Source organism: Merops nubicus, unplaced genomic scaffold (assembly GCF_000691845.1).
Source record: "Merops nubicus isolate BGI_N331 unplaced genomic scaffold, ASM69184v1 scaffold12966, whole genome shotgun sequence".
Lineage (NCBI taxonomy): Eukaryota > Metazoa > Chordata > Aves > Coraciiformes > Meropidae > Merops > Merops nubicus.
Window position 1 is genome coordinate 3980 of NW_008613003.1, and position 56508 is coordinate 60487.

Genomic DNA, 56508 nt, shown 5'->3' on the forward strand with positions numbered 1-56508 from the left:
TTATTAAGCAAAGCACTGGGAAAACTCACCACACAGCCAAAAACCTCATGTCTCCCTGCCCACGACACCCCAACCCCTCCAAGGCATGTACAGCCTATTGCTCAGAAGCTGCAAAAGCCTGAAGTGTGCCAGTAGGGAAAAAAAGCCAAAGTCTCAAGAATTATTCAATTCCAGGGAATGACGTCGGTGACCTCTAAAAGTGGGCCTTAGATTCTTTTGGCATGTTTGCTCTTACTGACAAGGACACCTCTTCTTTTGTAGTATTAATTTAGAAAAAAAATTAAGTATTAAACATGATAATTAACCCTTCCTAGCACTAGTGGTGTTATTTTTTCACTCAGGTAAGCTTCCTGCATCAACAGCACAGCTTAAAAAGCCCAGCTGTAAGGAGCCCAGGCTGAAGATACACGAGTGGTTTAGAGTTGTGTCATCACCTGGGACCCAGCCATGAAATGCTGGATGCTGGCTACCAGTGGAGTGTTAAATTCCTCTGTGGCTTTGCTGCAGTTAAGGTATTCCTGAAAGCAGGAGATTTAATTGCCTTTATCTTAGCAGGCACCACTAACGAGCATTGTGAACAAAGCCATGGCTTTCCAGCCCTCCTGAAGCCGCTCACCAGACCTGACTCATAATTCAGCTCAATTCAAAAGGCTGCCAGTGCTGTGTATTCCTCTTCTGTTCACTTTTTACACATCTTTGCTTATTATTCAAGCTAGTTTTTGGATAAAAAGGGTGCATGTGAAGATGGTGGCAGATTTTATGATTTCCTTAAAATTCCTCTTCGTTTTATAAACAATCTTCTGTTGTGTTTCAAACTAACTTTACTTAACATAGGGAAACAGGAAAAAAAACTCCTCTGTGTTTCTATGGCAGGACTAACCAGCCTGCTCCACGAAGAGGGCTTGGCTTTGGGCAGCTGCGGTCCATGGCTGGGATTGGAAAGTGAGGACTCCAGTTCCTTTCATCCACAGCAGCACTCCTGGGGCACAAAGGGGACAAGTACAACAGCTCAAAGGCAGAACACGGCCCTTCTGTAGCAGTTAAATTCCCTCTTCAAATATACTCCCTGGAGTCACACTTACCTCCTACGTCTCCTCCTGCTTTCATTTTGTTCCCCCTTACTGCCTGGTGCTGTCCCAGCTCCTGTGACCTGCCAGCTTCACTGCCTCCCCCATCTTCAGACCAGTCAGGCGATGAGGAGCGTGATGATGGCTCAGTCTCTACACTGTGACAGCAGCAGTCAAACCCACAAAGGAGGCAGCAAGGACAGTGCTTGTCTCCCGAATCCCAGCTCTCTGGGCTGCCAGCTGGCTCAGGGAAAGACTTGACTGCCCCAGTGACCTGTGCATACAGGAGATGCTCTTTTTTTCAGGAGACACTACATTTTTGGGGCACATGAGAGCTGTGTCCCACAGCAGCCACACAGATCCCTGCAGGCTGCTGTGCCCCTATGGACCCCCAGATCGTATTGCTGGCCTGAGAGGCGGGTGGGACTGGGGGATGGAGAGAGCACTTAGCAGCCCCCACTGCTGCAGAGACCTGCCGGAGGCTCTGCTAGATTTCCCAAGGAGGAGGTGCCACTCTTCTGAACTCTCTCCTTTCATCGCAGGTGCTCCAATTCTTCACCTAAGCAAACTGAAAAGGGCAAAAAGATATGGAAAGGCTGCTGCTGGTGACAGGAGGGAGCCCCAGCTGATGTGGTTCCCCACCTTTGAGCACAGCAGGGCTATGAAGAGGGCAGCAGCTTCATCTCTTCCCTCTAAAACATTCAAATTACCTTTTCAGCCCCTTTCGCCAGTTCCCTGTCTCCGTTCCCCAGAGCCGACAGCTGCCAGGGAAAATCGGGCTGTGCTCTCTTCCCCTCCACACTCATTCCAGCCACCAGCTGGAGAAGCCAGCCAGGCTGGCTCAACACATCTCTCTTCCACAGGCTGTGATGACAGGCTGCTGGTGCACGTCAGGCAGAGGCTGGAGGGTGGCCAGGTAGAAAAGGGCAGGGGCACTGTGCTGTCACATGCACCACTTAACTGGGGAAAGAGAAACATCACCAAGGAAAAAACAAAACAAAACTACAAACACATTTAGGAAAGGAAATGTATTTTATTGAAAAAAAGAAAAAAATTACATTTCACTTATACACCATGAAAATACTGAGTTGTGTGTTATTTTCATAAGAAGAGGTTAAGACTTTCACAAGAAAATCACATTCTTTATTACAGTGTTACTCCACAAGATGGTGGCTCTGGTGGCATCTGCACTGGGTATTTTCACTACACAGCAGAGCAGGACTAAATGTGCTTTGGGCAAAAACCCTAAATATTGGCCTCTTCCAGATGCTACTCCCCATTGAAGACATGGCACTCGTGGTCAATACTGAATCATTTCTAAATTAGAGACAAACCTCGAATCTTCTTTACTCATATCTTAGGCAAATTTACAACTAGCCCTCCACTCCATCAAAACATTTTCATTTGTATTTCCCATTTAGCCAGCTAAAAGCATATTAAAGTGGCACAGAGGCCATCAGCCTCCCATCTTCCAGAAAGAAAGCACTACCAAAGGGATACATTGCACTAACAGTGAATGACAAGTTCATGGGATGGTGCTACGCTCTCCAGCGTGTCCTTCTGTCATCACCTGTCCAGCAACAAGCCCTACAGTCTTCTTCCCCAGCAAGGCACGTATTCGCATATAGCACGTGTTTAGCACGTGAACACATGTGCTGCACTAGATGCAGGCCACAGGACAGGAGCACCTGTCTGCCGGTGGTATCCCAATGCCATTTGCCACAGGCACATCACAAAAAGCCTGCTGTGCTCCAAGCCAGCTGTGTCACATTGCTTGGCAAGGCATCTTACGAAAATCCCTTATGAACCTTTGGTGTGGTAAGATTTAAAAATCTGGAGGCAAAAATGAATTCTAATGCCACTTAAATTCCCATTATTTATCCCTTATTTATTTGTTTACTTATTTACATGATTTCTTCCTTTCTTAAAGGGGACAGGAAGGAAAAGAGCCAGATCTGAACAATTCTAACACCATGCAAGTGCTGTGACAGCAGACTTCAAGTTTTCTCCACCTGGATCTTCCTAATATGTTCCCTAGCTAGATAACTGCTTTATTCTCTGGGATTTTCTACTCTGCTAGGCACAAGCATCACATAGATCATTAAGAACAGCCACACAAAAATCTTTCTGTACTGTAATGTTTTTGAGATAAAGGGAATGGGCTGGATTGAGAACACCAAACCTGGATTACTAAATCTGCAGCTCTTCCAAGTACTGAGCTGACACAGACTTCTTTATCACTAACAGTGCAGCTTTGCCACTTTTGCCACTCAGCATCTCACTGCCAGGAAAAGAGGCGAGCCTACTCTCCCCCATTTTGTCCAGCTGCATCTTCTGAATAACACCCTAGCACAAGCGCTTACCTCTTCCAAGGATAGGAAAGTTAAGGGAACCAAAGGAGATGAAAACTTCAGTGAGTTTGGCTGGATAAATGCCCCATTGGTTTTGCCTCCTTCACTTCACTCGTTACGGGGACAGGTATGTACCAGGGCCAGCACAAGCAACAGGAGAGGAAGGTTAGGGCGCAGTTTTATGGTACAGCTGAGCTGGACAAGTTATCTCTATCATAGCAGCTAATAATTCTTTACCTTTCTTTTCCAAAGAACAAGAGCCTAGCCTAAATCATCTGAATACTTCACTTTTAGAGTCTCTTGTTCTCCATGGCATATAGATGAAGTCTAGGGGAATTACATCGCTAAAGTAGGTTCCTAAAAGAGGTAGGATAATGAATGCCCTTCTCCTTACACTGCAGTCAGGGAAGCAGTGTGCTGTCCATCACCCACTTTGAAGTGCATAGAGAGTTGTGCTAAGCCAGAGCTCTGGTACAGCACTTCAAAGTGAACAGTCCAAAAACTCCACACAGACCTCATCGCCCACTTCCTCAGAATAACTCCTCCATGTTTCCCCCAAGGGAGGGTGCAGGCAAAACAGTCACTCTGCCACCACCATGGGTATAGGGCACCCACAGATTTGCAGGGGAGGAAACCCCAGGCACAGCAAAGCATGCGAAACGTAGCTGTTCATGTCCACAGCCTCTCTCCCTCACAATGCATTATTAGTCTCGGTGATATTTGCCTTGCTAACTCAGCAAAACAGAAGTGCTTCTCTTTTTGAACTTGGGAACCCTTGAGAGAAAAAACTTCTGATACATTCTCCCCTACTTTTTGCAGTAGTGATTTATTCAGAAGTGTGGTGAGGATGCTGCTGTGTTTCTCAAAAGAGACATAATAAATGATGCTCAGTTTTTCCAGTTCACCAACTGTTGCAGTAGGAGCACAAGATTCAGTGGAGGGCCTTATACCACAAACTGATCCATATTGCAGACCCTTGCACTTTCTAGCAAGCCCCAAATCACAACCCAAAAAGAAAAAAAAGGAAAAAAAAAGAAAAAAAAAAAAAGTCTATATGGACGGTTGTGCTTTACCCTGGTCTCCCAGTGTAAGAAACGAAGACTCAAGCAAGTGCAGCAACATGAGAAAATCACGCTCTGATTTCCAAACATACTAACAGCTTGCGTTTGGACTGAATGGGATTTTGTTGGTAACTCAGCTCTTCTGGAAGTTCATACGGTTATGAATATAAATGCAGATCACCCTCCTAAAATTCTTCACGCTATTAGAACTGACAAAATACAGGGAAAAAAAAAATCATTAGTTTCTCCCATTTAGCCTACTCATCTACCTGTCGCACACACTCAGCACAAGCTATGAAGTTAGCTTGGACACGTTCATAAAATGTGAGTGAGCTAGTTTTGTTCCAGCCTTTTGGTTTGTCCATCAATAGGTTGCTATTAAGCATTTGTAAGATCCCCTACTTTTATTTAATAAGCAAATGCCTCACCTATTTTTAACCTGCGCTAGATGTATTTGATATCTTACCCCAATGCAAAATCTATATTTCAGGCGTATGCCACAACTTACCTGATTCGATAATGGATAAGGTAACAATATTTAGGGTTTTATTTTTAAACAATGGCATCTACCATCCTATTGCCTCTCTCTACAATCAAGCATACAAGCCTTACTGCAGAAAGAATACAACTTGTAACCGGCAACCAGAAAAACACACAAACACTACAGAAGTCTATAATTTCACTAGAAATTAAATAATTTGCTATTACACGGAACTTCATTGTTTTTCTGGCATAATAGTCATTGAATTACTACATATGCCTCAAGGACAATCATTAAGATGTGTAAACATATAACAGGTCCATCTAGTCAGTACAAAGCACCACACAAACTTTAAGTACATAGAAAGTTTGCTCATAAATACTTCTTTGTTTAACAATTCAGCACTAAAAAAATATTACCTAAAAAGGCATCTTTTATTAAGTTATTCAGTTTGTCCAGGGCTGGTGGGGTTGTTCTATCCCTACTATATCACAGCCACCTGACTCTCTTTCCAAACAATTTTACTTTTCTTGAAGAAAAAGCCATGTGTGGCTGGGACCCAAAGCTTCAGCACAATCTAGAAAAATAGAATTCTTTAAGACCTCCTGCTCAAATCCCGAAGGCCTACACAGCCAGCCCCCAAATTCTGTTTCCCACCCCCACCACATTGCAAATAAAGCTTCAACATACACACACACACACACAGAGTACATATATTACACTCTTCTACACACAGATTTTTCTAAATAGCAATGCAACCACAAGGGCAATAGTTAAGGAGCACATGTGATTTCAGTGGTAACATATGGCACAGCCTTCTCAAATTGCTGGTTTTCTCTGTCTGAATAATGTGCTGCCTTATTCACTGCTCTGCAAATTGTGGATCTATTCCTGTTCTTTGCACTGTGTAGGCACCCTTGCGTTTTGCGTTCACAACCCTTTGCTGGGTGCTTGGGGCACGCTCCAACAGTTTCTGACTGAACCATGTGGATTTACCTTAAATCTGTTCCTGCATGTGTGCATAAACTCACAGATTTACTCATTTACTTGAAAGAGAAGAGCTGTTTTCAGGGCTGTGATTGAACATCACAAAGCTTAGTTTCCGTGGTTGATATGTGTCTTTAATGGACGTGTTTTAGAAAGCTACAAAACCATTCATCATTAGGCTCTCACTTACCAGAAGCAAATGACTTTCAAGAAGTTCTCTAAATAGTCTTATCCTGTCATTCTTATAGGAGTTAAACAAGTAGTCAATGAGCCAATAAGGCTACAATGGGATGCAAAAGAAGAGGCTGTGTTTCCATTTAGGAAGAAGTGTTTTGGTTTCAGAGTGACCAAAATTTGTAATGCTTAAGCCTCAGCTTCTAAAAGTACACTTTAAATAGTGAAGGAGCTTTACTCAAAAGAGGTGGTTTTCTTTGGTATAAGTATAAGCCAAACTTCTCCAGTGGGCATAAGCATAACGACATAGCACCTTCTCCAATAACCAGGGCTCTCATTAAATTGGATACCTGCTCTCTTCCTCTTGCAAAACTGCCATAGCAGAGACACTGCAGAGTGCTGACAGAAGCACTTGCTCTGACACGCAGGAACAACTGTTTCCTGCTGTACAGTCCTGTCTGCTCTAACCTATGCAGTAAAATAAACTCTCTGAAGGGGAGCACAGCTAAATGCTGCACAAGAAACAGACCTCAAAACGAGTTATGCTGCTTATTCCAAGCCCCTCTTCTCACCTTACATGCAGGAATAAAGAGCACAACAGAGAGAGGGCCTACACATGCAAGTAAGAGGCATACCAGAGCGGTAGTGCAGAATGCCAGCAGTCGTCTTCTCATGAAACTTCTTTAAAAAAAAAAAAAAGGCAAACAAGACAACAAGGATGTTACTCACTTCCACATACCTGTCTTACAATGAGATGATGACAGCACACAAATATGTGCCCTTCCATTAACTACCCTTTCCCTATACTAGGATAGAACTGAGGAAACTTTTAATTGTAACCAATTCAGCAAGACTATCAAACTGTTATTGTTCTGTTTAATTCTGAAATTATTAACATATTCAAAAATAGGATCTAACAATTCATATGTGCACAGTATATTAAATGTAGATGTTTTTATTACAGTCTTCCTTGCCACATTTTAAAATCAAATCAATACAATCACCATAACAGTCTCAGGCAACAAATTAAGACCATCCAATCAAGACACAGTTAAGATACTCAAAAAGGCAGTACGAGTAGCTGGAAACCTTGATCCTCTGATTCTGTTGCATAACACATTGATTACAGATTTCTCCCGCTTCGGATAAAAATCAGCAAACAAATGTTGACAATACATACTGCAGATTTCTTAAATGTTTGTATCAAGTGTGAACAGCATTGATTCTAGCACAATGTCTTTATGCACATGTCCCAAAGAGATACATGGGAATTTTAAGCATGTAGAGAGAGTTATCTGGGCAGAGAACAGAGTAGATAGTTTGTAAGCAACTTTTGGTCTCTCCTGCATGATGACTCTGCACTAAGTTCACTTGCAGTAATCAAGATGGCTGACCACATACACTGCAAAGCTTATTCCAGAAAAAAGGGATCCGACACAAGGTACTTGCAATAAGTGAGAGGAAGGAATGGTGGGGAAGCTGTCTGGAACAAAGCACTCGCCGCTCCCACGCGTAGGTGCCCTTCAGCACCAGCAGAACCCCTCACTGCTGCCTTCACACGTGCACATGGGAGCGCACATGGCAGTGAAGTCAGCAGCCCCTACCTGGTGAATGCTGGACTGGTGGGTCACAGACACCTTTCATGCTCTTAGGACGGTTGTGGAAGATTATCCATCAGTTACTGACTCCGCTCTCTGGGCTAAAGGGCTTGTTCTGCTGTCATCAGTTGGGCCCTAAACTAGTTTAGCCTAAGCATTTTTCTTTACCTAAAGATCTGCAAGTGGATCAGGCTGGTAAGTCTCCTCCAAGCCCTCAAATAAACAGTGGGCAGCTGTCTAACACTGAGACACCTTCCAGCTGCACCAGAAAGACCATAGGAACTCAGAAATAGACACAGATATTATATGCGGGAGGAGAGGAGTAAGAAAAAGATTGGACAGAACTGTGCTGAGTCTTTGAATTTTGTTCTGCAAACATTATAGAAAAAGTCCTATGTAACTCTGAACAAACAAAAACGCATCCAAGTGTTAAGTATGTATACCTGGAAACTTAAAAATGCCTGTTAGCCTGCTATGACTAAAAAAATTAGCTACAGAATGTATTTACAGATAATTTCCGATGTTTGTTCCTGGCAAGAGATGTTAAGCCCAATTCTTCATTGAAGACATAAACCCAACCCAATAATTTGGATCAGGTCAGTGGGTGTTTAAAACAGACAGCACGTGAGCAACTCCCAGGGATGTAAGCAGAGGAAGCTAGCAGCTCACTGCTACAGAATCCAGCTCCTCCAAAACATGAACTTCGGGAAATTGAGCACATTAAGACAATTGGCTATGTCACAAATTGTAAGGAAGGTATAAATTACCGAACTGATCCATTCATTGAAGCAGTGGGAAAAGATCACACCTGACAGATATAAGCTGCTCCAACAAACATAACACCTTCCCTTTTACGGCAAGAGAATGGTTCATTACGATCTACAAATAAAACTTTGTATGCAAGCTAGCTTTAAGCTTCCTAAACTCCAAGATTCTTTATTTCAGAGAAAACCAGCCCTTGCCTTTCAATTCCCTTGTGAAAGCCCATCTTTTTTTAGTGGCAAAAGAACTGTGCTGTCTCACGTTTACTAAAAGGGCTCTTCTGCAGCACATTCTTACAACAGGTAGGGTTTCTCTGACATCAAATTTTGACAGTGCATACTTATTGCTGCTTAAACCGCCCCCCCCCCCAAACTATTAAAAGGACAAGTTTGGGCTTCTCTCTCCTGTTGATCCCCTGATGTGAACAACCTCAATTTTGAGGTGCCCTAGTGCAGGGCCAGCCACTGCATGGTTCTCAGCTCTTCCCCACAGAGCTGCCAAGCCAGGTCGTGTTACATGACTGGCAATGAAGCTAATGCTGGTGCAGGGGCTGCTGGGCTACAGGACACAGTGCACCATGAGCCACTTCCAGACCTAGCTAAGGTCTGTGCTGGAGCCACGAGACTGCAGAAATCAGATGTCATTTACTTCATGTGACTGCTCCTGGGATTCATCGAATTCTTGGCAACCTGAGGCACAGTAGGGGTCTCAGAGCTCGGCCACTTGAAGATTTTTTATGTGACCCATAGGAGGTGCAAAACTAGATACGGCCGGGTGTGGGTGTCAAGCATAATGCCACTAAGTTAGCCATGATACATACAGGCAGGGAAGTTCAGCATGTTGGTCCCACCTACCCAAGAGGATGGTAGGGATTATACACTTCCACATTAAATAGTCTAATTTTAAACCATGAATTAACTCATAGTTATGTTTAGAATGTGGCATGTAACACTTCTTTAATCAATGCTAAGAACAGTTAAAATCCTGCCAAAGCAGGTTCACCTACAGCACGTTGCTCAGGACCACGTTCAGTCAGTTTTTTATTACCTCTGAGGATGGAGACTCCACAACCTCTCTGGACAATCTGTGCCAGTGTTTGATAAACCTCACAGGGATTTTTTTTCCCCATGTTTAAATGGAATTTCCTCTACTTCACTTTGTGCCCATTGCCAGTTATCCCTTTGTTGGGCACCCCTGAGCCCGGCTTCGCCTTCTTCACTGCTTTCCATCAAGTATTTATTTATACAAATAAATATTTATATTTATTTAAGATAGTTCACATCTTTTTACGTGTTGGATATTGGCTATTAGAGTTACTGACTGCTAATTTTAGCAACTTTCCACGTCATGAAAATTTTTATTGCTAGAAAGTTATTTTGTGGCAGTGGTTACTAAAAACTATGGCAGTAGAGTCATATTTTGTAGGTAATTTCTGTTGGTTTTTTTTCTCCTTAAAATTCTGAAGTCATATAAATTTTTCTTTTTATATTTAATGCCAAATGCATGAAAGGAAATAAAATTATTACTAGTTGTTGAGAGTGAAAGCCTGAAGTTTGCCTCTTACATTTATTGCAAAACATGTTAATCTCGTTAAATTTCATTTGCTTCAGAGATACTGAAAATGAGTGATTTCAGAAATGTATGAATTATTAAATCTTACTCTAGGAAAAAAATCTATTCAGCTAAAAATTCACTTTTAAGGATAAATGACTCTTCTATTACGTGAAACCAATTAACTTTTACAATGGCAGAAAATCAGCAAAAATGGTGGGATAAGCAAAGACATCAGTGTCCAAAGTCATCTCCAGACTAGCTCTTCTGTAAACTTCCAGGCTATGCAAGTGACACGATCCATTAGGAAGGTGTGATGAGGAAAATGCACGAAAGGTATCTGGGAGATACCCAAGAGTGAGTTTCCTGAGCATACTCAGGTAATCAAGAAAAACTCAGCCCTTTCCTCTAATGCAAGTTTGCTTCACATCACTGCAAGCAGAAACACAATTTTTATCTCACCTATGCCATCTGAGACAAAGCTCATCAACTGCATTTGGCTACAACAACATTCTAGACCTCATCTTGAGAGAAGGAAGAACCTCAGCACCATACAGAAATCATATGGAATTACGAGTGGTCAGTATCTGTCAGCATATCTGCCCTACTGGTATAATATGTGCCTGTGATGTATAGGATGCTGAAATTATTAAGAATCCCATTCTGAAACCTTAAGAAGCAGAATTTTGAAATAAAGAGGTATTAATTATTGATTAATTAATGCATTTCTGTCCTTTCTCATCAGCATAAGCTGCAGAGACTTAGATTATCAACAAATGAATTTGTATGTTTCACTGCATTTAGTAAACACATACTAAACTGAGAATATTGCTTTTACCACATTGTTTCATTGGTAAGCCTGTCAAGAGTGCTCACTATTGTTAAGTGGAAGTGCCCCATGTAGTCTGTAAATACATTCACCCACGATGAACAAACTAGAGTAGCCAGCTTTCAGGGTAAGACCTGCTTTCCCTTTTGCCTTACAGAACGGTTGTCCTTAGTTAGAAACTGAACAATGAAGCAAACCTGGTAGAACAATAAACTTCTGATCAGCGCTACTGAATAAAGGTATTATCTTATTAATGAAGATGTTTCTGGAGCAGCTTTTGGAAGAAAATCATGTGGACACCCACAGATATTAGAAATAAGCAGCCAGTACCTGCAAAAACTGAACCTGTGCAGCTGTTCATAGACAAGAAACAGAAGCAGTTATCAGTAACGTGGATGACACTTCATGGTCACTTCAGAGTACTTAAATGCCAAACATCTTCAAAGTACTCCTACATGCAACCAGAATTTTGTGTGTAGTTTTAACCCTGCTTAGTTTCATAGAAGCTGAGATACTGAATACCAGAGCAGGTAACCAGATATCTCCAGGAAAAGGGAGCATGGAGCAAGCTCCATTGGCACTAGATGCCATCTTGAAATATATTTACCAGCCAGTCAAGCATCCCATTAGCAAATTCACATCTGAAGTCTTTGGCAAGGCAGGAACATTATACTCTCTTGCCCTGGGTAATTACACACACTAAGTGAATTTGACAGCCATTTTGATACCTGGTAATATGCTTCAATGCACTCTAACCATTTTGTTTTCAAAACCGAGCGAGGCCAGCACATATGTTTGAGAGTGGATATCTGCCTATGCTGGGCACTATTTCATGAAAGTCAGGTTTCTGTCACAGATCTAAGGCAAATATTACAATTTACAGGAAAGAAATGAGGACATCAATACATTGTGCGTTATTGGAGACGTACAGCCTTTATAACACGGTGGCTTTCACTATGATCTCTGGGTTTTCTATATCCTTTTTGCTTTGGACCATTCTCAGTTCCAGCTGGGCTGAGTTTGGTTTGTTTCCTTCTCCAGCTTGTGCTAAAAAGATGACATCAGAATGTCATTAAAAACAGTAGTACAAAAAGAAACAAGTTACATTGTTCTGTTAGCCCACTGTTTTCTACTCTACTCCCCTCCTCAATCTCCCTTACTACCCCCTGCTGAAGGCTCCCCAGGTGGAAGATCAACGTCAGCACTGTGATTTCTTATCACTCCTGTTCTGCACCTCTCTTCAGGAAAAAAAACCCACAGCTCTGCTGTTAATAAAAAAGAGACATAGACATGCTCCAAGAACCCATAGATCCCATCTCGTTCTCATCAGGAACTGAAAGACATGGGAACTCCAAAGGGACAGAAGCTGGGGGCTGGGGGCGAGAAGGGAAATCACTCTCCAGCATGGCAAGCAGAGAGTTTGTTATTAGTTAATGAACCCCTCTCAATACTAAACACACGCACTGGAAGGGAAAGTGAAGAAGCTACACTTCAAACAGCAGCTCTCTTGCACATCAAACTCAACATTTCCTCAAGTTCTTCTGCCACCGTTTTGCAAAGCAGTGAAGGGCAGCCAGCACGGCTGCAGTCCCACTGCAAGCTGAATAGTGACATCTACAGTCAGGTACTGGCGAAATGGGCTTGGGTGACACAGCAAGGAACACACACTGACAAAACTACCAAGCTCTCATTCTCTAAATTCTCTGGCTGCTTCTGCGCTGAAAGCCGCCTTTCATTAGGGACCACAACGTTCTTTGACTTTCTTCTGATGCAAATCCGGGTAGAACAAGGGAACAAGGTTTGAGTGAATTACCTTTTGCACTCTTAATGGTCCTTTGTAGAACATGCTGCATGGCCGACACAGTCTTTTCACATGCCACCTGCATCAACACAATATATTCAGGTTTTACTAAAATTTCAGCTGCCTAGTTTAACATGATTTTCTTAAAAACACTAATATTGAGGCAAACATGACTGACAAAATGTGAACAGGATGACAACGATGTGATGTATAGTTTAGGAAGAAAAAAATTTTAGTCTCTCTTAATTCTCCCAAAGCTGGTATTGGAAACCAGTACTGAGAACTCTATGTGCTTAAGGGAAAGAAACAGAAAAATACGTCTGATAAATTATTTTCAGTGCTTATTATGAAGTGAGGGTAAAAAAAAAAAAATTAATTCCAAGCATCTCCCTCTCTCTTTAGAGAGATCATCTTATTTGGGAAAATAAAAAAATTCATTTAAATGAACTATGACTGTCTCAAGTTGTACTAGCTAAAATGTTTTGGCCAAAGGGAAATTCTGCTTTTTTTCCACTGAGGTGAGGAAAAAAAAAAAGCCAGAACAGAAGAGAGTCTTTAAATAATATCAAAGATTAAAAGTAATAAAACAAAAAAGAAATAGTCTAAACTTGCAGAGACGAGCAACTTCTCCCACACCTTCAAATTGTTTGGATGCTTATGTGTCCATGCCAGAAGCATAGCAGCAAACAGGTCTCCTGTTCCAACAAAGACAGCGTCCACCTTCGGAGACTCCATTCGAATTCTCTGTGTCACCTTGGTACCATCTGCTTTAGCTACAACACAGGTGAACAGTTAACTAACAGACCCAGCAACTAACACAACAGCATTTATTATAATTAAAAAGCGATCACCGGATCTGAATTCCTTTGCTGTTTGGAATGTAAAGATTCCACAGAGTATTGTAAACTTTCTACCAGCTCTTTTAAAAGGTGCAACCTTTCGGAACTCTGCTGCGTTAGGACAGCATATACACCTTACATACTGTCTGTACTTCACGTAAGAGGTAGATGGTACTTTTGTGAAGGACTGACAGCCACCTATTTTCATCTAAATAGCAGCAGCAGCTTGCTTAGGGAACCACATATTTATGGAGACGGTTGAATCCTAGATGGGGCATCCCAAACCACAATCTAGAGTACCTCTGGGCGGTACAGATGCATAAGAGCAGCTGTAGACATCAGCAGAGAAGATCTGATCCATGTGCCTTAATGTAATCAGTACTGGAATGACCAGAGTTATTGCAGACTTGGTATGTACTGAGTGTTAAGACCCACCAACCGATTCTTAGTGGAACCCGGTTTAAATATCAAGACTTTTTCAGTCTCTCAGCAGTCTGTAACGTGCTGCCCACACTTGATTCCTTAAATGAACAAGAAAACAAGACCTTATACCATCCCACATAATTATGGCCTTATCAGGTAAAACCATCCTGCAACAGTCCAAACATACAGTGAATCTTGGTGATGATAAAGAAGAAGCATAAGGACATTTTACAACCTATCAAGGGAGGAAAAATCTGCTAACAGGACAGTGTAACTTCTCATAAAGGCATTCAAAGCAGTCAGAGTTCCTGTTTCATACCACTACTACCTGTCAGGGCCATTACTAGGGGCTGTAACAGCCCTGAACAAACTCAGCTAGAACAACCTCCACCCATGCACCCTCTGCCCACTTGCCCAGGAGCTGCATGGAAGCTCAGGCCCGGTGACAGGCATCCTTGCCTGAGCTATGCTGCAGGTGTGCCTGTGTACAGCTCTGCTCTCCTGACTTACTGATTGGATTTTCCACATTAATCTCAGATCTGGCTTGTTTCTCTTTTCTCTGATGATGACTGGACTGTCAACGGGACCTGTGGACCACCCCTGTTCTGCTCACCTTATTAAGACACTGTGGGCCTATGACCACGCTCAGCTCCCAGCTTGTCCTCCCTCATGGAGCAGCCCTGTTGTAAAATTCCTGTAAAATTTTGCTGATATTACTGTAGGAGGAGTTCACTTGGGGATCTACGTTCCTTCCCTGCACTACAGATGTGTGTGATGAAACTACTTGTAAAAGTAACTGAAAGCACAGAAGTGGTTACAAGAAAACGCAGCTTAAAAAAGGAGTTCATGACTTACTTTTTCTGTGGCTCCCCAGAGCAATTAGGTAGTCATTTCCTAGAGATGCCTGTAGATCTGAGCTTGTGATCACCACAGTCTCTGGTCCCATGGCATGGAGCATATCCATTACCTTTCCATGTGCAAAAAGACAGAAATCAGTGACCACAATGTGTGTTGATTAAATTTTGTATCACTCAGAGTACTGAGGAGTTCTGGCAAGCACCTTATTTTGGCATCTTTCGTAAAAGAGGAAAAAAGTTTCTATTCAAGTAATTCACTTGAATTAGGGAATTAATTAGAATCAGAGGAATCAAAACATCCATATTTAAATGTACACACTTGTTACAATGTACAAGCATCTCTGTATTATTTTGTATATTCCTCTGAAAAGAATACTCTGTTTCATCTGTAGTAAGAATTTTTATCTGTATCATGTTTTCAGAACATACTATCAAAAGAATAAAAGAACAAATATACAGACACATGAGCTGGCATCTTGAAACATTTGCTAGAAAGCCAATAGCTGCATGTCACAAAGTCTTATTTAGCTACTACTTTAAGAGCTGGTGAAAACAAAGAGCTGAAGAGCAAAATCAAAGGCATAAGCGTGTCTCTCCCAATCTTCTCATTCTGTTTCAAACTCCAAATTACACCTGTAAATTATGTACCTTTGCAGGTGTATTTCCACTCTGTCTGTTCCTCATGAACTCATTAATGCTCTACTTTTGACATCACAATTGTTTTCTGCAGGAGTGATTTTGATTTCACAGAACAAGTGACTTCAATAATGAGTTCAGTATAAAACACAGATAAAATATTAATCCTCTCAGAAGAGTTTAACTTAAAATCCTCTCAGACTAGCTATGACTCATGAGCAGTTCGATGGTAAGGATTTATTTCTCCTGGTTTTTAGTTCTCTATTGCTCTTCTTTCTTGTCTAAGTCTCCCAAGTTCCTTCAACAGCCAGACCTCTTCGCACAGACACCGGCTGGGTTTTAAGGAAGCAGTAAACCCATCAGCATATGTTGATGATGCTCTGAGGTAACATAAAACTCTCTTGCATTTCTCAGACACAATTCACCAAAAACCTAATCACCAGTATTTCTAGTTATAGAAGTCCTACATTAACATTACATTGTATTTAATTCTATGACAGAAGACTATACTGTCATCACTGTGATGCCAAAGAAATGAATGAAAGCATGTCACCACTGAAACTGATGCCAGAATTCTGACCACCTCCTATGGGGACATATTCTGGCCTGGATTATTACTCAGAAGGATAGACCTATATATGACATGCAGCAGGGGAGGGAGACAAGTTAAAATATAATATCCTGCAAACTACTGTTTAAAAAATGTTTCCATTTCTAATTATACTTCCATCTCTGTAGAAGAGATTTTTTAAGACCCAAATAAGAGCTGTCACACGAATGAGACTGTCAGAAAACTAAATTGCAAAATTATTTAGCACACACAGCTTATGTTTGAAGCTAAAATATACAAACCTAAAACAAATGGCTGCTCAGCTAATAGCATTGTTCTCAAAACTGGTTCCACTGATGAGGGTAAGAATAGAAGAATTGAGTTGTAGGTAAGCAGCTAGTGGCATGAAGCACAGCTCATTACCCTCACCCAGCACAGTGAGGTAATGTAAAACTGGAGGGGTGGGTAGGGTGGAAACTAAAATTGCTGAGATCTTTGGAGCTGCTTCCTGCACTGAAGAGATGGTAATCAACCCATGTTGCATGCAGTTGCTGGAGGAAAAAAACAACAAACATTTGAGCTGACAGACCCCAGCTAATCTCCAGGGTGCCACTGCAGCTGCTGTTTGTTTAAAAATTTCGTGTTCCTTTGAAGTTCAAAACCAAACTGGAAGAAATATCAGACCATTCTTGAAAGCACTTAACTAGTCAACAAAACAAATTGCTCGGCCCTTCTCAAGACACCAATACAACTATACTCCTATTCTGCCCTTCACCACCAAGCCCTGCAGCTTTTTATTTTCTTCAGTTTGTATAAAAGGCTAAATCTGTATACATGAATGCAGCATATTTGTGGACCATCCATCATCTCTGTATGGCAATGACAGCAGTGATCAATGCTGTGGATTTGTCTCTTTCACAAGGAACTCCTCAAAGGCCATCACTCCCAGTCTGGTTTCTCATCTATGCAATCTATCCTTTTGCAACCCAGGTCTCATCTCCTTTGAGTCAATTTAAGGCAGAGAAACAGAGAACCAGAAAAAACTGTCAGGAAGAGATGCAGAGTGCATTCATTCAGTTCTTGTAAGAGCCTGCTAGTAAGCTCTCCACCGTGAAGACCGTGTGGGAGAAGGAGGAACGGCTGTCCTAACAAACAGCACTGCTCTTGCACGACTCACACGTGGACAGCAGAGGGAGCAACTCATGCAGGTTTCTAAAGCCCAGGGTCACCCGGGCTTTTCACCCCACCCAGTGCATCCCCACAGCGCTGACCCTTGGTTTCCTGCTACACTGCAGGAAAACAAGCTCCCAGAGACCTGCTCGTTACCACTGTGATGCCCTTTACTGTGGAGCTTTTCTGCCAAGTTTCTTCAGAAGCCTGACACTACAACAGAAAGTGTTCTGTGCCCAGAGTGCACAAGCTTTAAGATAAATGGAAAGGACAGAGGCCAAAGTGACTTCAAGGTTAAAGACAAATGTCAAGCTGCAGCACTGCAGGCAGGGACACAGGAAGAGATGTTACACATCTGACCGCTTGCCTACTTACCTCTAAAGCTTCTTCTTCTGTGTGAATCTTTCTGCCCGTGAGCAACCTGAGAATGAAACAGAAATCTTAAGAGAGCACAGGTTCTCCAGGCAATGACTGCTTTGCTTACTCTTTGAGAGGAGGAAAGCTTGGACTGCACCATTCAGGTCAAAATAGTTTGTAGGTACGTGGCCTGCTGTACCAGACTGCTGTCTTTAAGTTATGCGCACAGATACACCATTCTTCTGAAGTGGACTCACACCAGTCCTAACCTGCCTCCTGTGGAGATCCCTCTATTACAAAATTCCCTCACAAGTATCTTCTCTCCTTCTCCTGTGTGGCTGTTCTCTTCCCTTAGCGGGACAGGCTGTGATGTATTACAAAAGACTATCTCTTGACCAGAGAGTCACAGCTATGTAGACAGGACAGACAGGAGGCATTTAAATTCTTAACTCCTACGAGATGCTGCCATGGCGGTATTTCTGAATCTAATTTGGGGAGGCTGAGTCAAACTAGTTCAGTTTTGATATTCTGACACGTAATGCAAATTTTCCAAGAAATGGGTAAGAATGGTGAAGGGAAGAGAGGTATTTCTTTTCAGCCAGCCCTAGATAAAGGCCTCTGGATGTAACAAGAGGTAATCATGAAAACGACTGGAGAAAACAAGAGAAAACTTCTCATGTAACTCCCAGATTTTTTTATTGAATATGGAAGAGCTGGAAGCTTGTTGAAAAGCACCATTTGAAAGTAACAGCTAAAAATCCCCAATATGTACATACATATGACACTATTGAGACAAACAGAAGAATGGGTATCAGTATCCCCTGCTTTCATTCTCAAGTCTATATGGCTGTAAAAGGAAAAAAGTACTTACTCAGCTTCAAACTGGTTAGGAGTAATTATATCAGCAACAGGTACAACTTTGTCCCTGTAGACTGGGAGGAGATCCTTGGGCACATACTAGGGGAGAAAAACAGTATCAAATGTTGCCCAGAGCATCTGAGATGTGAGACTGCAGCTCTCCCTCCTTCAGCTACCACTTGTGCTATCACGCTGAGTGACCTGACAGCTCCCCGTGTGCTGTGACACAGCAACAATGCAGTGACATCAGTGCATCCTCCAGCTGGTGACAGTACAACCTACAGCCCTTCCTGCAGTGGAGGCAATGGGAAGCAGACAGGCATAAACTGGCAGCATTAAAAAGAAGTTGTGCCTGGATGAAGGACTTTTGGGTTCCCTCTCATCAAGGTGACAGAGCAGCTTGAGGAAATAGTGTCCCAACACAGGGAACCCTTCCTCATGTCCCTACCTCCAAAAGAAAATACTTTGTTGTTGTACTGACAGTACAGAGGCCCTTTGCTGTGGTACCATGTGTCCATGTTGACTGTGTTGCATTGTGGGCCTGAGGAACAAGTAACATCTTCTGCCTCCTGCTTTCACTGCAGTATTTCTAGGGTGTGCTGTACATCAGTACATGTGAATAGGAATCAGATTTGTAATTGTTTGGTTCAACTTCGTCTATGAAGCTGTTCCGATAAGGACATCAATAATATTTTGCTTCTCTTGCACCCAAGTCTAACAAAATACTAGCATACTTCACTGCCTGCAGAATTCCCTCTTCAAGGAATGAGGGCCAGTGCTCCCCTTCCTGCCTGTCTGTTCCATCCCTATCCTGTCTTTATTAGCTAAATACAGCCCATCATCAAAGGAAAGCTGGCTGTCTAAGCAGGTGACATACACTAAGATGTCACAGGAGCCCACCGGCCTGGATGCTCTTCAGACTCAAAGTTGAAAAGCATCAGATGTTTGGCACACACTGGAGCTCAAGTAGGAGTTCTGGTTAGGTGAGTACAGAGGTCACCTCACCCTCCTGAGTTCAGCTGTAACTCAGTTTGACAAAACCTTTAATAAAGTTCATTGTTTACCTAATAGCTGACATTCTTTGTTAGAACTGCACTTGATAAATTTCGATTAATTGTCCCACTTTTGTCCATGTTTTATTTTCTCTGCTAGTCTCATACACTGCACAGGGCAGGGTGCATGTACCCATGTGTGGCTGTTTCCCATTCCCATTGTACAGGTACAACACCACCACAGTGCTGACCACGACGTGCTACCAGAACACCCACCATGCAGATACAGAGCTCACTCATGCAGCCATGGTGAAGTGATGATGTTATGAGGACTCTGTCTTTAGACAGAAATGCAAGACTAGGTCATATCTAACCAAGGCATTTTAAATAATGATTTTATTACTTTTTATGGCAGGAATGAGTTGGTGGGTTGCATGTTAAATATTCTCCTCTTCTCACATCTACCTTATCTTCCACCCAAAAGACATAGGTAGGTCCATGGTTATGACTTCTCCCAAAAATTAAAGCTTTGCAAGTTGACTCTACAGCTGCTAGATCTCTGCCTTGTTAGAAAAAGCCAAGGACAATAAATATTGCAAGAGATGTGAAGTGAAAGAAGAGAATAAAAAAGCAATGGCAAATTTATTGTTAAGTGCTATTTTGTGTGATGTTTTATGAGCAAGTAAACTGTAAAAGGGTACAAGGATAAAGAGGAATTCATAGTGCATGACCAGCTAAGGCAAAAGAAAACATAAACCACCATTACTGTTGATCTCTTCCCATAGTGCATTCCTACTGAAATTATTTGCTAGTTTTGGTCAAAAAGGAATGTTTCTTTGTCAGTACACAGTGTGGTATTGGCACACAGAACCTTTCTGTCACTGCCCACAGCCCAGTGCCTCACAGCTGTTTTATCTCAAATGAAATAAGTCATCATTTAAGTTCAAGTGGTATGTCAAGTCACAGAATCACAGACGATGCATAAATCTTTATACATCTTTATATGGCAAATATTCACTACAGAGATAATCCACATATTTAAGTACTAACCATAGAGCCTTCTCCATTCCATTTGTCACCCATCACTGGATCGCATACTGTAACAGAATAAATCCAGCTTTAGAAATGGGGCACAGTAATAGAGACCCTAGCAAGAGGAAAAAGTTTTAGGTAGCAGTAGTGGCTATGTAACAGAGCACCCAATATTTTATATACTCCCACAGCTCTTGCAGCACACTCCACCTGAAATTTATAACCTGTGTTTGCCAGTTTTGAAAGAGCAGACCATGTGTCTTAACTGTCAGAGGGTTGTAGCCACCCTCTCCAACCTGCTTCCATGCTGTTGTGTCTGAAGATGATGAAGATGAGAGGGTCTGACTGCTGGTAGTAAAGGGGCTTTTGTGATGGAAAACACAGAAAGCCCTTCCCCTCTGTCCCCCACCCAAAGGTGTGGAATAGCAATATGGTGGGGAAGAAACATGAGAGAAGCCAATAGCTGTGGAAAGAGTCCTATTTTTACTTTTGTGTAAAAGGACACATGCCAAACATACACAAGAAATTGCTGTGTGTACACGTAAAAAAAACCTGGTGTATATTATAATGAAACCAGAAGAAAATCCATGCCAAAGTACATAAACTCATACTTGGTGTAATAATATTAACACACAGCTGGCACAGGTTCTGAAGCATGCTAAGTATTAACAACATATTCGAAGTGCCCTCAGTTTCTTAGCCTTGTACTTCAAAAGGGAACGTTGTCCATTATACATTAAAATAGCTTTGGGCAAGATAAAAAAGAAATGCAAATCCAAAGGTATCAAACCAATGTCCAATCAGTAAGGAAGTTCCCATTAGTAAAAAAGAGGATAATTCATTTTACATTTTAAAAATATTTTCCACACCTTGTAATCTATTTATTGACTATAAAGGATCTGTGAAGCCTAGCTGTGTATTCACTGCGTGAGCACTTCCCTCCTTCCTGTTCTGTGCAGCTAGATGCTTCTCTCTGCTCATACTCCAACACAGTTTTTAGCTTTCACTTAACTAGTACCAGGCTCTGGAGAACCTGATAATGCAACAGTGTTAAAAAAGGCTAAAAAGTAACAAAACCCGAGCTCAGGAAGATATCTCTGCTACACTTTTCTAACTGAGAACTGTGCTTTGCCCGTTTTGTCAGATATTGTACTCCACAGCATTACACCTTGCAAATCCTGCAACCCATTCTAGATGTTTCCTGACCACACAGTTTACTGAACCTGAAGAAGAGTTCAGGCTCACCCTGTCACTCTTACCTTTCTATCCCACTAAACTGCCACTGACTTTGTCCTGTCACTCTAAACATTTTGCTCAACTCAAGCCTACACTGGCTATGTCCAAAAGGCCCAAAACATTCAGAGTCAGGAAGGAAAGAGGAGACTCTTTTCTCACAGGTTTAAGCCTGACATGACACATTAATGACAGCATTTACTAGAGTCTGTTGCTCTTTAAGTGCTCCTAGGCAACCTTACCAGAAGGCAACAGAGTTAAAAAAGCCTTGAAGTTTAAGCAAAATTCTAAAGCTAGACACTTCTGGGATGTAACAGGAAACCATGGCAGGGCAACGCAGCAGAGTTTATCCTGCTTTTGTCTGACTTGGAAATCCAGGAGAGGCTTCAGCTATCAGCACTTGGAGCCTGTGCCTCTCAACTACCAGCAGCAGCAGCCGGCTGGGATTTTACAAGCCTTACTTTGACACAGACAATCAGTCCTCAAGACACATTATCCTTTGGATGCCATAATGTAAGAAACACAGTGAAAGGCATAAAACCAGAAAAACAAAACTCCAGTTTCTTTAACACTTCAGCAATGCTGCAACAAAGCTTCACTAGAGCCGCAGCTGGTCCCAGCCAGATCAGAGCACAAAGATGGCTGTGAAATGCTGGGTAACATCAGAACAGCAATTTCATCCTAAAATGTGAAAATGACAGGCATATACAGTGATGAAGCAGAAAAGATTATAATACACATCCTTACCATACACTAGGTTAGAATTCTGTTGCTTCAGCTCCTGGACAATATCCACCACCATTGCAAGAAATGATGTGTCTCTTGTATACCCTTTGGGAAAAAAAGGAACTCTTTTAAATTTTATTATCATGAACTCTTTTTCTTTTTTTTTTGGATAGGAATGCTACATATGTTTCATTCTTTGGAACACTGCATTTTTAGAACAAAAGCATCTTAGTATTTCATTCAGGGATAACAGGCAGATGATAAATTCAGACAGTGCTTGCACAACTACAAATATAACTTTAAAATTAATTTACTAAATATGTTATATATGAAGCACTCACACAACTTGAAAATGCTTGAGTGTATATGCAAAAAGGTCAGGCTGAAAGGAAAAAAACATGAATCTTCTTCAAAACAGCAATGCAGATCAGTACTATTTACTGTGTAGTAAATAAATATTTTAAACTCCATATACTTTTCTCATACTCTGGTTTGAATAGCACTGTAACACTCTCATTTAATAAATAATTTCTTTATTTTGTAGATATTTCTTTACTTACATGTGTATGTTACATATTAACTTCATTTACAACATTTATGAATTAATTTTCATTTATTTTAGTCCATTTAACAGTATTGTTTTTAGCAAGTTAGCTTTCTCAAACCTTCAGCTTGGAAGCGTCCACTGTACTAAAATATTTAAAAATATATTTTGGAGATTTTTAAATTTGTTTTTACTCACAAAACTTAGCAATTCTTAGATGTTGCAGAGAAATGGAAAAAGCTTCCAAGACTTTTGGCCAAAATTCTCTGTCTTAGTCCTGTGAAATGCCAATAAACAGATAAAAAAAAGCCAACCAAAGATTTTTGGTTAAAATGATCTGTGATGGCACACTGGCTGAAAAAAAACTACAGGACACGATTAATGTTATTGAGGTCTTTCAAAAAAATTACAATGAATTGGAATTATCTCTTACATTGAGTGTTTCAGTGTACAAGTGACTGACTCACAGAAGTTAATGGTTATTTTCTATAATCAGCCTAAAGATACCTTCCATCTCAGCCAAGATATCTACAGTCACCAGACACACAATTACAGTCAAATCCCATTGCTGGCAAATTAATGTCTTTTCACTGTTTGAATAATCTTATCCAGGTTGTTGGAGGTACAAAGTACAGTTGTGCACTAGTGAATGGCTGTTCCTGTTTGGAGAGAAAAATCTATCTTTTGGCTCTGAATGAGAAAAAATGAATTTTAAGTTCTGCCACTGTGCAATCAAACGTTAAAACACTGAGAGTGTTATCAAATCTTAAGAAATTTGTGTAATTTTTACCCATGCCTTCTTTTTGTTCATACTTAAAACAGCTACATTGAACAAGATTCTTAAACAAACATGAACAGCACACTGACTCATCTGCCCACAAGTCCTATTTGAAAAGGCATATTAATATCCTTTTTTTCCTCCAAAATTTCTTTTTGCTCAAGATTTCTACCATTTTTCAACTCGTACATCCGTTTTGCCAGTACAAGACAGTGATGGGAAAGGAGCTGGGGTCTCTTCTAAGAGTTGAAAGTAAAATAAAAAAGAACCATTTCAGCCAAAAGAATATTCAAACATTATTTACAAGCTTTGTATCCTAATACCTCCTGCAAACTCCTACAATACAGCGTGTTTTTCCTGGAAATGTCCTCTGTGAGAGTTCTTCCGAGCAAAGAAAAAAAAAAAAAGAGTGTTTGTCTATTTCTCAATCATGAAGAACCCATGTATGCTGAAATTAATTTCTTAACCTTAGTTCAGTCTATGCTCTAATTAGTCTCCTTCACTTTGGAGATATTCCCTGAGAAAGAACTGATGGTATCTCTTTAAACATGCCACACCCTTCAGGTCAGAATGACCGCTTTGGGGTTATAATCCATACAATGAAAGTCTCCACTTTTCTTCGTGTGTAAAGCACTCTTCCTGCATGTGGAAGCCATGAAATCAATGCAATCTGGTGATTTATTTCTGTTTACTTTTAAAAAGTGACCATGCACTGCTATAAAAAAATTGATACTGTAATCTAAACCAGATGCATAGCTCCTACTGAGGCAAAATTTAATCAGTAATCTACATACGAGAAGCAGGAAACAGTTTTAAATAAATACTGCACACAGACTCTCTCCTTTCTGTAAAGAATTCTACAAGTTCTCTTTGCCTTTATTTATGAACACTTTGCACCTAGTGGCAAGCAAAGGAAAACCTTGCACAGTTATCACATCCTGCAGAGCTGTACTTACTCAGAGGAACTAAGTAGTAACAAGGGCAAACAAATCAAGAAGTATGACAGAGTCAAACCCAAAATCCAACCCTGCTTATCCTTTGCTCTGTATCCAAAGTACTACACCTTAAAGATCAAGCAGAAAAAATTAAGGGCAGACAACTGTGTATAAAATCATGTTGCAGTACCAGAGAGTGACAGTACTGCAAAGTTAGAAGAAAGGGTTAAACTTTTGTCCTCATAATAAATATAAAAATAATACTCTGACATTCCTCATCCTTTTTTTTCAGTAGAGGCACTCCCATAACATTAATTAACCCTGTACCTGACTGGCCTGTACAGGTCTGTAAACTATACAAGGGGATCAATTTACCATGCAATTAAAGCCTTCAGGCTGGAGAACACTGGCTGTTTCAAACTAAACAGCATGAGAAGCTGAGACTGTAATATATAGATTAAACTGCAGGAGGAATGAAAGGAGGGAAAATGTAATTGCCTGGTTTAGAATAAGGAGGGATATGGTTTCTATTTCTTTACTTTTGTCTACATCTCATGGGAACTCCAAGGAACAAGCTCTTCTTACCTGTGAGTACATAATCATACTGGTTGACCTTGTTCAGCTTAAGTCCATCATACAGTTCATGAAGTTCATCTGAATTTAAAACTTGACCCTTCCAGTGGGCATAACCTGCAAAGTAAATGCCAGAAAATTTTTCAAGATCTAGATTTTCTGTTTAGGATCACACAGATTACATACACTTGGAGGGATCATGTCAGATATTAGCACTAGAAAGCATTTCTGCTTCCTCTTCACTGTTGCCCAGTGAAAGCTGCTGGAAGCAGAACAGTTAATGTGCTCAACTTCTTAGCACCTTGGTTTCCCAAGGAACTAGAGTGACCATTTAGCAGCAAAACAAGCAGAGTACACACAAACTACTGCCAGTTTTCCCATGGAGCCTATATCCCCTTCCTGGGTGCAGGGGGATAAACATAAGTTTTAGACTTCACTGGAGGAGGGTGTACAGTATAACATTTTATTTTCTTACTTTATACTATTCAGAAAAAAAAAAAAAAAAAAAAAAGGAAAAGATTGAAAGCTAGACAACATGTTTAAACAGGCTTGTGGATGTGTCTGGGCACAGGCATGCAGCACTGCTGCACCTATCAGACACAGTGTACACCAGGACCTGCATGTAATGAATAGAACGACCACAGCCCAACATTGTCATGAATTTTTTTAAACATATTATGTCACCTGACAGGTTTGCTTCCAAATCCAGCACACTTTTAATGCTGAGGATCCTGGAGGTGGCAAATGAGTATCAGAAAGACTGTGTAAACCCACAAATAATATCCATATTCTTGTCCTGGAATGATCTTTAGCCATTATCCTTGACAGACTCTTAACTCTTTATAGGGTAAAAGAACCCGGAATCTCATCATCAAAACCTGCCCATCTAGAAGGCAGCCATCTTTCCCTTGTATATAAATAAGAATGGGGCTTCCTCTAGGATATTAGATGAAGCACTCAAAATTTATGTCTTCCAGCCTCCGTAAATTCAGAGTTTATTGAAAAGCTTGTATTTTTATTAACTGAAATTAGGAAAAGTGAAATGTTAAATGAGGTACCTTTTTCCACACCACCCCTGTGTGTAGACAATGGTATTTTGTTTGGTTTAAGTTCTGCTCTTGGAGCTAGAAATTCTGTGACAAAAACTGTTGGCTTCAATTATCACTCTAAACTGTGTTTAATTAGAGTAACTGCCAAAAGGTGCCTAGAGCCTAGGATAAGCACATTTTTCAGTTTTCCTTCTTACAAAGGCAAATACACCCACAGTAGGGTAAGCAGATGGATCATTTTGTTCTCCTCAGCTCACAAAGGCCTGGCCTCTAAAACACGACTCAACTGCCAGCTGGCTGAGGGACTGACTCACATCAGCCACCACAATTCTCTCCCTAGCAAATACTTTTTTAATAGTCTCTGTGAAGAAATGGACAAAGTGAGGGATTCCCATATGTTAGGGCTACGGTTCCACTGCAGAACGTAAGGCAATGCCTAACACCTATGCACACGTCTAGCCCCAAGTATATGAAGCACCACTGACTACAACAAGCTCAAGTATTCAGCTTCACACATACAGAAACATTCATTCTGTCACATCTGCAGCTTCAGAGAGAAATAATCTGCCCTCTCCCCTTCCCCCCAAATCTCTATTTCTATTAGTGCTGCAAAGCCAGTCCGTACAGGGACACAGAGTCCTTCTTATTCCATTGTGCCCATCACTGAATCTGAATGTAGTTTTCACCCAGAATCAAGGTCAGCTGGCAAAAGAGCAGTCATTCACCTTACACACAGCCATAAACATAACTATGATAGACTGTCTGGACAACTTAGATACTTTCAGGAGCCACTCCCACACTGGGACCCTGGACATTCACCTTTTAGTTAAACTCTCACCTTCCTAAGTCAAGCTGCCTTAAACAGTCAATGCACAAGGTCTGTGTCACACTGATTCCCCCACTGAAGGAGGGAAACAAACATGGGAACAAAACGTTAGGTATCAGCCCAGCTTAGCTCAGGAATTGGTTAAACTGCCCATGTGGGTCAAGGACTCTGTAGCAATGACTTCCAAGGGCATCTAAAGGATCCTTTTTACCACGTGGTAACACGTGTAACACAACCTCAAGTCTAATCACACAATAACTGAAGAGAAAAAAAAAAAAAAAAAAGCCCTAAGGAAGCTCTTGGGGAAGCCCCAGCTATTCATACAGAAGAAAAAGGGCAGTGCTTTCACTGGATTTGCAGAGAACTGTGATTTCACTAGGAATCAAATTGTGTTCGAATAAAAAGAAACAAAATCAAAACTGGCAGAAGATGGAAATCACCCTAAGCCTCTTCCCCAGGGTAACTTCATATAACATGATGAACAAGGGGCAAATCCCACAACGTTGCATTTATCCTACTCTCTTGGTAGAATATACAAATGAAGAGCAGCTTCTATAGAGAAACAGGAAAAAAAAAAGTCAGTTATTCATGCTCAAAAAGGGTTTCAGTAACTGAAGAACAGATACTCTGGGGTCCCAGGAAGAGGGAAAGGGACTGTCTTTAAAGGGGAAAGGCAAAAAATTCAGATAGATACCATGTGGTCAAAACCACACTGCATAACCCTCAATCCAAAACTAATTAGTAGGAAATGCCAACAACAAGCTTCAACATGTGAGGTCAAATTGACTTTTGGGAAAAGCATGCATGGCTGCAGTTAAGGATGATAATGAGAAATCACTGTCTTCCTCATCTTGACATAAAGAACTCTGTCTGGCAACAAGCACATTTGAAGGCCCAGAGCCGCTTTGCAAAACTTAAAAGAAAAGCTTTCTAGAAATGTTACCCTGATGCCTAAGCCACTAAATATGAATATCTGAAAAACAGCGAAAGAAAATCTTCTGTTGTCCACTTACTACAACTCTTACTCTGCAGTAGTATTTCCACTGTGGCGCTCAACGATGCAGAAGTTCAATACAGAAGTCTCACAGTACCTGGCTATTAGCACTTCTTATACAAGAACCACAGCCAAGAAAACTAAAGAATGAGTTTCAAGTTTATACTTGGCAAAACAACTGCATCCCATTTGGAGCTCTACAGAGCTAATCAGGCATAGCAGCTGTATCAAATTATTACTCTGTTATTTTGGATATTAAGGCAAGATCTTGGTTTGTACCTTCCATAGAGGAAGAAAGATAAGTCTTCCTTGTTTTGGTTACAAAATCACCAAATAATTCCCCTCAGTGCTGACTGAGAGAGCAATGGTAAATGCTGCAAACCATGACACAGCTCTCCAAAATTGCACTTGGCTTGGTCTGACTGCATTAGTCTCACAGATCGGTAATAATTTTAAACACACAGATGAACACAAATATTTAAACATCTTTATACCCCTCCTGCTTACCTGTGTTATGGCCTTTTATTGCAATTAAATGTTAAATATTTGCTTTTAGCAGATAAGGGAATGAAAAACAGGTAAGATATGATGCCTCTTGTAATTTATCCCTCTAAATTGATAAACATATTCATTAGCCTCCAAGGAAATGTCTTGCTTCAGCTGTATGAAAAAAAAAACACGAAAACCACAACCAAGAAAGGCAACTAATACTGCACCCAAGATGAATTTCCATACTTTTCTTTCTTGCCTTACTCCATTGGTACATTTTTTTCTCCTCTGGAATGTATTTATAAGCCTCTTAATTACTTTCAATAACAAGGAAAAAAAAATAAAAAACCCAGGCATACCAGAAGAAAAAAAAAAAAAAGAAGGGGACAAAAAACAAAAGCAACTGTTAAAAGTATAGCAAGGCACGGATCATCCCTTTCTTTTCCAATGCAGAACATTCTGTTCTGAGGTCCTCCTGTGGTGCTCCCTGCAAAGCTATTCCAAGTGACTCCAGTAACCAAGTATTTCACATGGGAAAAATGAAGAAAGCTCTAATGCTTAAGGCCCACAATGGGCAGACAATCTGGTCCCAGCTGCGTCACACAATTCACATGTGAACTCTGGCAGACAATGTGAATACATGACTTCATCTTCAGCTACCAGGAGGCCTTCAGCAACACCAGACATAAGAGTACCAAATTCTCCATTGGATTTTTTACAGCTGGTCAGTGTGGGAGTAAAAAAACTACCAGTGTTAGGCACAACTGGAGATCTTTTCTTTTTTATCCATCACTGCACAGGTGTGAATGACAACATATGGGCTGTGAAGGATCACGTTAATGAGACATAATTACAATTCTCATGTATTGGACCTCCCAGCCAACCCAACCACCCTACTACACACTAAGTGGAAGTCAAGTGTTTTGCTTAAAACTTAAAAAATAGGAACATAAAAAAAAGCACTATTTGTTCTGGAGCAGTTTCAAAGGTAGGATTTGGATGGCAAAGTAAGCACATTATATGCTTATCATTAACCTACCAACTAAAAACAAAAATACAAATCACTGAAGAATTAAAAATACACACCAGAAAAAACAATGATACAATAATAAGAAAAACCTAGGTTTTTATTTTTGCACATCAGATGATGAGATGCTTCTGCAAACAATACAATAAAATTGAATGCAAATCAGAGAATCCTTGTAGGTTTCACGACAGGTTCTTTTATTTCTACATGAAGCATGATGTCATTCAAGGATGAGTCACCCTAATCACAAAAGTTCCTCACCAAGCAACATGACAATCTGTTCTCCCAGAGGGACTGATTTAATGCATATTTTCTGAATTTCAGGATTATCGGGGACTAAAGAAAGCTGAATTTCCTGAGCAGGAGTCAGCAGAAATAGGCCAGTGGTATCTTACGTAAAGACATGGAAGGGGTGGGGGCGAGGGGGGAAAAAGCAATAATGATTCACCAAAGAAAGCCTGTTAAGTCATAAATTCTCTCTGAGTTTTACCTTTTGCTGACATGACCAGGTTCAAAGACAGGGAAAGAAAGAACATCGTGTCTAAAACCTTATGCACTTTAATACCTGTGCTCCTCTGCTATGTAGCAGTCATTTAGAAACTAAAGTTCACATCTAGATTTTGAAGCAGAGACTTGCCCTTCAGCTTTAAAGATGACCACAGAAAGGGTTCTCATAAGATCTTGTTCATGCAGGAAAATCAAGTTGTCTTCACCCATGCATCCAGCTCACAATTCCTGCGCATTGCAGCACTGCTCCAGACAGAAGCTACAGCCCAGCATGGCAGTTTCTGTTCATGAATCCCTGCAGCGACACATGGATATTCAGGTACTAGTGCAAGCTGGTGTGCAGGCATGTGTCAACCACAGAATGGCAAGGGTTGGAAGGGACCTCTGCAGATCATCTAGTCCAACCCTCCTGCCAAAGCAGGGTCATCTTGAGCAGGTTGCCCAGGATCATGTCCAGGCAGGTTTTGAATATCTCTAGAGAAGGAGACTCCACAACAACCTCTCTGGGCAGCCTGTTCCAGTGCTCTATCACCCTCACAAAAAGAATTTTCTCCCTGTTTAGGAGGAATTTAGCTTAGGTGGAACTTTCTGTGTTCCAGTTTGTGTCTGTTGCCCCTTGTCCTGTCACTAGGCACCACAGCAAAGAGACTGGCCCCAACCTCTGATCCCCTCTCAGTCTTCTCTTCTCCAGGCTAAATAGACCCAGGTCTCTCAGCCTTTCCTTGTAAGAAAGATGTTCCAGCCCCCTAATCATCTTCATAGCCCTCCACTGGACTCTTTCCAGTAGTTCCCTGTCTCACTTGAACTGGGGAGCCAAAAATTTGGCACAGTATGTGCCCTCAATATGGCAGAGCAGATTGGGAGGAGATCCTCCCTTGGCCTGCTGGTCACACTTTCCAGCAGGTCAACTCCTAACCTGTACTGGTGCATGGGTTTACTCCCCCTCAGGTACAGGACCCTACACTTGTCCTTGTTGAACTTCATGAGGTTCCCCTCTGCCCAGTTCTCCATCCTGTCCAGGTCTCACTGAATGGTAGCACAGCTTGCACAGTATGTCAGGCACTCCTCCCAGTTTTGCATCATCAGCAAACTTGCCGAGGGTACACTCCAGCCCTTCATCCAGGCCACTGATGAATATGCTGAAGGCTGGACCCATACTGACCCCTGGGGAACGCCACCAGCTGCAGGCCTCCAACTAGACTGTACCACTCTCATCACAACCCTCTGAGCTCCATCATTCAGCCAGTTCTCAATCCACCTCACTGTCCATGCATCTAACCCACAGTTCCTGAGCTTCCCTGTTACGATGTCATGGGAGATAGTGTCAAAAGCCTTTCCGAAGTCGAGGTAGGCAACATCCACCACCCTCCCATCATCTACCCAGCTAGTCACATCATCACAGAAGGCTATCAGATTAGTCACGTGTAATTTCCCCCTGGTGAATCCATGATGACTACTCCTTTTCCTCCACTGCTTAGAGATGAACCCCAGAATGAACTGTTCCATCACTTTTCAGGTGGAGAGATCTTTCCAGGGATGGAGCTGAGGCTGACTGGCCTGTAATTTCCTAGGTCCCCATTCTTGCCCTTTTTGAAGACAGGAGTGATGGCTTTCCTCCAGTCCTCAGGCACTGCTTCCATTCTCATTGACCTTTCAAAAATATTGCAGAGTGGCACAGTGACACCAGCCAGCTCCCACAGCACTTGTGGGTGGATCCCACTGGGGCCCATGGATTTGTGGGTTTCCAGTTTTCCTGAGTGGTCTCTTACTAAATCTTCATTAACTGAGGGAGAGTCTTCCTTCCTCCAGACTCTCTCTCTTACTTCAGTGGATTAGGATTCTTGAGGGCCCGTGTTAGCAGTAATGACTGAGGCAAGGAAGGCGTTCAGTAACTCTGCCTTTTCTGTACCCTCTATCACCAGGTCTCCCATCTCATTCAGCAGTGGGCCCACATCTTCCCTAGTCTTCCTTTTGCTACTAACATGCTTGAAAAAGCCCTTCTTGCTGTCTTTTACATCCTTGGCCAGCTTTAATTCCAAGAGGGCCCTGGCCCTCTTGCATCCCTACATACCCTGACAATGTTCCTGTATTCCTTCCAAGTGGCTAGTCCCTTCTTCCACATACTGTAAACATCTGTCTTCAATTTGAGTTTTTCCAGAAGCTAGCTCCTTGTTCATCCATACTGTTCCCTCCTGGCCTCTCTACTTTTTTTTTTTTTTTTAACTCATAGGAATGCACCGATCTTGAGCTTGGAGGAAGTGGTGCTTGAATACCAACCAGCTCTCTTGAGCCCCCCTACCTTCTAGAGTCTTAACCCATGTGATTCATTCAAGTAGGTCTTTGAAGAGGTCAAAGTTAGCTCTCCTGAAGTCCAGTGTTGCAATACTACTCATTGACCTGCTTCTTCCTTGCATGATCCTGAACTCCACCATGGTCACTGCAGCCAAGGCTGGCCCCAACCTTCCAATCTTCAACCAGACTGTCTTTGTTCATTAGTACAAGGTCCAGAAGTACACCTCTTCTCATTGGCTCCTCCATCACCTGTGCCAGAAAGTTATAACCAAGGCACTGCAGAAACCTCCTGGGACTGTGTGTGCCTAGCTGCACAACCTTTCCAGCAAATATCAGGGTGACTGATGTCCCCCATGAGCACTAGGGCATGTGATCTTGAGGCTTCTTCTAGCTGTCTGTAGAAGGTCTCATTGACATCAAGCTTGTAAAAGTCTTCATATGAGGACACTCCATGTTCCTACACACCTCTTTCAAAGAGGAGGTACAAAGACACTGGGTTGAGGATCTATCCTTAAATTTAAGAAAGGCTTTCATAGAAAAACTGCAGTGTTAGAAAACTAGACTTGCCATAAAAGGGAGTATGTACCCTTCCTTTCTTTTCCATTCCTTCCCCTTTCAGCCAAATGACCAACACTTCTAAAGATAATCTCCTTTTACTCACTCTTGACAAGTGCCAAACACTTACTGTATTGTATTTTTTTTTTTTTGAAAACTCTGCTTCCGAAAGTCATGAGGCTGTGCAGCAATCTTTGGGATTTTTTTTAACTCATTTACTAAGACAATCAAGATTACAGAAAAAGCAATAATGTGACTCCTAAACATCAGAAGACAAGACAGAAGTTCTAAATATTTTAGACTTGTGATCTTTGAGACATTTTTTGTTTTGGGACGTTCATTTAGGCTTTATTGGTGTGTGTGGGGAAATCACTAATTTGTAATTCCTGCTACTCTCTTTGTTGTCTGCAAAACCTTGAATGAAGCACTGGTAAGCCTTCTCTAGCTGTGATACTAAAAACAAAAAAAGAATGAAGTTTTGAAATTATTTTTTTTTTTTTACAAGAACCCAGTCATTCTCTTGGCAACGTAATTTCCCCACCTTCAGACACGCTTAGTTTATGGTCCAGTAAAACCTCTATTAAGCAATTTTAACATCCTATAAAGCTTACCCAGTCTTCAAACTGAAAACCAGCAAATGCATGTGCTCATCCAGATTGAGCGTTGAGTTATTTCGCGTTAAAAAAATGCTTCATTTTGGGGAACTTGCAACAGTTTTACACAGCTATCAAAAAACTAAACAAAAAAATCCTTAACTCCAACACTAAATTTATTAAAGAAACCTGTCATATCTAAGTGTCTCTTAGAAACATGAGAGAACCTTTGTACTGTGCCAAAGGGTACATGCAAAATAAGCAGCTTGTTGCCTGAGCCAGGAAAGACCATGACCCCTTGTTTAATTATTACTTCTTTTGTGCCTGTTCTCAACAAGTACAGATGGTTTTCTAGCTTCTTTGAAACATTCCTTTCTTCTTCCCAGGGTAACACTAGATTCCTTCCATGATAGGAACATCTTAAAACCTTTTGAAAGCAGCATGGAGCTCAACATAGTAAGAGAGGACAGAGAGTTCCTGGTTTACTCTCAGTTCCAAAAATTAGCAGTTTATCAATAGAGATGTACTTGTAACATACTAGGAAAGTATCCCACCTTTTTTTTCATCAGAAACATTTTTTTCTCTTTTCCAAGATGTTCAAGTCAGAATTTGTTTGTGGATTATTTTTGAAGACAACCTTAGAATTTCTTTATCTACAGCAGATCTCCCTCAAACGACCTGCTACCACCATGACAGCAGATGTGTCTCTATTGATCAAACAATAGCCAGTCACTTGGAACTCCTTTACGGGTGAAAGACATTGCTAAAATAAATTTCAGCTTCTTTTTGAAAAATAAAGTCCTCTAGCATTTTGAGTGTTAATAAGCCTGAAAGTATTACATGAGGGCATCACGTTCAGGATTTGAATCCAAGTAAAAACAGACCCAAATGTATTAAGGCCCCTCCTCTCTCCACAATGTAATTTTAGGACGCTTGCTAGTCAACTTGGGTTGGCACATAGAGGAAACACTGTGTCCACCTCGATATTCTCCTGATGTCTAGGTGAGTGTCATAGGGTTATAATGCACAGAAACCAGTACTGAAGACTCTCCTGTTCACAGGCCTGCCTGTGTAAGATGGCTAGATTTGTGTTATGTCACTGAGTTTATTAGACTACTGCCTATCAAAAGAAACTCACACTCTGAAGTAACAGAACAGGATGTTGCCATGTCATGTCACTCCCCACCTACATTCTACTGCTTCTGTGAGACCTGAATCAAAACATGAAAATCACATTTCTGTCCTATATCCTGAAAATAGGAGTGAAGATATTAAGACCCATCATTTCCTTCTCAGTGTCACGTGATGAGGTAAGCCACACGTTGAGCAGAGCTGAGCGATTGCAAAGTGGTATCTGAAGGTACATGTAGAATTTTTACCTGTGTGGTTTGAAAACTGGACAGAGTTCACCGTATCAACTTCAAATCCCAAAACCTGTAACAGAACACAGGAATATTTATTTTACTTACTAGCACAGCCTTGGCAATATGTTACCAATATCTCAAAACACAAGAAAGGATTCTTCTTTCCCAGTGCATATTTAAAAAACTTGGAGCGCTGTTTTAAAAGTGAAAGCTGAGTCAACATCTGTGCAACATAAACAAACAATGCAGCACTTCACTACAGCAGCAGACGTGGAACAAAAATGACACTGGCAACAGCACCAGAAAAACAGAGCTCTGGATCCTCAGGCTGTCCCCAGAGTTCATCTGGGGATAAGGATGGAGAGGCCGGTCTAGCAGCAATCACTGAAGCCCTGAAGAAACCTTTGGTTAGTCTGTGTTGGCAAAAAAAGCAGTCTAAATTTCAAGGTACTAAATTAATTCAAGATACAGAGGGACAATGCTATTACTATTCCCCAAAGTCAATCTTTCTAAGAGGACAGAAGAATCTTAAAAGGGATCAACGTTATCAGCCATATTTGGATGTCACAAACATTTTCTTTAATACTAAAGGAGAACAGAAAGCAATCACAGAGAATTAATTTGGAGCATGATTAGACAATCAAAGAGAACGTTAAAAACACAAAGTAAAAAAAGCCTAAAGTGTGCTCCAAAAGCCCTGCTACCTTGGCATTACCAGCAATCCAAATACTGAAGTACCCACGAATTTGCTACTGCAATCAACAAACACATTTGTGTTGCCCAAAACCAGATAAATATAATGAAAATAACAACATAAAATCAGAGGAAAATGAATGAGGATTTTTAATGTGACAATACCTGCTTAATATAGAGAGGCATTGCTGTTCAAGCCATTTTTAGATGTTTTATCTGCCACGAAAGGAATTCTAATGCAACAGTGACATAACAGTCTGACATTTAATATTTGTTTCCACATCCTACTTGCTCTGAGTAAGAACTCTCCTCAAAAGATGAACTGCTATGTATGGCTCAGTGAGTCACAGGGGAGATAATAGTCATGATGCATCGCTGTTTCTGATGCACTTTCAGGCAATCTGCTGGGGAGGGAGAACTGAACAAACGAAGCTTTTGCCAGTCACGTTTTTCACTGAGATGCACGCCTCTCCCTGTTCATCACGAAGGCAACCCCTTCACATCTGTTCAAAATCTCAGGGTGTATGGTGCTAGGCACGAGGTTTTCCCTGTGTACTTTCTCTCACACACAAAAGCCGTTGAGTGACAATCCCTTTATTTCAAACCCTGGGACATTACAGGATGAAGGTACCTCCTGCAACAGATCAGAGTTTCAGCTCAGAGTCCACACAGATCTTCACAGAGTAAGTCTCTCAGTATTTAATAAAGTTTCCTGTTCATCCCTAACCAGAAAGCTAAGTAATCTTACATTAATGATAGGCAGAACAGTGAGTTCTCTCAGCCTAATCAAGTCAAAATTAACTTCAGTTTCTACTCTCACCCCTGTTTCTTGTTTCGCCTTAGTGGATTTTATTTTAATGGCCCAGGAATTAAAGGGGTGAGAACATGACAATACTGTTATAGTCTTAAACCTGATGTTTGCACATGCTCTTCAAAGACATAACCAAAAATACTGCCTCTAACCAGGCTGTCATTCCATATTCAATTCCCCTCCCTGCAATGCACAGACCTAAAAAGTTCTTACCTCCTTCAAACGCCTTGGCAACAATGGTGAATTAATCCATTTCTGTGCAATATTTAGATCATGTCTCCAACTATTTAAGAGCTGACACAAGAGAACAACTTACTAGGATTTACTAACTAATCAGGTTTACACCTAGTGCTTTAGGGAAGAAGAGCAACACACAACTGCTTGTAGGGAGACAGCTGTTCTACAACATCAATAAGCACTGTACCAGCTGATGGTCACCAGAAAGAACAATCTTTCCTTCCTGTGGCCGTCAGCACTAGATCATTTAATTTTTCAACAAGCTTTTCTGTACAATTAGGGATTTTTGGTTTGTTTTGGTCAGTTTATCTTCAGCAGGCAGAAGGGAAAATTCAAGGGAGGCCACCTCTCTTCAAGACAGCTAGGTGTCAGGTTAGATTAACTGACACTTGGTAAAAGAGGGATTAAAAAAGTGCTTTTGAATAGTTGAGGAAAAGCCACTGGCAGCTCAAATTCAGGAAGGGAGCTTGATAGTTTCACCCTTCTCCATCTTCAAAATAAGGAATGGTTACTCCAAGGACTTTCCTTTTATGATGACTCTTATCAAAACAGAGAGTAATTTAAAGACATCAAATGTCACTTAAAAAAAAAGTAAAATTATAAAACATAATTAGTACTACCTTTGAAATAAGTTACAGATGTTGAGGTCTAGGCTTAGTATAAAGTATTAAAATAGTCAAAAAGAATGCTACAGTCAAGTTCAGCCAGTACCTGTTTGCTACCAAGGCAAACTGAATTGAAAAGTCTCATGCAACTTAGTCATCAGAAGACAACCTGAAAACAGTGTGTATTTACGGTGCTAAAAGCAGCTTCTGACAGCAATCATCTCTTCTCCAGCTACAAAGAAAACTGTGTCTTAAAATGAACTAACCGAACCAAAATTAACAACTGGCTTGTTTAAAGTGGATAAGGAAATGTTATCTTCTTCCTTCAACCAATGATTTAGAAAACAGTACTTGCATCCCTGCATATCTAAAGGACCATACATATCAGAAACAGTTTCTGATTCATTGAATGATGAATGTTTTCCCTGCTTAGAAAGGCAGCTGTATTCAAAAGATGTCTTGTTAAAGCCTTTTAATATATACCCATGTTTTTTTTTTCTTGGGCAGAGCTAACTAAAAGCACTGATCATGAGGTTTTTAAAATTTAATTTAGAAGTTCTACCCAAACCAGAGGTTAAATGTAACTTAAGTGAAACTTAACTACCTAGCTAGAAATAAATTATTTTTGTATATACAAACCTAGAAAACCGAGAACAGAGTGAACATACTGAATCAGATAAACCACACAAAGTAAAGAAAGTCCGTCTCTCATTTTCATACACAGAAGGAACAAATATCACCCAAAATTATGCATTTAACAAATATGCATCCTTTTGGACACCAACAAAATTTTCCATGCTACAAACCATTTTCCTTTGGAAAATGACTAGAAAGTACAAACTCGATAGAGGACTGAACCAAATTATTTATATCAAGTTTCTTGCTTGTTAATATGAAACACATTTAAATTACTTATTTGAATTCATAGATTTACAATCAATCCACACCAGTTACTAATGTATTTTCTACATACAGAAACAAACCTGTTCAGGTTTCTGAACTAAATTATGTATATATATGCACCAGTTCAATTGTGACTTCAGCACTTTCTTATTTCATGAGTAATCAAAATTCTGTAATTCAGCAAAGACTGCATGTAACACGGTAAAGAAATATAAAGTGAAGCTGGACATGGGCCACCAAAGTGAAGCAGCAGCCCAGAAGGCCAGTCAAATCCTGGGCTGTATCAAAAGCAGCGTGGCCAGCAGATGGAGAGAGGTGACTACTCTGCCCTGGTGAGACCTCACCTGGAGTCCTGTGTCCAGCTCTGGAGCCCCCAGCACAAGAAGGACGTGGAGCTGTTGGAACGTGTTCAGAGGAGAGCCACAAAAATGATCAGAGGGCTGGAGCAGCTCTGCTGTGAGGACAGGCTGAGGGAGGTGGGGCTGTTCAGCCTGGAGAAGAGGAGGCTCTGGGGGGACCTTATAGCGACCTTCCAGTACCTGAAAGGGGCCTACAAGAAAGCAGGGGAGGGACTATTCACAAAGGTTTGTGGTGACAGGATGAGGGGTAATGGCTTTAAGCTAGAAAAGGGTAGATTTAGGTCAGATGTTAGGAAAAACTTCTTCATTATGAGAGTGATGGATCCCTGGAATAGATTGCCCAGACAGGTGGTGGAGGCCCCATCCTTGGAGATGTTCAAGGTCAGGCTTGATGAAGCTTTGAGTAGCTTGATCTAGTTGGAGATGATTCTGCTTATGGCAGGGGGGTTGGACTAGATGACCTATGGAGATCCCGACATTCTATGATTCTATGATCTATAGAGCAGTTTTGTGGCGTTCACTCAACAGAGAACACATTCAAGCTGATAAAGGTTTATCACCATCCACTGGAGTGCATGGCTGTCTCTATGCTTTGTTTAAAAAAACACAGTAGAAGCCATAAGTAGCCCTTTGCCAGGTCCACCTGTGTGACAAATACCTTTATCAAGATACTGACTGTTTCTCCTTACAGTCCCTGGTGCACCACTTTCCCTTTGCTTCCTGAATGTCGTTGCGTAGCAGTCTGCTACTTTTGCAAAATGACCCAGCTGTGAGTGTTAAAACTGTCATTCTTCTGTGTGCCTACACACTTCCATGTTCCTCACACCTCTGTGGAAATAATCTGAAGGTACTCACTCTGATTTTGCCTATGTTGGAACACCTTTAGATTATAGTTGATTATCTTGAGGAATGAGCTTATTAAGAAGAGCACAACAGTGTTTCATTTATTGCTTCTCTGTACCAGCTTGTAAACAGACCGTACCTGTGTTATTTCCCTTGTTCCCTATATAAACAGTCCTGTGGTGATACTCTTGTTTCTGGTTTTGGAGAGGTTATGGCAAATATGTTTTGGTAGGTTATGGCAGATACTCTGGAAGCATCCAAGGGCTCCAGCTGCCAGGCACACACATAATGTGTGTCAGCACTATCCCCTGGTTTTCATGATCTGTCTCTTACAGACTCGCTGGTGGAGAACAATTCCTGGTTTCCACACTCTCCCTCTACTGTCATTCTGTGTATGTATCATTGGCCCACAGAACTGCAAATCTTGAACGAATCTAAACACACAGCCAGTTTGGGTAAAGATGATAAGCACTCCTCAAAGGAAAAAGATAACTGAGTTCATCTTAAGTCTCCCAGCCTACAGTCTAAACACGTGTCAAGCAACATTATTTCTAAGACTCAAAATAAGGTTGCCTATACCCTATCATATAGTGACATCCACTGCTATTGAAGTCTCAGAGGAAAACGGGTGATTCCAACACATTTTTTAAGTATCTTCAAGCAAAGGAGGCAGCACTGGTATATTCCTAAGAATAAATCACAGGATGTCAAAAATAGAGCTTTGTATTTGGAAAGTATGGCTGGCAGATCCAAGTGACACATTTCAGAAAAATATTTGGAAGATTATATCAAAATACACACAGTGGAGCAGAATGCATTTGAAGAAACAGCCACCATGAACCAAATACTCCAACACTATGCATGAGATCAAATTAAACTTATCCAGTTCTTCCCAAAAAACACTATCCTAGCCTTGCAAAGAGAAGGTGCATCCCCTGTGCAGACACTTAGTCTACAGAACAATCAGAATGCACACCTTCAAACTGCCAAGTACTCAAGGGGGGAAAAAAAAAATCCACACACAAGAAAGGAAGAGAAATACAAATCCAAAACACATGGACAATCTCTAAAGGCGTTGAGTCTTTTTGGAAAACTGGACCACCAGCCTAGTTTTCCTAAAAGCACAGAGGTAACTTAAACTTATATCCAGCCACCAATCCACAAACAAAAAAAGCCAAAAAACAGATCTCCTTGAGGATTCAAATTTTACAACCAATGCCAACTGTTTTACTAGTAGAACAACCTAAAGACCTAGAGAGACAGAAATGTCTTGTTAAACAGGTGATATATACAGCTAGATTTCAGCTCTGGTTCACCTCTAAAAATGCAACTCTTTGGACCTGGCCACTGTCTTAACACATAAATTAGAGCTTTGTTTAAAATTTACAGTTTCTCTTCCTCTCCTTTCCAGAAAACATTTCAGTCACACATTTACTGAAATACACTACTTCTTCACTGCTGAGAACTAGCACCTAAGATTACTAGAAAAGATTAAAACCACATACTTCCTTCAAGAGGACAGCCTAAGTTGTGCCTGTTATGTAAAAGGAAGGGAGAGGGGAGCAGACTGTAAACCAATAGAAAGAAAACTATTCCACATTATGGAAAATTGGCAGTGTAGCAACAGAGAAATTAACAGGAAGATTCTGAAGCAAATGCAACATCTCACAATCGGTTTTAACAATACCTAAGATTCATGTTTATATTTATGTGATCTACATTTTGTACCAATGGTTTGAAGACAAATAAAAGTTCTAATTTTTCCTCCAAATCCTATTTGGTATTTCATTGTTAACATCACCTGAGATGGAAAACTTAACTTCAAAGATTTGCTCTGCTTCAGAGTAAATAGTAATATCAATTCTCATCTAACAATTTTATTTACTCTGAGAAACGCTTAGAGAAATACAAAAAGTACTGAACTACTACTGTTTACAATTTGTATTGTGGTTTTACAATGCGCCTGCTGAGAAAAAAGTAAATTTCCAGAAGTATCACACACTTTATAGTATTCAAGAAGTTCTCCTTTTTCCTTGCTTGTATTCAGTTTAGGGAGAAAAAAAAAAAGTGTTTTGGTTTTCTTTTTTAAAAAAGGATAAATATCTTAAATCTCCTAAGTCTGCAAAAAACCCTGTCTCCTGAATTACACGAATTTTTGAAGTAAATGTGTTATTGGTTTTCTGGATACTAAACATTAGAAACAAATAAATGAACAAATTTCCAACACATTCCTATGTACATATTTAGACAAAGAGAGGTTTAGAGGGAGCTGAGAAAGATGCTGTCGAATAGCTGTCCTTGGAGGTTTTCAAGGCCCAAGTGGGCAAAGCCTGGAGCAACCTGCTCTGAACTTACAGCTGACCCAACTTTAAGCAGGAGGCTGGACTGGTGATCTCCTGGGTCACTCCATCATTCAATGATACCACTACACAGAAAAAGTTCAGCTTTACCTTTGTAGAACTCCATGTGTAAAAACACACAAAATATAATCACCTGCTACCTACCCTGAAGTTCTCGCTACAAGGATAAAAACCAGTGGCATGGTACGTTTACACTATTAACTATGCCAGCTTTGTCAGCAAAGATAAAATGTCCTTTCCTTTTAAACAATCAGTGGAAAATTTAACTAGGATGTTTTAGTTTGTACTTAATTTAGGCAGTGTTAGAGAATAATGACCTAGTTCTCCAAGAATGAAATTAAATTTAAAATACCTCTCTATCCTGCCACATGGTTGGTACATATCTTGCTCTTTGGCCACTGGCTTTATGCCTCCAGTGGCATTTCATTTAAGGTTTGAAACTAAGACCACAGAGCAGTACTGCAGATCAACTTAGAGGAATAATCTGGAACAATAAGTGAAAGGCAGGAAAAAGAAAATCTGTGTGGATAAAAAAAGAAAAAGAAAGATTGTATAAATGCAGACTTTTGTAAAAACTGCACACACGTTCCTTCCACAGCATTTATGTCCCCTGATACATGTTCACGACGTGCAGCTGTCTGTATTTCATGAAACAAAGCCCTTCATCCAAACTCTCCAGTTCCTTCAGAGTTCTTAATTTTAGAAAATGTTAGCTTTATCATACCAGAACACATCAAAAGAAATTTTCCCAAGTGAGCCCACATACCAAACAGGTTGTAAACCACAAATCCAGGGAAAATACCAGAGGCTGAAGTTGCAAATCAAGCTCAGCCAATCATTCATACAAATTCTTTTATTGTTGAACCTCATTTCTTGTATGCATAAGTAGAGTCTCACATCCAGAACTGAGCTACAAGTGTGTCACGTGAAAATCTGACTGCACAATTTGTTTGTTCACATCTTCAAAAGGTGAGATGCTCTCCAGTGGAAATGCAGTGGGACAAAAAAAGGGCACTAATTAAGAAGTAAGGACAAACAAGATTCTGCTAACCAGGAGAAAAGAACCTTTAACTCTCCACTTTCGAAAGGAGGATTTAACTTTCATGCATCTTGTCCTCCCCAAAATAATTTGGAAGTAAGGTTTATGGTAAAAGGATGACTCTGTTTCAATTAATATTAAAGTGATAAATCATCCAAACCTGGTAGACCCTGTCCTTTGTGCCAACAGATGGTAACAGACTGGTGAGTTAGAGCAAAGTAGCAGCAAACATTAAGAACAGTGAGAAGAAGGTTAACACACACCAGACAAGTGAATCAAAACCATCCAGATAGAGCCTAAAGTGGCAGCATGGTGAGTTACCCACAGAACTCCAAACCAAGGATTCACATATGTAAATTCAACTGTGCTACTGATTTGTCTTCCTTTACCAGGCAAGATCAACATTCAGGTATATTTTTAGAAACCACTACTAATTTCAGCTGCTTTCCTAATCAATGACTAAATTGTGATGCCCAGGAACAATTCACACAGTCAGGAAACCCAGGCTCATGTCACTATTTTCACTCGGAAGCGACAGTCAGGCTTGTCCTTGTTGCAGGCTGGCTCAGACTACATTCCACTAAAATCTCTTGCCTAAGTTTAGAGCAATTGTGTCTGCAGAGAAAACATGTTCTTGTGAAGAGCCTGAGAAGCAAGGAACCATGACAGATACTAGGATGTTGTTTTAAATGAGTTCTAAAAGAGTATATTACCCTCAAAACTTTTAGTGTTTACTTACTCATCCTCCTGGTAAAAACAAGCAGCTAGTGCTGCTGAAGGATTTCTCAGCTAGCTGTGCTCTTCATTAAGATATGGAAGTTCTAAAAGCACAAGAACATCATCACAGTTTGACCTCCAGATCATTTTGTATTTCCAAACTCTTTCGAACCATTGCACTGCAATTTTAAGTAGAAGGAAAGCATCTGGAAAACATGGTCTATCATCCTGCTACCTTAAACATGGCACTGCTACAAATTTCAGTGACAGAAGTTGCAAAAACCAAATGCAACAGCATCAAATACTGCATATTCACCTTCTTAAAGCATTAAAAATATAAGTCTTCACAGAGCCCTGTGAACTGGACGTTATGCTCATGTGGAACCGTGTTGTCAGTTAACAGTGACAAAGAAAGGAGACCACCACTCTGCAAAGCACTGCACTTCAACAAGTATCACATGAACTAGCTGCAAAAAGCCAACGTCCTGTTCCTCACAGACACAGCAAGAATACAGCTAGGGACAAGACGCAGGTCCCCTCTCGCCACCAAAGGCCAGCTGAGGGAATTCACAGGGCGTTAGGTGCGCTCTGTCCCTGTGCTGCCAGGATCGCTACAGTCCCCTGCCACACACGTGGCCTGGGGCGTCGTCCTTCAGAACACAGACCGTGCCGCCTGCTGCAACAGCAGCAATGGATGCAAACCCCTCTGTTCTTCTCTGCAATAGGATGTCTTTTTTAATGGAAGACTTCCAATGTACTCACAACAAAACACAGTGTTTAATTTTCAAAAATCAAGGGAAGTACATGACAAGCCTAGGGGTGCTACAGAAAGGAAAAGAAACCCTCAGTTTCAAGAGCCAGTTAAGTTTTCCAAGTAATGGGGAAGTGCTTTGATTAAGATCATTTAAAGCACAGAGCAGCATTAAAAAAAAAAAAAACAAATTAACATGCAAGAGCGAATCCAACATCTCAAACGTATAAACACAAAATACAAACAATTTTTTTCTTAAGCTTATGTGAACAACAAACACTTGAATGAATGTTTATTAACAAATACTTAATGACTGCCTGATTAATTACAGTCTTATTCCTGTGCCTTCGCAAATATAGTTTAACAAGGAAACTCAATAACAAGGTGAGCTGGCATAAAGCCCTTGAATAAATGGATCTGGGCCAAAAAAATAAGCTAACAACGGACAGGTATATTAACAGAGCGTGCCAGTGCCTCACGCAAGGTGAAAGCATCTCAAAAATACCAACCAGTAGCCCACCAGAACCAGGACGTGTGTACTGAAAGCAAGAGTTGGTTTACTCAGGACTGCATAAGGTACATCTGGTTAACTTCAGAAAGCCTTTATCCTCAAGTATGTGACAATAACACTGAACCAGTCAATGGCTTGAAAAGCCCCACTATATGATCTTATTTTCTCCCAGAGGACCTCCCTCCTCAGCCACATTTAGATCACAGCTGGCCTTACTGCTATTAACAGGGCACACATATGGTAGGCCCTACATCAGCAGGGAAATTACTCTGGCAGCAATATAACACTGACAGATGCATCAGTTAAAGGACAAAGTTATAGCATAAAGACATACATAAACAGAGGGAGTTACAGAGAGACTTAATCAGACACAGTTTATGAGGAATTTTCAAGAAGTCTCATGGCAAGTCCCCAAACTACCGACTTTTAGCAGAGTGTGTATCTAATTCACTGAATTAGCCAGTAATACCTGTATTTGTCTACAAAAATCACTTTTATCATATAAACCCATTCAATTTCTTCGATTTTTTTTTAAAAATATATTCAAACTAAGCTTAACTGAAAGTCATTAACAGAATTAACTTTAATGCCACAGTTAAAATTACCCTATCAAACAAGGTAATAGAGTTTAGGGTTTTGGGGTTTTTTTTTGCTAAGTAATGGCAGTGGTACTTTCCAGCAAGAAAGTTTCTATTTCAGGACAGGAAACACTGTCTGTATCCCTTGTATCACAAGTCATTTCCATGGGTGTGCCAATGTTTCTATACTACAGTTTGGAACTTTATGTTACACAGTCATCACTGTAGTTCCAGTGAACATCACTGCTCTGCTGCATTCCTCTGGATATGGAACAGAAACATACTTAAAAAGGCTGAATTTCTGTAATCAAATTAATTTGGAGAGGGGAGAAAAAGAAAGGATTTCCCAGATGGAGCTTGCACCACTCACTGTGTGCCAGCTTTTTCACTTAATTGCTTCTTCCATTTGATACCGAAACAAAAAGCATACATTGTACTGGGTGTAGAAAATTAGAGCACAAATTCAGTTTGAGAAAAGGAACTTGTGAAAAAGAAAAGGCATGTCCTGGCAATTAGTGAAGCAAGTATAATTGCTGGCGTGGGCTGATAAACTGAACTGAAACTGCTATTGACTAACCCAAAAAAAAGCTCTTTCTGAGCTTTTAATAAACCATACTGCATAGATAATGAGAACTCTGTACATATAATATAGCTGTATTTTAGTGCAGCATTTGACAAGGCACTGCAAAGAAAAATCATTAAGATACTGGAGATACTGTGCCAGAATAAAAATACAAGAGCAAATAAACTAGTTTAGGAACAGGGATGCTGGAGATATTGCTACTGATTCATTAATCCAGAGACAGGTACCAAATAAGCCACCTCAAATTCTGGGGTTAGAAATAGACAATGATGAAACAGACAAAAAAATACAACAGATGATCTTGAGGAAAAAAAATAAAGTGATCTCACCAATGACAAAGACAAACACATGAAACACGGGAAAAGCTATAACAGATATAAAAGAATAGTACTTGGATATTATCTGACAAAAATGAGAGAACTTTATGCTCTTTAAAAAAACTCTACTCAATACACTAATTGAAGACTATAAAAACAATACACACACACACACACACACACCCAAAAAAAACCAACCAGGAATATACAAACAAGCTACCTGGTGAGAACTGCTCACCCTCACACAATAAAAAAAATAAATTAAGAAAATCCCTGAAAACCCACAAACCACCATGCCTTTCTCTACCTGAGCCTACCTTTCACCTCAACTTCTTGTACTCTCAGGTCAAACTCCACACATCTCTTACACTGTTTTCATTCATTCCCAACTTAGCTTTCCAGTTATAAAAGGATATACATAAGAGGAAGCCAGCTGCGGAGGAGCCTAGGGTATTTTATATACACTGCAGCCACATTTAGTTGATGCCCCATTGTTGTTCTGTGGCCACAAGTTCTCAGGCCCAACAACCACCAGCCCCACAGGAGCAAAAACCAGACAAGATGATCACCTGAGGTGGCCTAATGCCTGTTTCTTGAGTGACACTCCCTCTTCACCTCCGATCAACTGCATAGCAACTGTCAGTATTCACAAGCTGACATCGGCACTGGACACCATAGAGGACATACTAAAGACTGGAGAGGAAAATAAATTCCTGTCTCCTGCCAGAGCAGACTGTAATTTCTATCAAAGTGCTCTGGCAAAATTGGTACTTACTCAGAATTTGCACATGGACTGATCTAGCAGTAACATTGTGACCATCTGAAAAGACCAGAACAACCTAAGATTGCAGTGAATTCTTTCTGAAATAGTTTTTATCTTCATTTTTCCCAAAAAGGTTCACAAGATTACATACCTATCTGAAACATAAACAGGCCAAATTCAAGATAAGGATAACAGTGCCATAAAGATGCTCTTCCAAATAAGTTGTGGAGATACAGGAAAGCTTCAGAGCAAATGCCACCAGGTCACCCAGTATGCATTGCTAACTACTATAATGTGAGATACTAAGACACAAAAATACACACAAAATACATGCTTTTATCAAAATTCCCTCTAAGCCATTTCATTCAGCACTAAGAAATTCCTTGTTCTACATCATCAGTTTGTTTTTTTTTTTTTTTTTATGCAAACAAAGAGCCTCTTCTGCCTGCAAGACATTCATGTTCATCACCATTACTCCATGCATTACAACAGCCCAGCTCAGGATCGACCCAACTGCAGAGTTGAAAGATTTGTGGTACAGCTTCTCTATTAACCTTCCTGTGGACAGGAGGTCATTCCTGCCATCTGGGGTGGGATCAAGTGATGGATCTGCAAGTCACCGGTTTATAAGGGCTAGGGTAAATGAAAAGACAAGGAAATAACAGTTTCTGTTCCTCCTTCATTCTTCCCACTAAAGGACAAACATGAAAAAAAGGGGAATGAGGTGGTGCTGTGAGTGCCTGACTGCATTCCACCTAAGAAATACATCCCACCCCCCCTCCTCAGACTGTTACTGTTGTGTAACAGTGACTTTAGGCACCTATTTCAGATGGAGAAGCCTCAGTTCACATACTCAAGAGTTATAAAATCTATAGGTACACTGCAGACTTCAGATTCTTCATCTTCATGATGCTTCTTTCTACACTTGGATGTAATGTGACAAAACCACCATACTTGTCACTGCAAACTCCTGCCAACTGGAACCACGCAGTGCTGCACAAGGCAGTTTACAAACACTGATTAGGACAGGCAGACATACACAGCAGCAATAGGTCCAACAGCCATGGACTTAATCTTGTTTATTTTAGTGAATTCAAAGTAGGAGAGGAATCTCCCAACACATTCTTTTCCTTTGATTTTTATTTTTAGCCCTGCTATTCATACTTGGGATGGTTAGCTTTCTAGCCACCAGTCCATTAGCAAGGTATGGCAAGAACATTACATCTAAGGCGGAAATATCCTACAAGAAAGAAATTTGGTTTATCCAGCACATATGCTTTATTTGGCCTTCTTAGGCTATGAATGGATCCCACTCTCCGATCAAGGCTTTAGACATTCAACTGCAAGATAGCAGATGCTTGTAAAAAAGGAACAGGAAACAACTCCCTGAAAGTTGTTTCCTTGAAACCCTGTTGAAACTCTGAGGTGCCATGTCATGCAAAGATCACACCAAGGCCACCACAGGGCAAGACTGAAGCTTCTAGAGAACAGCTAAATGTCTCACCAATTCCTTCAAAGCAAGCAGATGTCTTTGATAAGGGCATACTTTAAGGAATGTTTCCGTCCCTTCCAACCCCTAACATTCTGTGATTCAGCAGATACCAGGTGCAGTAGCCCAGGGCTTGCTCCTTCTCTGCAACTTCAGTTATGCCAAAAGAACAGTCTGTGGGGTTGTGTAGAATCAGGAAACTGACTCACAACATAAACAAACATTTTCTTCTTTACCCTCTTCACCAAGTTATTTATAACCTGGATGGCTTCTCAGAGCATTTTACCACATGTCCTCACAAAATGACTTTCCTTGAAGAGCTGTGGACAGTGCAATACTGCAGGTGGATGAACCAGCTGGTGTTGGTAAGGAAAGAGCAGGAGTTTTTCAAGCTGGCTTTGTTACTGAAGCCAGCACACTGTGAAACAATACCCTAGAGGACAGGTGACAATTTAAAATCTCTCAGATTTAAGCACCAGGTTGCCACATATATTGGTTTGTTTGTTCTATGCATGAGCAGAGGCATGATGTCACCTGCACTGACTCCAGTGAGAACAGGAACAACCATCCCCAACATAAAGCTACTGGCAATACTTGACTACAAAAGGAATGAGCCATGACATGGGTTGTAGCTTATGCTGGTCCACAAACAGCAACAAAAGGATAATTAGGGTGCTGCAGGAAAGACCACCCCTGCTGGCCTCAGTTTTAACTGTTGTTTAAACATTTTCCTCCATTTTTGGTTCTCAGAGTGTCTGATGATTTCAACAGGTAATCTGGTGCCCAGCCCTATGAGACAGGGGCTTTGTGCTGACAGAAAAGTGAGTGACCACAGCAAAGTGCTGAATGGATAGAAAGTTTTTCCTCAGTCTAAGCTTGTTCAGTAGTACTCATCACCCAAAACAGATGCTGTAAAATACATGCAGATAAACAGATTCATAAAAAATAGACACATATTTTAATGCATTAGATTCAGGCCAAACTTTACTAAATACATCACCATAAGCTCCAGCATATAATTCTTCAAAAACAGATCAAATTTTGAGCATTTGGTGAACTTTTTTTTCTGTTAAAATTTATTTTCTTTTTCTTTCCCCTTCCAGAAGATAAGGATAGAATTACCATGTATAGGAACTATGAACAAACACAGTAAGAAGACTGCCATGAGTTCCTCCCTCCAACTTACTGATGTCATTGATAGCTGTGTCACCCTTGCTTGAGTTCCACACAGAACCTCTTCTGAAAGGTAAAACACGACTCGAGCCAGTAGCAGGGAGAAGGGGAACAGCTGTGATCAGTCTGGAAAGGCTCTGCTGGTCAGGAAAATAATTTCCTTTTGCTTTGGGAAACCACTGCACGTACAGACCAGAAAGTGGCTCTCCAGCTTCTGCTCTGCCACAGGGGGAACTTTTACCATTTTCCAGTATGTGCTTTAGCACCTCCTCAATCTCACACATCCCTCTGGAAAGAGGTGCTTTGTATTCTCAAGAGAGCAAAGTTAAATCACCATAGAAGGATTTCTACCCAGCTCAAACCAGTACATATGCTTAAAATTTGCATACGGTGACAGCAGGTGAAATGAGGCTTCTCGTGCCTTTTTTTTTTAAATGAACCACCTAAGAGGTTTTGGTATCACAGGTCTCTCTCCTGCTCCATGAGTAACTGTTCCAGATGTCAAAGGAACTGGAGCTCGGAGGTGTCACAGATTAATTAGCATCAACAAATACAAGTCCTTAAAGTTTTGAAAAAAAATCAGGAACTTCAGCACAGTAATAACAGTTTTGCTGTAACAAATTACCCCACTGCTGCCAAGCCACAAGATGATGAACTAGCCTGGCTTCTGTTGGGAATGGCATATATCTATCAACATGAGTCTTCTTGGCATGTTTCAAACATCAACTGGGTGATCCTTGTGGTCCCTTCCAACCCTGACAGATTCTGATCTGTTTTAGCAGAGGACTTTAGAGCCCTAATGGCTCAATGGTTGGACTTGATGATCTTGAAGGTCCCTTCCAACCTAAAGGATTCTATGATCATGCTCATAATTTACCTTCCTCCCCTCACCCGCTTCCCCCCGATTATTATACAGCTGCACAGTCTATCATAGATTTCAGAAAAATTTCAGAAGAATGGACATTTTATGTACCAGGACATTCAAATCTTCACATTGACCTTGCTTCACCAGCTCAAGCCTGTTTTCCACACAACACAAGCAACTGAAGTGGAACTTCACTTGCATATTTTCAGCCCAAAGAGGCTAAAAATACCTGCCTGGTATGTGTTCAGTCAGCCATGGACAATGCTGAATCCTTTACCTAAAATGACTAAATATGCTCTTCAAGGAAGGGTGACCATCGTTTCTGGATATAAACAGAAAATAATGACAAGTAAAAGACCACACTGTCCTAAAAGGGAGATATTTAGTGAAGCATCAGTAGATTTATGTGTCACCATTTTTTCTCAGGTGTACCTTTGTACCATCCTCATATGTATAATTACAGACTCATTTTATGATTTCAAATTATACTTTTTTTTTTTTTCCAGAAATCTGACCACTATTGACTATGTTATTTATCCTTGTTTGTTCACACAGGAAAAAAATATTTTCTAAGCTGTTTCATTTGGAGCAGAAATACGACATAATAACTGCAAGAATTAAGAAAAAAAAAAATCTAAGATTTAAATATAGAATGTAAGGCCATTTCCTACTAAAAAATTGCCTTAAGCAACCAAATACTTGCTACTGAGTCTCTGAGTACATGATATTCTCTGCACAAACAGTGCAAATCCACCTTTAAGCAATGTTTTCCAGTCCTTTAATAAGATTTGCAATTTCTTGACAACTCAATTTTTCTTCCAAAGAAAGTGGGTGGATCAAAGTGAGGCAGTTTTGTTTGCTTTGAAATCAAATAGTTGCACATACTTGTAGACACCAAATGGGATCCTCCTTGATCTTTCCACTTTGCTGTGTTGTGTTAGATGAAGATTACATTTATGTCCAAAAAAAGTGCTACGATTTCTTCACTACAGCACACACACCAGTGTAACTACAATTGTCAAGTATCAACCTCTGCATCTGCACAGTTACAATTTTCACAATGCACTATGGAAAATGTTCACAAATTACAATAATCATCAATCACTGTAAATATTTTCATCATCTTTTTAAAAGTTTAAAACGTCAACCACACTTCAAAATAAATTTTAATGCATCTTGAAATATTTTTTCAGTTTTTCTTTTGTGATAGATGACCAACCTGTGGGAACATCCCAATTCTGTATTTTCATGACAAAAGCTTATTTAACAAATTGCCACAACTAAGTGACTTGTAGGAACAGTTACACATGCTACTGCCACACAGACTCTACCTCAGCTGGTGCTTCAGTCAGCCCCACTCCCTGTTTGCTGAAGACTTTGCTCAGCACTGTCATTTAGGGTCCACAGCACATCAGCTGTCCCAGCTGCACATCTTTTAGGCAGATTAAAATTAATTTTTCAAATTGATTATTTTGTGTTAGTAGTTGAAAAGATTTCTGTAGGAAATTTCTAAAGAAATTTGGGGTCTCAGTTTACAGTGCTATGCAAATGTAAACTGCTACTGTTAAGTAAAAAGTGAGATTGCAATAATTTCCCCAGTTCTTTGCCTCAGTCTAGTGTGTCTTCAGGTAATGTTAATGAAAGAGTGAGTGACACACACACATGCACCTTTTTTGTTTTCTGTCTTTTGTACTCCACTTTTTTGTCCTCTTTTAGTCCCATCCCACCCTCCTTCCTTTTTCCCTTTCCGCTTACCATACAGGTCGACAGTCCATCTCCTACAATCTTCTCAGAGGTTCCAAGGCCTCACAGTACATCTGAGCTCCTAGAGAGCCAGAGCCATCCTTTCCTCATAGGTGGGTTAATCTGGACAATCACTTCTGGAAAGTTCTCGCAAAGCCTTTCCCTAGAAATCCAGATTGCCAGGTGGGGAAGCACCTTGTTAGGACCTTCTGGATGCCAAGTCTTTTGCAGGGCCTCCTCTTGCATAAATTATTAATTGGACTTTCGTAACTACATTTACTGACATCCACATGGTAAGAAAATGCTGTCTACATGGCTATGAACAACCCTTCCCAGAGGTCTCAAATTTATCTGTCCCTTGTTTACCTTTCTCACAAGAATAAAAACAGAAGGACGATAAACATGCTTCTGCAAACTTCATTTGAAGTATGAATCTAGAGACACAGTTCTTGTTTCAGACTGTAATATCCAAAGATTGTCTTAAATTACACAAGACCAAATACATTATTTTATCTTTATATTTATTTTTTGTTCAACAGTTTGGCTTTTTCAGCCTTTGCTTTGTAACAAAAAATAAGAGCTAGTCAGTAGGAACATTTCTTACCATTGTTCTGTAAAGACTTTAGACTGATTCATCCTTCTGACTTGCCTAGTTTAACACAATAGAAGTAGCACAATACTTATTGTGTTTGCTTCACTCTTTAGCAAAAAAAAAAAAGGCCTTAAAACTTTTTACTAGGGTAGCAGATAATTAAAGACAGGTTGATACTGGTTTTGGTCTAAGCATATGAAAGCAAATTACTCTTGGCTGAACAATGTAGTTCAAGGCTACCCTCAAATATCAAAGAAATTACAGTCTGTGAACAATTTTTTTTCAACTAAGAAGTCACTAAAACTGTAGACAATGTTTCTTTTGCAGAAGAGAATCACTGAAGACTAGTTTAAAAACTAGAATCATCTGTCCTTATTTAGTACCTGAGCAGACAGCTATTTCTATCCAGCAAGAGGGAAAAAAAAATAAAATTGAACATTTCAAAAGGCCTTCTAATGCTGTATGGTGCAAGCTGTCTATGGTGGCGTCCTACAATTCAGAACAGGCAATTTCAGTCTCCAGGCCCAAATAATTAATGGCATTTGTCCATGCTTTTAGCTCCATCTTCAAGATAAGCAGATATAAAAGGAATTAAATTAAATACTCAAAACAGAGACAAGATTTTCTCAAATTTTTCAAGTGTTAGGGCAGACAAAAAAAAAAAAAAAATCAACAAAGCATAATCACATTCCATTAGCATTATCAAACAAAGTAAGAACAGAAAGTACAGAACTCTGGATCTCATTGTTACTTCCATGTAAGCAAAGATCACCAGTCTCAAACAGATTATACTTGACAGAAGTATAATCTGCTCCAGAGGAAACCAAATGCTAATGTCCATTACCCAGGTGAAATTGGCTGGGATTTTCTCCTGTCACTTCCCTGTACTTTCAAACATCTTTCTTGGAAACTCACAGAGGCCCAAAAGACTGAACATATAGATGAAAATACTCTTTCACAAGAGCTGGTATTACGGTGGGTGTAGGACATGACTCTTAAATTCATCTCTCTACCAGAATTTTCCCAATAGTCAGAATTAAGTACCTCTGCAGAGAAGAGAAGAGCTTGCTCATGTGTATTCACTGTGTGGTTTGAGGAGGACTGTAACTCTCTGCTTACCAGTAGTGCACCCTTTACTTATTGCCACATTCTACCTACCTAGAAGGTGGGGCAGGAAAGGTAAGCTAAAATGGTATTTAAAATTAACAAGTAAGAGACCCCTCTAAGGTCAAAACCATGTATGAAAAAAGTTATGTTGAATGACATGATGAAAACATACATTTTTAATTCATATAATAAAAACTATGACAACTCTTAGTCAAGTAGGAGAAACATTCTTTGGTGGTTTAAAACAATTTATATGACTGACAGTGGCAACTCCCTAAGTTAACATACACTCTGCCATGTTTCCTCTCTTAAGTGCTGGACCATCCTAAACCTCTTCCTGATACCAAGAGCTGCTCAGGTTACACAACTGTGAAATAAATTATGACTTTTTAAAAAATAATTCAGAACCACCTTCAGAACTTTTACAGAGGTAGTAAAACCATGCAAGTAAAAACTATTTAAACTCTTGACAAGGCAGAATTCAAATCACAGCTGAGGAGAGCTCACTTCCTGGCCTTTTACTACCTGGAAAATCCAAGTAAACATTTCCTGTAAGACCTATTAGTTAATCTAGAATCTCAAACTACTTAAACAAATGTATTTTAACCTGAAATGGTGTAAATGGTTCTAACATTTCTCACTCAGCTATATTATTTCCATTATTCTAATATATGGGGTCCAATTCTCTTTTTGTGTTTATGATATACTTCATAGAGAAAGTCTGTCGACATACCTACCATCTATTTTTAAAATACTTTTTAAATGCTTTAGCTTTTAGTGCAGTGGAAGCCTGAAAAAGCAAAACCAACTCAAAAAAAAAAAAAAAAATTCTCTGTTGGCTATTTCTAACAAACAATAATGCCATAGACCTCCACCAAAGATCAAGTCATTCCAATGTGGCTGCCATTTTTTGCAGAAGGCTGCAAATAGCAGGTGAAACAGTATCTGGTTTTCTATTTGGGTGCTGCTGTCCAAATGCAGATTCCTGAACTGGTCTGTCAGGATTTCAGCCCATTAGACCTCTCACACACACACCTACATGCACATATCTACATACATCTTGCTTTGTAAGCTCAATACTGATGGGCTCAGAAGAAAGCCACATTTAACAATTAGTAGTTCAGAAGACCAAAGCAGAAAAGAGAAAGAGAAATAAAAAAGCATGCCAGATTTGCACCCATCCTCAAGATTCATTTTTGGTTTCATTTTTATCTATATGAAAAAAAAAAAAAAAAAACAACAGAGAGACTCGAGATTGCAAGTCCTTTCCTTGTTATGAGAAAACATTTAAAAAAGTAAAGTTCCATTTGGTGTCAACTTGCTACATCTGATGTTCTAGAAAAAAACAAGTTTTAGCTTACTTTCTATCAAGCACAGCTTCATTAAAGGTTGCCTACATAGGACTTTCAAGGGCAACCGGTAAGAGCTCAGCTGTTCCTCAACTTCCTTCTCCCCACCCCAGCAACTTCTTGTTATGCTGTACACTGAGGAACATTAAAAAGCACGAGTGTGATAGACTCCTAAACAGAACTCAGCTACAACATCAACAGGACTTTTTAACTACAGTTGTATTTTATAGTATGACACTCGAGGAACCAAAGACACTTTACAGGAACTTAATTGCCAAGTCATATGAGATACCCACACAGAGGCTCACATGCCCCAGAAAGGTTGAGTTCCAAATGAGTAAAGAGAACGCTTGACACAGAATTAAAATTAAGGTAACAGTTCCAGAGGTGGGAGATTTCTGGAGTAAGTATTACTGTGTGCCCTTCTGCTACCACCAGTATAGCTGGGGGAGGTGAGTTGGAGGAACAAAATCTACAGATCATTCTGTTCGAAAAGGAAGGACAGTTGGCCTGCAGATCATAAGGGCTCTTCAGGCATGGGTGTCCACATACATAGATTTTTCCCCAGTACATGGACTTTATACCTACATCCTCCGTCACCATATACTAATATTCAAAAGGATTGGTTCAATTACAATTGGATGGTGATAAGGGGGGGGGGGAGTTTGACGTTAGCTTGTCACAGGCTTGGTCTCAAGTGCATCATTTATCAGAGTATACCATCTCTTGTGTCTAGTCTGGTGAGATTACACCATCGTTTGTTAATCATGTACCAAGATAATTAATGACACAACACACCTTGTTCTGGCAACGAGATTCTTAGACAGCAAGTACATCCGCATGCATGTCAAGGAACAAAGACAGACCTCTTGATGGTAAGGCCCCACATCAGTCCCTTACAATACAGTCACTTCCCAAGAGAGCAGCAAGATGTATGATGGCTTGCCCCAAAGCACATCTATGTTTGCACACCGTCAGCTAGACCTTAGCAAGCAACTCTGAAGTCAGCATGACACCCATGAAGGCCAAGATCCAATTATATCCTCAAGCCTGGGGCTATGTTTGCTAGTTTCTCTGCACAGTTACTAAGATCCTTATACTCTGCCACAGCTTTCCTACAACCTCCGAAAGTGAGAGGTGCAGGCCTGCCCAGCTCCAGCCCAAGGACTAGCGGGGCTTTGCTTTGTACCACTCCACCAAGCTCAGCGCGGGACGCCGAAACCCAAGCTGCTTGCGCCTGCTACCAGGGGCGGAGACCC

At 40.5% G+C, this 56508-nt stretch overlaps 1 protein-coding gene across 1 annotated transcript; it reads right to left on the reverse strand.

Annotated features, from left to right (window-relative positions):
* Positions 1-11777: 11777 nt before the first annotated feature.
* Positions 11778-34931, reverse strand: PDXK (pyridoxal (pyridoxine, vitamin B6) kinase; the record flags this gene model as incomplete). Its single annotated transcript, XM_008941751.1, has 10 exons — positions 11778-11908; positions 12675-12741; positions 13299-13435; positions 14780-14891; positions 17513-17558; positions 18366-18451; positions 20395-20441; positions 22357-22440; positions 25178-25282; positions 34877-34931. Coding segments are annotated over 10 exons (852 nt in total), but the record flags the coding sequence as incomplete, so codon positions are not given.
* Between the last annotated feature and the right edge of the window lie 21577 nt (positions 34932-56508).